The sequence below is a fragment of the Arvicanthis niloticus genome, chromosome 8 (assembly GCF_011762505.2).
Source record: "Arvicanthis niloticus isolate mArvNil1 chromosome 8, mArvNil1.pat.X, whole genome shotgun sequence".
NCBI lineage: Eukaryota > Metazoa > Chordata > Mammalia > Rodentia > Muridae > Arvicanthis > Arvicanthis niloticus.
The window spans coordinates 72,461,157-72,533,245 of record NC_047665.1 but is presented as its reverse complement, the minus strand read 5'-3'; the positions used below and the strand labels follow the sequence as shown (position 1 = coordinate 72,533,245).

At 43.0% G+C, this 72,089-nt stretch overlaps 1 long non-coding RNA gene across 1 annotated transcript; it reads right to left on the bottom strand.

Annotated features, from left to right (window-relative positions):
• Positions 1-45,612: 45,612 nt before the first annotated feature.
• Positions 45,613-50,943, bottom strand: LOC143443216 (uncharacterized). The gene is made up of 3 exons (XR_013111982.1): positions 50,828-50,943; positions 49,436-49,538; positions 45,613-46,483 (listed from the first exon to the last, which is right to left on the bottom strand). It is a non-coding gene; the product is annotated as an uncharacterized LOC143443216 (long non-coding RNA).
• Positions 50,944-72,089: the final 21,146 nt, after the last annotated feature.

Genomic DNA, 72,089 nt, shown 5'->3' with positions numbered 1-72,089 from the left:
TAACTGTATATAACTCAGATGTGTTTTTATTCTGGTCCCAGTGGAGTCAAACTTCTATGCTATAGGTTTCAATAGAATTCAGTATGCACCAAAGAGTATTTGTGACTTCCTAGTAGAGACACCTCTTGCCTGGGCCTTACATCACAATGCCACTCGGGTCTGCCACAGGGACCTGAGATGTTATAACAAGGGCATGCAGGAAACAAGTGGGCACTGCACAGGTCAGAGGCTTTCCCACGGCATGCACAGCCTCGGCTGCCTTCCTCCACTATTGTGATAGCACCCACCCCCACCAGAAGAATTTCAAAGAGAAGATGAGAGGAAAGGACTAGGAAAACGAGCCTCCAACAAGTGGAGAGACCCCACCTGCACAGTGAAAGCAAGCAAACTTCACAAACAAAACTCTAGCCACAGGCTGCAGAGAATCTGTCTGGTTTTCCTTGACTTCTATGGTTGGAAATGAGCTGAGATGGAGACTCTCAGGATAGTCCTCTAATGGGTAAGGCTTAGCAGGACTTCCTCACCAATGGGTCTGAGAAGTCTCTTAAGAAAAGAAGAAAACACCAACACCCTACATGCAGACGTTCTGGTGCCTTCTTTTGACCTCCAAGGTACCTGAGCGTGTGCGTGCGTGTGTGTGTGTGTGTGTGTGTGTGTGTGTGTGTGTGTGTGTGTGACAATGTGACAAGCACTTTACAAGTAAGCTACATCCCAAGCCTTGGCAATAAGAAATAACTTATCACACACACACACCACCTTTTAATCTAAAAACAGCTAATCATCACACCTTCCTTTAACTAATAAATGATACCCATAAGCTTATAGTATAAAGGATGAGTATACAAAATAAATGAGATATATCAGCAATATATGTAGGTAAAAGCTAGAAATAAAAATGGAAAATAATTTATAACTTCTTAAAAACTGAAAACTCATTGGTATAAATCTAACAAAATGTGTTTACAATTTTATGTGGTAAAGACACCAAAATGCTTCTGACAGACCTAAGTAACATCCAAAGGATAGAGACACATACAACACATGACATCCATGGTTTGGAACTCTGTCTGTCTTTAGTTTGTCTGGCCAGCGCTCTCTCTCTCTCTCTCTCTCTCTCTCTCTCTCTCTCTCTCTCTCTCTCTCTCTGTGTGTGTGTGTGTGTGTGTGTGACAATGTGACAAGCACTTTACAAGTAAGCTACATCCCAAGCCTTGGCAATCTTCACATAGAAAAGATGTCAATTCTTCTCAAATTAGTATACAGAGTTAACTGCTTTCTATTGAAACTTCAGTAAAGTTTTGATAAATACAGACAGAATTTCTGTGAAACTTACATTGACAGAGAGGGAGTAAGTGAGCAGAAACAAATCTGAAAAAGCAGAACAAAATTAGTTATCTTAACTTCCAGACAATCTCTAGAGCTACAGTAATCAGGTCAGGATACAGTTGGGAGAACAGACAAGCCAGTCCAGGAACCAGAAGAGAATGCCTAGAAACAGTCCAAAGGAGGACCGGCAACAAAGCTTTCATAGAGCTATGAAAGCCATTTCATATTTGAAAAGTAATCTGTCATCAATGATAGTGAATTAGACTGCCATAGTACAAAACAAATCCAGACCTTCAGCTCAACCACTTAGAGCATGGCAAAGGACATGCAAACATTTTGCTTGAGAGAGCGCTACTTGACAGATGGGTCTATAAAAATATTCACCATCATGGAGAACGAAAATTGAAACTATAGTAAGATATCACTATTTTTCCAGCAGACTTAAAACAAACAATGAACACAACAGTGTTCGGTTTCAAACCCCAGAACAAGAGATTGAAGTGCATATTTAACATGTTAAAGCCCACCTGGCCTCCAGGTTCTCCCAGCATGCCTCAGTTCCTACTTTGCATACTCTGTCCCAACCCTGAACTTCCCAGCCTTGAGGCTGGGCTGCCAATTGGGCTCCCCTAGAGGCTTTCCCCTATAGAATCCAGACATTTTGGTCTCCTCACCCCCTTCTCTGTCTTCTCCTCTTTGCTCTCTCTTCCCCTTCCTCTTTCCCCATGATTGTTTCCCTGGCCTCCTTCCTTGGGTCCAGTGAACTCACCCAAGAGCAGCTTCCCAATAAACCTGCATTTAATATGATCTAATCTTGCTTGAATTGGCTCGTTTCACTGGCCGAGAAATAACTTATCAAAGAGCAACAGCAGCAAATGCTGGCAAAGATTTAGGGAAACTGAGACACTCAGACATTGTCAGTGGGGACATAAAGGCATACAGCCACTCTGAAAATAGTTTGGCTGTTTCTTGACATTGGAACATAGCTACCCTATAGACCAGCATCTGCATTCCTGGGAATTTAACTCAGAGAAGAACCTGAATGCATGAAAAAAGATGGCACACCAGTGTCTGTGGCTGCTTTATAATAGCACAAGACCTACAGCTGTTAACACAGCTCCATGGTAGAGCACTTGATTCACATGCACAAAGCCCTGGGTTCCATCCCTATTACACACTCACATACACATACATAGATACATACATACATATATACATACATACATACATACATACATACATACGTACGTACATACGTACATACATACATACATACACACACATACAGAGATACACACAGAGAGACAGAGACAGAGAAACAGAGAGACAGAAAGATAGACACAGAGTACTTCACTTGACCTTCAGTAAGCATATAGTTAAATACACTATGGACTACTGCTTGGGGATAAAAAGGAGTGATTTAGAGCTGAGTGTACTGGTACATGTCATTAATCCCAAGTCTCAGAAGTTGGAGAGAAGAGGATTGCCCATTTCAGGGTAGCTTAGGCTACATAGTAAATGGCCAGACTAGGATATATGCCAAGACTTCACATGAAAAATCAAGTGTGTAAGCAATTGTTGAACAAACAGCCTAGAAAGATGTCTATAGCATTAATCTTAGTGGTAAAAATTCAATTCAGGGACAGTTACAATTACATGACATTCTTTAATGACAAAATTACAGAAATAGAGAACATATCTGTGTTTCTATTGCTGTGGTAAACTACAATGACCAACAAGCAAACTATGGAGGAGATTATTTCATCTTACATGTCCAGGTAACAGTTCATCAAGGAGGGAAGTTGGGGCAGGGACTCAAGGCAGGAATCCAGAGGCAGGAACTGATACAGACGGAGGAGTGTAGAGGCCCTGGAGGTAGGGTGGAAGTGGGGTGGTGTAGAAGGGTGGGGCGGGAGTGGGGTGGGTGGGGTGGGGTGGGGGTGGGATAGGGACTTGAACTCAGAAAAGCACTAAGAAAACCAGGAAGGTTAATCCCATGGTTCACTTCCCTATCTGACACCTCAGAGGGATGCTTCTTACTGGCTTCTTCTCCATGGCTTGCTCAGCCTGCTGTCTCACAGCACCAGGACCACCCACCCAAGGATGGCACCATGCACAGTGAACAGAGCCCTCCCACATCAATCATGAATCAAAAAGATGCCCCACACACCATCCTAGTGTGGGTATCTTTTCAGTTGAGATTCCCTGTTCCCAAATGACTTTAGCATGGTCAAGGTGATATAAAACTAACCAGCACAGGAGGCTTCTAGTCATGTGGCACAGGAAGCAAGTCAGCTGGCACTGAAGAAAATTGGCGTGCCCAGGGCCTGGCTACAGAGTAGTTTAAAGGGCATGTCAAGCTTCAACCACCTCAAAATATAAGTGCAGTCATAAAAACTCTTTTTCAAGTTTAGAAAAATCTCCCTGTGATGTTTAAGGCACCATCTTATCTTCCAGTTACCGTCAAGACTAGTACTTCATCCTAGAAATGTGGAGAAACATGGTGTTTTGTCCTCAGGGACACAATACTGTCATACTGCCCTCCTATCTGTGTTCTTTTAAAAGGAACTGTATTTGCTGCCTTCAGATCGTGGCCTCACTCATCAATAGTTTTTATTAGGTGAATTTGGAAACAGGAATGATTTGTACCTGATAATTTTGGAAAGGACATTTCTGAACCAAACAGGGGGAAATCAGTTTTCCTCCCAGCAAGTTTCCTTCTAATAGAAAATGCACAAATATTAAGTAGTGTTCTCTTAGCATGGTGGGGCACATTAATTCTTCATTTTATGTACATGGGAACTTACATACCACAGTTTTATACTGGAGCTCTTGCCAAAGTTCCCCTCTTGTCTGAGGGCCAAAGATTTTGGCTGGAGTTTTGTAACAAAATATGCATTGTTTCCACTGGGGCTTATACCAGAAATAATTAGGTAAAATGGAGGCACAGCGGAAGCAGTGCCGCTTTGGTGACTCAATGCTGGTTCACACTGCACTTCACAGCAGCCAGAGTTTCAGACCACTCACTGGTGGGTTTCCATGAGGAACACCCACTAACACCCGGGAATCCCTGTGGGACTCGATTGGCATAACTTCAGACACCTCCAACCAAGGCTGTTGGATTTTAAAATTGTTAATATGAAGTTTCTTTTATTCTTTTTTATCTGTAGGTATATTTCTGTTTGCCACATGAGTACTAATGCTCACAGAGACCGGAAGAGGAAGGACCTCAGATCCTCTGGAGCTGTAGTTATAGGCAGTTGGGAGCTACCTGATATGGGTGCTGGGAACTAAACTGGGCTCCTCTAGAAGAGCAGCAAGCACTCTTAATCTGAGCTATCTCTCCAGCCCCATCAGAATGTTACTATTAAAGGAGGAACTTCATGTCAGTAATGGACATACAAGGCCCATAGCCTATTTGAAGGTTACACAAAGGCGTCATTGTCTTCTTCTTCTTCTTCTTCTTCTTCTTCTTCTTCTTCTTCTTCTCCTTCTCCTTCTCCTTCTCCTTCTCCTTCTCCTTCTCCTCTTCTTCTTCTTCTTCTTCTTCTTCTTCTTCTTCTTCTTCTTCTTCTTCTTCTTCTTCTTCTTCTTCTTCTCCTTCTCCTTCTCCTTCTCCTTCTCCTTCTCCTTCTCCTTCTCCTTCTCCTCCTCCTCCTCCTCCTCCTCCTCCTCCTCCTCCTCCTCCTCCTCCTCCTCCTCCTCCTTCCCCTCCCCCTTACCCCTTCCCCTCCCCCTCCCCCTCCCCCTCCCCCTCCTCCTCCTTTTTCTTCTTCTTCTTCTCCTCCTCCCTCTCTCTCTCTCTCTCTCTCTCTCTCTCTTTCTCTCTCTCATTTCATACTGCAGAGGTTCTGCTGACAAGCCCTGTCTTGCTTCCTGCACCCTGCTCTGCCATGATTAGCATATGGGGCTGAACTATCTGTCCCTCAGGGCTCATTCTTCTTCATATTTATTTACTCTTTAATTCCCTATTCCTCTTGGCCTGGATATGTGGGATTCAATGACATTGCAAAGCACTTTTAGATTACCGAAGGGAAATAGACAAGGAGCCTCCTGTTAGCTGGAGGTTAACAATACATCAGTGAAAATAAACAGGGAGTGATGGGGGAGGTGTGGATGGGGGATCGACCAAAATAAAGTATGCATGTAAATGCTACAGGGGAAGTTTTACTTTGTAAGTTAAATAAATAAATTTGGGGATGGATATATGGGTCAGTGGATGAAAGTATTTGCTGTATAAACATGAGGACCTGAGTTCAAATCTCAGCATCCATGTGCAAAAAGCCAGGCATGGCCACATTCACACCTGTAACCCTAGCATCATAGTGGGTGGGTGGCTTGTTGGTTGCCATCCTTGCTCAAGGTTCAGTGTGAGAACCTGTTTCAAAAAGAACAAGATAGTGATAGAGTAAGACACAACATACTCTGAGCTCCATGGGCAGGTATACTACACACACACACACACACAAACATATACACGTACACACATTCATACATACACACACACACACACACATACAGTAAGATTTTTACACTTATAAATCTATTTCCAGATCTAAGAGTAGATTCCTATAGCATATCTACATCTGCTAAAATGACTGATGGCCAAATATTCTTTTGACTAGTTAATATCCTCAGCCCTTTCTTGTTAATTTTGATCTCTGAACACGATGAGGCTATAATTAGGCTCAGCACCCATGAACCAACAGTATTACCATCTAGAATGGGATTATTTGGTAGGATGATAAAGTCAAAATCACAGCAATTGAATTGCATCTCAGGGAGGTGGAGAAAAGGCCGAGTTGTAACACAGTGGAGATGGGAGATGGCAACTGTGTCTTTTTGAGAAAACATTGGAACTGAGGTTGCAAAGTTGAGGAACAACTACTTTTTCCAAAAGCTCAGGGCAAAGGCAGAACAAAAGGCAAGGGCCATGGTCCTGAAGCAGGAAGAGTTTCACCCATTCCTCTAAGAGGAATTCCTCTAAACATTCTGTCATTCAAGTCACTAATGTCAAATCTGCTCAAAGGCGGTGGCTTGTTGTGGAATGAATCATGCCTTCCTGTCTGTTGCACAGTGAGAAAGTGGCATTCTGCAGGAAAGGAGGAAACCATCACCAGAACTCAGCTATGCTGACTCCCTGACATTGGACTGCACGTCTACAGAACATGAAGCCCATGAGGGAGATAAATTTTCATTATCTGAGCCCCTGCAATGAATGTTTTAGGATATCCTAAGCAGACCACAGCACATGTGACTCTTATCAATTTGCTAGTTCTGTAAGTTTGGAGGAAAGATGGGGCCCCTGGAAACACCAGCTTCCTGGTTTTTGAGACTAGGGTAAGAGTAGCAAGGCCACTTCCCATCCACCTAAAACAAATCCCAAACTCTTCAATTTGCCTTCTGAGGTTCCACAAGACCAGAGGCGCCTCTCCCCTCCATCCTGTAACTCCCACAAATGGCTCTGACCACACTCCATCACCACCCTCCAACTCTCCTCTTAGGTAGGCAATTTCTTTCCTTCTTCCTGCCTCGGGACCATGGCCCTTGCCTTTTGTTTTGCCTTTGCCCTGAGCTTTTGGAAAAAGTAATTGTTCCTCAACTTTGCAACTTCAGTTCCGGTATTTTCTTAGAAAGACACAGTCATCATCTCCCATCCGCACTGTGTTACAACTCAGCCCTTTCTCCCCTTCACTTCAACATGCAACTACCCTATCATGTCCATAAAGATGAACACTCCATGACAGCAGCATCTTGTCTCCACTGCTCAGCCACTAGTATCTAATGACTGAATGACTTCTGAATAGTAACTCCCCATAAGCCCAAACTCTGTGACTTGAGGAATTCTTGTTCACTTGAGGCAGGTAGAAGATCAACAATTCATTTCATGAATGCCTAATTAAAAAGCTTCTGTCCTGCTTGGCCCCTGGCATCAGAGTCCTTAGTATCCTCTCTCATCCAGCTCATCATTGTCTGGTCCATGTGAGGCAGAAGGGGAGGGACATCCATGGTTTGGAGGGCATCCACCACTGCATTAGGATGTCAATGTTGGAAGTGGCCTGTGACCTGAGTCAAGTGCCAGGCATAGCTGTTTCCCTGTGTTCAGGCATCACTTATTACTACTGACATAGTACATAACATTGACTTAGCTTTCTGCCTCAACACCAGGCCCTGCTGACTCTAATGGTCCTGATGCCCCTGGTGGGCCTGGAGCCCGGATACTGTATGCTGGTGGCTTCCCTTTGGATTCTGACTTCTGCCTGGTGTGGTCTGTCATAAATGAGTGAGTGAAAAGAAGAAAAGAGAAGAAAGAAGAATGAATAAATGAATGCGTGAATGAAAGGAAAGCAGAAAGAAAAAAGAAAGAGAGAGAGAGAAAGAAAGAAAGAAAGAAAGAAAGAAAGAAAGAAAGAAAGAGGAAAGAATGAAAGGAAGAAGGAAGAAAAAAGGAAGGGGGAGAGGGGAGAGAGAGAGAGAGAGAGAGAGAGAGAGAGAGAGAGAGAGAGAGAGAAACAGGAGTCATCTGTTCATCCCCGCTCAGGAGAAGGCACCACACAGTCTCTTCCAAGCACCACAGCAGCCACAGGGGACAGGTTACATCACAGCAGTCACAAATGACTCCAAGCCTGGACCCTGTGGACCCTGCCCATGCTTTTAACATTCACTGGCCCCCATAGGGCTGAAGTCTACCAAAACTAAAAGTCTGGTTTGTTAGCTTTCTGTTCCTAGTTCTTGGGTCCTCATGTGGCAGGAGAGTAAAGAAGCAGGACCTGCTGCAGTAAGCCCCCTTCTACCACATCTTGGACATTTCCAGCTAATTTTATTTTAACATCATTTTACTGTTTTTGCATACAACATTTAATGTTAAGGAGAAACATATGGTTGGGATTGCGTGCATGCTAATTTATGATGCTGATGCCAGGCACTGGTGCACACACCTCAGCCACCAGCCCTGGGGAGGATAGGGAGTTCGAAATCTGCCTAGGCTATCCAGCAAGTCCTTAAGCTCTTTTATCAATGTGCTATTTCCAATCATGAGAGATGAATTTTCCTGGCCTGATTACCCCCATAGAAGACCTACCATCCCCCCCCCCAGTGTGGGATTTCACTTTAGTATGGGTTTTGTAATAACACAAGCTTTGAAATGACAGCAACTCCCTGACACAGCAAAGGTCTTTTCGCCTGAGAAACACAGCAAATCAAATATATATATATATATATATATATATATATATATATATATATTATATAAACAAATATATACAAATATATATATATTTGTATCTATAAATGTGTATATATATGCATGTATATATATGCATGCCTGGGTGCACTGCCTAATGCTGAGGGAAATACACAGACAGCAAAATCCACACTCCTCAGCCCAGCACTGAGAATTGCAGGCTCAGTGTCAGAAGAACGTCACTGGAGACGAGGCTCTGCTCATTCTACTTGACCCTTTGCCATACTCTTCTGGGTTTTCATAAAGTGAAGAAAACTCAGTTTCAATCACTGGCAGCCTCAGAGGTGCTGGCACAAGAATGCAGTTGGTTGCCCCAAGAGGAGAAATAACTCTGGCTGTGAGGGGAGGGGGACGACCCAAGTGCAGAATTACCAAGCATGATTTATTCCAGGCTGCTGGGACACACACATCATTCCATCTAGCCTGATATCTAGATCCACGGCCATCAGTCAGAGAAGGCCACGACCACTACTGCTCTCTCTCTTTGTGTGTGTGTGTGTGTGTGTGTGTGTGTGTGTGTGTGTGTGTGTGTGTGTGTGTGTGTGTGTGAAGAGCTACAGCTGCAGCTACAAGATTGTCTGCTCTCCTCACAGTGAAATGGTGGCGTTTTAAAGAGGAAGAACATGGCTCACATTTTTAAAATGTTCTTTCAGGATGCTTGAATAGTTTTGGAATTAAAATGTTTAAAAAAAAAGTCTGGGGAGATAGCTCAATGGATAAAGTGCTTGCTAGGAAAACTCAAGGACCTGAGTCGGGATGAATCCCACCTATGTGAGAAGCTAGGCATACACCGCAGCACATACCTGCAACCTCATTGGAAGCGGTAGAGACAGGAAGATGAGGGTAGAAATTATTGGCTAGCCAGCCTAGCCAATCAGAAATCTCTGGGTTCCTTAAGAGACATTGTCTGAAAGAAATTAAGATTGAGAGTAGTAGAGAAAGATATATCTTGAGTCAACCTCTGCCTTCTACACATGCACGCACACGCACGCGAGCGCACACACACATATGTACATGCACACACATGAGCAGGCACAAGATGAGCATGTATGCACACACTCGTACATACACACATGCACGCACACATGCACATATACACATGCATACATGCACTCATAATACACATACATTCATACACATGTGCATACATACACATACACACATACACACACATACAGAGAAACATGCATACACATACATACACACATGCATACACGTACTCATATAGACTCAGACATGTTCATACACATACACACACACAAATACCTATACCACATGCACAAATATATAGAAAGCTCTCAGTCTTTATCTACCTAAGATTTCTCAGAAAGATATGTTCTCAGGCAGCCATGACAACCCTAATTATAGATGTGCATGGTATCAAGTCCAGAGCTCCACATTAGTGTTTTGGTGACAAAGGGAAAAATGTGTGGGGGTCACTTGGCTTTGGCTTTCTCAATGAACCTCCAGGACAGTTGGACAGGCTGAGAGTGTTTTCATAGTCTAGAGTCCACATGCCCAGAGCCTGGAAGCTCCTACTTTCCTTCCACCTTGTGCTAGTAAGAACCCCCAGTCAAGGCAACCTCTGCCAGATTCAACTCCTCTCTCAACTATGAACTCCACCGGGATGGTATTGCTCCAGAGTCTCACCATATCCTTATAAAAACCTTCGCTGACATTTTACCTTCATATCTACCTGAAGGACAGAGAATCCACATGATGGAGCTAGTATGTGAATGGAAAGGGAAGCTTACAATCCTGAGAGCCTAGTGATACAGTGTGGATCAGAAATGGCTCCCAAAGATCCACATGTTCAAGGCCTGGTACCCAGCTTGAGTCTATTGGAGGCTGCAGAGCCTGGATGAGGTTTCAGTTCATAGACTCAAAGGGGACTGGGAGAGCCTGGTCTTTCCTGGCCCTGAAGTGAATGGGTTTGCTCCAGCCATGTGCTCCCAACAGAGCAGTAGAGCCCCCAAGATGGTCTGAAACCTCTAAAGCCATGAGGCCAAGTGTGTCTCCTCTTTCTGGAAGTTTGTTGCCACTAGTATTCATGAGGGTACATGATGACTAATGTATACTAACTAACTCACTAACTAACTAACTAACTAACTAACTAACTGAAACTACAATGAGTCCTCATCACATTCAAGGACCTACCCCTAAACTGCAAAGGAACAGCTAACATCTTGGCAAGCTCCACTCTCTCAGAGTGTGCTGACCTTCTGGTGAGAAAGGAAGAGGGGCAGACACACTGAAGGGAAAGTTCTGCCAAGATGTGTGGCTCTGCAAAGGGCCAGGAGATCTGAGGGCTGTGTTCTAACCACTGTCCTTCCAAGGTTGGCATCTCCTCTTCCTCCTCCTCTCTTCCTCTTCCTCCTCCTCTCTTCCTCTTCCTCTTCCTCCTCCTCTCTTCCTTCTCCTTTTCCTCTTCTTCCCCTTTCTCCTGCTGCTGCTGCTCTTCCTCCTCCTTCCTCTCTTCTTTCTAACCTCTCCTTCCCATCCTCTTCTCCTTCCCTTCCCCTTCCTCTCTTCTCCTTCTCCCTCCTTATCTCCCTCTTCCCAGGATTGGCATCCCCTCTTCTCCCTCCTTTCCCCAAATCTTCTCCCCGACTCCTCCCTCAGTCCTTTCTCTTTTTATCTGCTCTTCTTCTTCCCCTCCTCCTCATCTTCCTTTCCCCTTTCTTCCTTCTGGAAGTGACTGGACTAAACCCAGACCCCTCAAACTTTCTAAGCCTGCTTCTGAGCCACACACAAGCCTGGGACAGATAATTTTACATCCCTCAGGGCATGCAGCCCCTCACCTGCCCAGCTCCACAGACGTACCACATCCCACGGTGGCCAGCTCATGAACACTTTTGATGGAGGCCATCCCCCTCTTAACTTAAAAATACATCTTTCTGGCTAGATGAGGTGCATCACAACTAAGGATGCTGAGGTAGGCAGTTTACAAGCTGGACACCAGCCTGGGCTGCATACCCATACCCTGTCTCTAAAGCCCAACACACACACACACACACACACACACACACACACACAAAGCCTATCTTTCTTCTTTTAATTCTGCCTTACTCTTCTAATTCTGCCCTCATGGAAGCCCCGAAGGTAGAAAACCTGATTTCCACTCATGCTATTAATTCTAGTGTTGATGTGGTTTCAGGGGGAAAAAATAGGGAACAGATCAGCAGTATAATCATGGACGAATTAACTGAAAGCCTTGACTGCACTGTTTGCTGCAGGGGACAAACACACATGAATGAGTCCAGCCAGGAAGAGGCCACCAGAGCCAGGCTGCAACTGTACAGATGGAAATCTGACAGCACTGAACATTCAACTAGCCTCAGCAGCTACTCAAGAGGGGAAGGTGTTGCAGTAAATCTCCGACCCAAAGAAGTCCAGTGAAGGAAGACACAACTCAATTAATTACAGATGTATGCTGCAATCCTAGATTGGGCAGATTTACCATTGAACTACTCTATTCCCCAGCTATGAGATCTCTTACAACTTCCAGTTTTCTATGTCATGATCTTCTTCATCTTCCGTCCTTTCCCCAACTCCCAACTGCCCCAATGGCTCTTCTTGCTCCTCCCCTACCTCTGGCTCCTCCCACTCCTCTTCTACTGCCCAATCACTGGCTCTAGCCTTTATTTAACAAATTCGATTGGACAGAAGGTTCGCAAGATTCACTCCTCTTTCGCAGCCCCTCCCAGGAGTGGAATTACCATGACAAGAGGCTAGGGCTATCCACAACATTTCCCCCTTTTTGTCCAATTAAAAAACTCTTTTCTCTCACAGGAAGGCACAGGAAGACCTAATTTTTTACAGAAATCGTTTTCAAATTTTTCTGCTCTCAGACAGTAGAAACACATGGCTCACAATGTTAGTATAATTAATTTAACTATCTCAGTGTGGTTTTTATGTCACTGCTTGAAGAAGATAGGTTACTGATCAATACTATTGTTCTTTATGGGCACAGAGGAAAAAACAACTGAGAACCCATAGATGCCAGAGACAGTAGTGTTCTTATCCAGAGGGAACATCCCAACAGATGTAAGACTTAATTCCTTCTCACTTAAGACTGTGTGCATGCAGTACTGGAGATCAACCCCATGGACTTGCTCCTGCTACGAAAGCATTCAACCACCGAGCAACACTCCCAGCCCAGTTCCTCCTTTCTGACTGAGTTCTTGAGGATGTTTGGTATAAACATCAAGGTGATTCTTTTTATATTGAACTAGTTACTCAAACAAAACCACGTAAGCGGCAAGAAAGTCCAACCTATTAGCCAGAGCTCTGGATTACCAGGGCTTACTACTCCATTCCCTTAAACCTTCCAATGGATGTGGTTCACTAGCAAGATTGTTTGCCTGGCTCGCATGAATCCCTGAGTCCATCATCTCTGGTCTCACAGGCACACTGCAGAGATGGAGGAAGACAAGGAAGAGAGTAGAAAGAAAAGAGAAAAAGAAAAGAGAAGGAGGAAACAAAAGCAGAGGAGGGGAGTGAGCAGGGGAAGAAGGAAGAGAGGGAGGAGGAAGGGGGAGAGGAGGAGCTGGTGGTTGATAGTGGTGATTCAGTACAGAAATACAGACAAAGGTAGATTCTGGCTTCTCTTCAGACCCCCTCCCTCCCCCCAAAAAAAGCAACTAAGAAAAACTTAGTTTCCTTAAAAGAAACTGGCTGAGAGTCTCTGAGATTATACAAGAGAATACATTCTAGCAGCACTTACATTCTTCCTATAACCCATGGAACCCATAAATGAATTTCTTCTAATCCAATATTTTGTGGTAGAATCGTTCATTTCCCCAGCCTCCGCAAGGGCACAGAGCCTCCAGGGCTGGAAAGTTGTTTACTATTAACACGGGAGGGGGAGTCCTTATTAAATTTGCAAATGCTGAAATTCTGGCACTTAGTGTTTATGTGTAAATGCCCCCTCCTTCATGGTTTCATTCCCTTTCCCCCTTGAGCAACTTTGCAAGTTGTTTAAGGACAAGTCTGATGGGACTGTCTGTATGCCCAGGGTACACAGAGAATACGCCACTGAGTGGACAGCCCATAAATATTTGTTAAGTGAACAAATTCTTGAGTAGGACACATTTACACAATGCACGTTGAGGGGTTATGCAAATAGTTCCAAATGAAATATGGACTTGCAAATTCTTACTGGGTGAGCAAACAAGAGGCTTTGGCTTGGAAATAAACAACTCCTAAGGTTATATATTCTCAAACTTTTCAAATTTTGGCCTTCCTTGTTTTAAAAACTAGAAGGCAAGGTGTTTATTATTTAAGAGAAAAAAACTATTGTTTTATTTAAATACATGCAGCAGCAAATAAGAAAATACAGGTTTTCTTCTCCCCCCTTCTGCTATAGGAAAGTTCTTTACACACTGCATCCCTAACTTCATCTGACTAAATCCATGTCCCCACGAAGATAAATACCAAAGTGAATCTATGTTTTAAGACACTCAATGGCTCAATAATAGACCAGATGGCCTTTGAAGATTCAAATACTATTGATTCAGTGAGAGCAATCATGAAGACAAGTCACTGCCAATACCTGAAAATCAGCACAGACAGGAGTGCATAAGTGGCTGAGACCTCCATGCCACATGCCATTTATCCTGGAGACATTATTTGAGCAAGTCCTTTTTAGAGTGAATGCAAAGAGGTAATGGAAACGTTGCATGACAGGATCAATAAGAAGAGGGTCTCAGAGTCGACCCGAGCAGAGAACACTCTCGGGAAGAAAGAATCAGTCTGCTCCACAGAACCTCAACCAGACTGCACTATGGGGTCTGAAATACAGGAATCCTAGAGTGGAAAAGTAAGTGACCTTCTGTGGATGCTCTTGCAAAGGTCACAGCATGAAGGCAGCCCAGCATCTTTTCCTATTACTCAAAGAGAACAACAGTTCTGACTTCAGGCTTCTCAAGATCATCATAAAGAAGAAGCAGTAGTAACAGATTAATGGCACACAAGTAAAACGTGCATCTTTGGCTTCAAGCATACATCATAAGAATTTCATGAATACAGATGGATACAACTCCATCCAAATAACAAGGAAAGAAATCCTAGAATCCTAAACAACAGATAAGTCTGAGATGAGAGTGTGGATCATTTCATCCTGGTATGCAGTGTATCCTTTACCAAGAAGATAACAATGATCTTTTAATGATTGTATGAAACTTAAAGACATTTTGTTTTCTTTTTAGGGATTTAGAAAGAATCTGGTGAGAACCACATGGAGTCTGGGCTGAGGCAACTGTTCACTGCTAAAGCCCCTCTTGTGGGGCATCTTTAACCAGGAGCTTCATATGAAAGGAAGACTCAGCAGCTCCCTCGGAGGGAAGTAAACCTGCTTCATAACAATGGAAAGTGCTCATCAACTGGGCTGGTCAGTTTTCTGTCAACTTGGCACAGGCTAGACTCATTTTAGAAGAGGGGATCTCAGTTGAGAAAACGGCCACACCAGATTAGCCTGTGATACATTTTCTTGATTGGTGATTGACGTGGGAAGGCAATGCCATCCAGGGCTGGTCATCCTGGGCACTACAGAAAATCAGACTGAGTGAACCACCAGAAGCAAGCACTTCTCCACTGCCTCTGCATCAGCTCCTGCCTCCAGGTTTCTACCCTGCTTGAGTCCCTGCCCTGATAGCTTTCAATAATTGACGATGATGTGAAGTATAAACCAAATAAACCTTTTCCTTCCTAAACTGCTTACAGTCATGCTGTTTTATGGCAATAGAAATTCTAACCAAGACACAACCAATTTATGTTTCAACAGATTCGTAAATGCTGCTAGGTGTGGCACTTGATCATAGGACAAAGTCAACAGTGTGTTTACAGTCCTTGGCTTTCAAAGTGGAAGGAAACCTCAGATGGCAATGTAAATTTTCTGAAGCAGATGTTTCCAAATCCTGCTGTGATTTGATTACATCTTGTTTCACTCTGGCTTTGCATTTCTCCATCTACAAAGCAGCCTGCACAAGTGATCAGTCTGTCCTCCTCGCAAGGCCATTGGATCAAGAAATAAATCAACCATAGAAGGGTACACAATCAGGCCTCAGTCTGTATGAAGCTTTTGTCTTTACAAATCTGTACCTGGTACCATAGTGGTCACTTGTATTTCCACCACTTCAAGAGAATGAGAAAGGTTGATCTTGTATTTAAGGCTAGCATATATTTAAAAAAAAAAAAAAAAAAAATGAGTCTTGACAAGCCTGGAATATATAATGAGATTCTATCTCAAAATTTAAGAAAGAGATGTTTTATAGGAATTATGTTTGAGATTGTTTTCCTTCTGTTTTCAAAATATTTGTGTGTTTGTTTGTATGTGTGCATGTGTACATACATGTGTGTTTGTGTAGCTTGTGCTTTACTATTGAGGCACACTTCCATTATACTTTGCAAATGTTTTTTCACAACATCTTGACAATGAAGGTTCTCTGTATTCCAAATTCTTAGGGACTTTCTTTGAAGGCTCTTGAGCATTTATTTGAGATTAGGTTTTTCAGTACTTTTGAACACAGGGAGGGAGAAGGTGTCAGAAATGAAAATATGGAGAACTATTGATAATGTTTCAGAAGCTGTAACAGAAAGAGAACGCAAAGCATCAGGCCACAGGTGGGAATGGTGCCTCTGCAAGTTCCCACCTGGAAGTAAGGACTGACACTCAGACAGATGCAGGTAAGTGAATCTTCACAGCAACGCTCTTCAAAATAGCCAAAATGCCCACTGACTGACTGACAGTCAAAGGGTCGTAAGCAGAATGTCGTAGCTGCCTTTGTGTCCTGTGCTGCTGCCTTGTTGTCTGCTGACACGAATGCCCGGCTCGAACAGTCATCCTCTCTATTTAAATGACTGTCTTAGGGGCTGGAAAGACTGCTCAGCCTTGTAATGAATGCTCTCACAGAGGTCCTGGCTTCAGTTCCCAGCACCCACACTGAGAGGCTAACAACTGCCTGTAACGTCCCCAATACCATCTTCTGGCCTCTGAGAGTACCTATACTCACGTGCACATTCCCAGAACGTGCGCTTATTTTGGGAATCCCAGAACTTGAACAGTGGAGGCAGAAGGATGACAAGTTCAAGGTCATTTTTAGCCACACTAGAGACCAGACTAGAATACAAGAGAACCTGTCTCAAAAATTTAATTATTGCACATTGTATAAAAGCACGGTGTTACCATTTTTAATATACTAAAAATAAATAGCCGTCTTAGTTACTTTTCCTGTTGTTATGCTCAAATAGCACCGTAAAAAAAACACATAAGGGAGAAATGGTTTATTTTGGCTCACAGTCCATCGTGGTGAAGCCATTTGGAATTACAGTCTGAGAATACAGTCTGCTATGATGACGTCACTTTGAATCTGGAGTCAGGAGACTGGGACTGGTGAGTGCTCAGGCTCAGCTCTTTCTCCCTTTCATGCAGTCTAGCGCCCCACCACGGAATGGTCCCACTCAATTTCAGGGCAAGTCATCACACCTCAACTAACTCAATCTGAACACTCCCTCCTAGGTGTGCCTGGAGGATGTCTCCCAGAGCATGTCGAGGCAAGTTGGTGGTCAACACTGACCCTCAGAATTGGTAACATGGTGCTTGGCACCTACCCCACCATGAGTGCTCACTGGCACGAATGCTTACAGTCATTCCTGTTTCATGAGTCAGAGTCAGGGGAGATAAGACATATTTATTCTCTGTCTCCATGTCTCTGTCACAGAATGCCACATGAATGTCACACCTGGCCCTTAGCCACCTCTTTGTTGTGGAGAAGGTAGGTAGAGGTAGGTAGAGGGACAGACAAGAGGAGCATGTTCTGAGCTCAACACAGTAGACAGGATGAAAGGCAGAGGAGAGGTTGAGACAACTCCAGACCTGAATCTGCCTCTGATATTTGTCTTCTCTCTACTTCTTTGATCATGTTTTCTTATGACAATCTTGTATCTTTTGTTTTTCTACACAAGGAAGGAGAAAGTGTTCTTTCTTTTCTCTTGTGTAATTCAGGATGATTTTTTTGGGGGGTGGGGGTTGGATTGTTTTGATGTCTCAGAACTCTCAGCCTCACAACAGTCTTGGTAATAGAATATAGTTTTGAGACCAGTGTCAGACCTAGAAAACCTTTGTCTGATTTCCCCATAAACAATTCTCTTAATACAAAAAATGCCATGCTCAATCATGTGAAGAGAGTCCCACAGACTCACTTCTGCCTCCACACATTTAAGGCTCTCCTCCATTACTCAAGAATGGATGATGCCAGGAGCTTAAAGATATGTCTACACCACGCTGTAACCTAATCCTGACACTTGTGAGTGTGCTGTGTGATAAGAGTGTCTTCAGCAGGAAGGGTTCACAGTGACTTCACTGCACAGCAGCACACAAAAACATCTTATCAACCCCCAGGGACGCCCCAAACTCTGCTTGCCTTAGTTTATGCTAGAATTAGCTCTCTCTGCAGCCATATCACTATGAAAGTAGAAACTTGACAGAAATACTTAGTATGAACGAAAGGAGAAACTTAGGTTATTCCTTTTTAAATGGTGTATTTGTATAAAAGTTAATAATTAAACTATTCATATATGTGTGTGTGTGTGTGTGTGTGTGTGTATAAAGAGAAAAGTAGTAGAATCATATAGGTATATGATTATATATATATAATACATATATATCACATATATATTACAAACACACATGCATATATATATATGTATGTGTGTGTGTACATAGGTACAGGTAATTAGGGCCTTAGAAGACACCCATGCAAATGAGCAGATTTGGAAGCTTTGAATTTATTAGCTTCAAGAGAAATAGTCCTATGTGTCTCTGCCTGCTGTTCTCCCTGGCAACCTGGCAATGTCACGGGACAATCACTGCTTGATCGAAATAACTTAGTCTGTTTTCTCAAGGACCCCACAACTTTGTTTCCTTTGGTACCTCCAGTGTGGAGAGCAGAGGAAGTCCTGAGTGAACGTGTATTCATGACATGAACATGGCCATGCCAAGGACATCAGTGTCTCCTACCCATGAGAATGCCGTAGTCTTCCCCTGGTCAGAGTGCTCACTAAGGTTGAGTGTTGATGCGCAGTTTGCCTTTAGCTAACACCACGGTGTGCAGAGTATCGAGTACAGCCCCCTCACCCTCTCAGAGGTCCACAGCCTATGCAGACACTATCAGCCACATGGTCCTCCTCTGGGACTGGCTTTCCACACAGACCTCCTAACGAGATTAGCTAACCCTCCTGAGTTTCTGGATCTCTGCTGGTGCATCTCCACCAGAACACGTGTTCTGATATTTGAAAGCAGAGACTCATAGTTCTGGACACTAGTGGGGTTGCCTCGTACAGTCAAGCACAAGAATCCGAGAAGGGAGATCTGGAAAGAGGAAGCCATCTGTGCTTTGGGGGTCACTGAACTGGGGAATCACCTCCGTTTCCATTTTCTCTCTGACCTGAGCCTTTGATGACAGCTGACACCGGCAGTATCCTGAAGATGCCACGCCCTGGTCTACTCTCCCGTACTTATACAGCTTTTTTAGCACAAAGGCATTTTCATCAAAGCACTTTAAGAGCTGGGCACACCCTGTCACACACACAAGAGCTCCATGAAAGCAACTGCAAGTTCCCAGCAGCCCGAGGCCTGAGCTGGCAAGCAGGAATGCTTTGGAATACACTCCCTGGCCACGGGCAAGGAGCCCAGCTTGAAACTGGTGGGAAGAATGACATCAGGCAGGGCCAGCCAAATCCCTGCTGAGGGGCCCTGACCTGTGTTTCTGGAAGACACCGTAGACTCGCCAGTGTTGACCATGTGCCAGACCCTCTTAGGCTTCTTGCATGTATTATCTCATCTAATCCTAAAATCGTTCCTATTGTACTAGAGAAGCAGCTGAGGTTAGGAGGCAAATCACTGGCCTCAGGACATTCACCAGTAAGAGCTAAAGTCAACCAAGAGTCAGACCCACCTGTCTCAGGTGTCTCATACCTTTTGGATGTTGCCCTAATACATGATCTCAGTATACCAGAGAAGATACAGGCTTTAAGATCACAGGTGCATAAGATGGCTATATATATATATATATATATATATATATATATATATATATATATGTTTATAGTATAGAATGGGTATCTCAGTATAGTTCAAAACTGGCCTAGAAGTTAGCCATCAAAGCTGAAATCTTAGTAGGAATATCAGTCTTTTCAATGGTCCCCATGAGCCCCTGCTGAAGTTGTGCTGGGAGTGGCCTATATCAAAATTTATCTGTATTACAGTTTTTATAGGAGATACTTACACAAGTTCAGGGACAGGGGACTTACCACCTGATGAGCTTTGGGGAAGTTATTAGGTTCCCAGGAATCTGACCTAATCTGTGACATGAGAATATGATAGCAAAGAAGCGAGTAGAGCCTTGTTGTAGGAAATGGGCCACTGAGGGCACATCTTAAATAGACGTAGGACATCCTCTTACCCCTTGTATCTCTCTCTGTCTCTCTACTTCCTGGTCCCCATGAGGTTCTGACACAAACTCTTGCTACCATGATGGTCTGTGTTGCTGCTTCAGGCCCAAATAATGGAATCAGCTTTCTAATACCAACTCAATTGTGTTAGGAAGAAAATCTACACTGTTGAACTCTGTGTGTGTGTGTGTGTGTGTGTGTGTGTGTGTGTGTGTGTGTGTGTGCCTATATGTGGAGGACAAAAGTCAACGTCGGGAATCTTCCTTCATGGATTCTCCATTTCAGCTGGTTGAGACAGGCTCTGTCACTGAACTCACAGACTCAGCCAACCTGAGCAGCCAGTGAGCACCAGAGATCTTACCATGCCCATTCCTCAGTGCTGGGACTACCTACTGGTGCCTTCTACCATGACTGGAATTTATGGGCACTGGGAATCTGAATTCAGGTCCTCACATTTGTCTAGCAAGCAGTTTAGCAGCTTAGCCATCTCCCCAGGCACTTTTTTTTTTTTTAATAATAGCTCTTTAACAGCTAATTTGCAAATTTTCCATAAATTTAATAATTAGGCCTTAGGATTTCACAAGCTGGTTCTGGCATAACACTGAGGCCACTGCACTAATCCAAGAGCATAAGACTTGCACCATGAGCCAAGTTGTTAGTTGGCTCATGATCAAAAGGGATCAGATTTGGGATATATAATGGTGGAACACAGATTTTTCTGGTAGGTTCCATGTGGAACAGGAGAGAAAGGAAAAAAGATGAGGTGACATGCATGCCCTTATGTCTACTCCAAGGCTCTGCTCTCCACCTTGATGTCTGGTCCAAGGCCCTGCTCTCCATGTCTCCCCACAAAGTGCAGGCGGTGAAAATACCAAACTCATCAACTCTCCTTTGCCATGTGCGTCTTCCAAACCTTCTCAATGCCACGTCCATCCTCCACACTTCAGCTGACACGGTGAAAGAGCTCTGAGGTTGAAGGCTTTGGTCATTTGCCTTTATGGAGCAAATGAATTGCCCACACTCTTGCTTTCCCCAAAGCCAGGTTTGGAACATTATCACCTTTAGTTTTCAAAAAATAGTATACTTGTTTCATTTTCATGGGGGAGAGGGCAGGGCAGAAAGGGGTGTAGAGGAGATAAGGGGAATAGGAGAGAAGAACGAAGGAGAAGTGTAGTGCATTGGCCTGGTGCTACTTGCTTGCTAATACTAATAGTGTTTCCAAAAGACCTGGTTGCTCAGAGACAAGAGAATCTACATGTGACCTCCTCCCCAAATTATTTCTGATTGGTAAATAAAGATGCTAACAGCCAATAGCTGGGCAGAAGAGACATAGGTGGTAGGATTCCTGGGCTTGAGGGTTGGGTCTGAGGAGAACCAAGAGGGAGAGAGAGGAAGGGGTGGAGGAAGGGAAGAGGAGTTGGAAAAGAAGCAGCCATGGGTTAGGTGAGTCATGAAACCCATGGCCCTGAGGGCTGTTAAGAGCTGCCTAGATACAACATAGTAATCAATAACTCAGGGTTATTGATAAGAAATAGATTGTAATAGCATAGAGGGTAGGTATCTGCACAACTGTTGTGTTGTTTAAGGCTTATTATAAATTTAAACTTTATGTGTGGCTTTTATCCAGGAATTAACTGGTCAAAGGCCAGATAGAAACACTGGATTGGGATTAAAAGTTTTTACAACAGAGAGGAGTGAGGAAGAAGAGGAAAGAGAATGAAAAGAGAAAGAAGAGGAGGAAGGTAGGCATCCCCAGGCTTGAGGGAGCAGAGCAGTGTGCCCATCCTGAGCACAAAGAGCCCTTCCACCTCGTTTGCACCCATAATTCAAGTAAATTATAATGAGTGTACAGTAGACTTTGTATGATACAAATCTAAAAGACAAATAGCTCTGAAAGAGACCCCTTGGAGTAGGAAGCCTGGCAGGGCAACTGCCTGAGCAGGAGGTACCAAGAGAACAGCAGAGCACAGGACATGGAGCAAGCAGTCGGCACTCCTGAAAGCCTCCTGCCATGGAACATGGCCTGGCCCTTTATTTCTCTCTGCCTCCATGTGGACAAGCTTGCCTGGGAAGTGGGACTCCACATACTATGCCACGACTCTCCTCTTTGAATTGTGATGAAGATCAAAGAGACAGGCAGAAATCAAACATCTGTCAGTCCTGCTAAAGGATTACATGTGACATGTCGTGATCACAAGCTTTACTAGAGAATTTTGGTAGAGGCTGCTGTAACTGCATACAAAGAAACATGAATGTCCTTTTTAAAAAAAAAAAATTAAAAATCCCAATAGGAGTTCTCCCAAGGGCTGGAGAAATAGTTCAGTGGTTAAGAGCACTGACTGCTCTTCCAGAGGTCCCAAGTTCAATTCTCAGCAACCACCTGGTGGCTCACAACCAACTGTAATGGGATCCAGTGCCCTCTTCTGGTGTGTCTGAGGACAACAACAGTGTAGTCACAGACATAAAATAAATAAATCTTTAACAAACAAACAAAAAGGAGTTCTCCCAATAGTGCTCAGAAGTCTGGACACCTTCAGCACGCCAGCTGCCTCCACGGAAGTCTTTAATCGGCATGTTCTGAACTCATTGTGACTCAGCACAGTTAATTCTGTACTTGACAAGCCTTACTGAAAATAATTAACAAAGGCTTGCTGTGGTCCTATGGGGAGAGGCAAGCTAAAACGGCACCTTGAGTCAGGCAACATTACAGGCTTCCTCTCACTCTAAGCCTCCCTCCTGGCAGTTCACTCTGTGGAAAGATGAGGAATCACAGAGACTGAGCAGGCCCTGGCCTGCTGGGCAGGGTACATCTGTGGTTAGAGAGCATGGAGGCCTTCCCTGGTGTCCTTCAGGCTCTGTTATGCTTTGAGCAGCCCCATGACCCTCATGTCAATATGAGACATCTCATATTGATAGCCTCAAAGGGTTCCTGTGTTAATCAATAGCTGCACTCCTCCCCTGCTTGGCTAAAAGCTAAAGAGACAGGCTGGAGCATATGTGATTACTAGAATTTAATTATATATCACATTGATTTTTAATTAGAACTCTTATGAGGGCCTCGTCTATTAAAGTACTTCAGCTGGCAAATTGTGTTGCCTGGTCCATCAAGTGATTTAAAATGTACTGCTTCTTTTGACCTCTGACCTCCTTGATGAGGAGGAAAACCTGTCAGGCAACTCGCTCTAGAAGGGTGAAGACCTGGAAAATGCCCACTTCTCCCTGCCCTATCTACACTCCAAATTGCAGCATCTAAGACACCATCTTGGAGAACCAACAATGAGGGGCTTCTGGCTTGTTAGAATTCAGTCCAGTTAAAGTCCTACCAGGACAGGTCCTTAGTCTCAGAGTTCTGATGTGAAGATCCCAAATCAGATCTGCTTCATTTGACCACATTTCCAAGTGGAACAGGAATGCTCCAGGGAGCCCAGGGTGATCCCCTCCCCTTGGTGTCCCAATGCTGAGAGACAAGAGCTTGGCAGGCTGGAGACAAGGTCCAAGCCAGATCCAAAGGTGCCGATGGACAACAGGCTTACACAGAAGGCCTTAGACACAGCCTTGACTCCTAGAATTTCTGCCTTTTTTACCAAGTGGCTCTGGGATGTAAAAGCTACCCAAACTGGCTCAACCAACAGTACTACTCAGCACTGCTGGCCAAGACACAGGAAACTACATAGCAGCTGATGTCCTCAGACGTGTAGTAGCACGCCTCCATTGATGATGGGGTTACAGGTTATGAGCTGATGGTATCCTAAGCTGAAAATGAATTGAATATCCTAGTCCTAGCCTAGTGACAGTGCACCATGGAATACTAGCTGAGTTCCTCATGATCTCAAGGCTACCCAGGGGCTCCCTGCCTTTCCTCCTGATAGCTAAGGGAAAGATGGAAACTCAAAACTTCGAAATACTCTTCCTACTGAGTTCATATGGCCTTCCCAAGGCTGTGAGGTTGAAAAACCATTAAGTAGAATCATCGTAAGCCAGGGATCATCTGCAATTACTTTAATCACAGCATCAGCTACATTCCAGGCAAGGTGCTTGCTGTATTCACATGACTTGTCTTGGATGGATCTTTGTTTTACAAGCAAGAAAACCTCAACACAGAACATCTAAGCCGTCAATGGAGCTCATACAGTGGGATACCTGGGGCTGGGGTTGCACCCTGCTCTCCTTCTCAGTCAGACCTGCGTGCCACCTCCTTTACATCTGCCAGGAACAAGCAGGGGACACTGCCAGCTCTGTGACAGCACAACCATCTCATTTCCTTTCTCCTACACTGTCCTGCAGTCAAGTTCATCACACTGCCCCAGTTTCTTCATGACTATCACTGCCTCTCAGCATCCCAGAATTCTCTTTCTCCCATCTGCTTATCCATTCAACCCTCAGTGTACCTAGAGAGTTTCTTAGCCACTGTGTTACACGCTGGCCATCACTGAGTGTGCCTTTGCCCTTGTTAAGGGAGATAACCAGATAAGCAGTTGGGAAATCTGATAGCTGCAAACAGCATAAGATCATGAGCTCACCCAAGAAAAGATCTAAATGCAAATTTGAAATATGGCACCTACTGAATGTATGTCACCTTTGTACCATGTAAAGTTGGGGAGTCACTGAATACCATGCTGAATACCATGGGAAGGGCCCTCAAGCTGCTCTCGAGTGGAGGGTCCTAGGCCCTAAGTGTGTTATAGATGATTTATTAAAAATATACAGTCTCTAGAGCCCAACCTCAAGCTCCATTACTTGCTACATTTATATGTGCATATAAGTATATGCTGATATATACATATATGTATATATACATTCACATATATATGTATACACACATATATGTATATATATACATACACACACACACACACACACACACACACACACACACACACATATATATATATATATATATATATATATATATATATATATATATATGCCACACACTCATACATGCTATTTCTCTGATGAGAGTGAGAGTGTTGGTGGCTTTTTCTAGATCTGTGAGTGCGTGCGTGCATGCGTGCATACGTGTGTGTGTGTGTGTGTGTGTGTGTGTGTGTGTGTGTGTTCACTCAGGTAACCACAAAGGCTGTAAGAGAAATAAGAGGGCATCAGAGCCCCTGAAGCTAGATACAGATGGTTGCGAGCCACCTGACATGAGTTCTGGGATGTGAGCTCCATAGTCATGTGTAGCAGCAAGTGTTCTTAAGCCCTGCACCATCTCTCCAGCCCTACCTCTTGCCATTATCATCCCCCTTTGTGTACTTCTCATTTATCTCTGCCAGACTGTTAGGGGTTGTATCTGGTGTCCTCCAAAGGCAAATCTAAAAAGGGTTGGTCTCAGCATCCAGCATCGTGAGAAAGTAGTGGAAGCGTTAGCAGGCAGGACTGAGTGGGACACAAGGCCATTTGCAGGGGACACTGGGATCCTGGCCTCCCACTGTCTCTTGCTTCCCAGCCATTATGAAGTGAGCAGTTTGCTCTGCCATGAAGTGCTGCCTCACCAGACTCTGTGAGAGCAGGACCTGTGACCATAGGCTGAAACTGTTGCCAAAGACATCTTTCCTCTTTAAATTGTTTGTCGTGGACATATTGTGTCAGTGACAGTAGGCTGACTTACTTCCTTCCCCATGTCAGCCACGGGTCTTTTGCATATGTCTTAGCACCATAGGCAGTTCATGTCCTGGACAAGCAGAAGCATCCTATAATGTAAATCCCTCAAACAGAACTAAGTCCTGCCTCCTAGCTAGGAATTCTTCACCCCAAACCTGAGCCTTCATAGTCAACATTAGTCAACATTGCTGCAGGCCCCCAGCAGACCTAAAGGCCACCACTACCATTCAGCAGTTTGAAATCACTACTCAGCAGAGAGATCACAAACGGACCATTTCTCTGAAACCAAGTACCAAGCCATCAGCCAATGCCACAGAGAGGATCAAGATACACCAGCAAGTTTATTGTAATCTCTGAAACTTTGGGATGTCTTGTGTGGAAACACTTTGCAGGTGGGAGGAAGATAATAAAAAGGAGAGACTCTTCTGGGGTATTATTTGATGTATTCGTGAATGTCCTAAGGAGGGGGCAGAAAGAGATTTCAGACGGAAAGGGTCAGAAACAGGGATGATAGTGATGTGACCCCAAACTAAGAAATGACAGTGCTGGAAATGACAATGTACAGATTCTCCCCTGGAACCTCTGCAGGACGCAAGCTTCCTCCCGTGCCTTAGATTTTGGCCAACTAAAAATGAACTTGTACTTCAGGCAAGGGAACAAAATTTGAACTTATACAAGGAAGTTACTTTGCACGCGTTAATGTACCTGTGTGGTACTCTGCTACAGTGGCCATTCTAAATCAATGCACATGGCCTGGAATACAACAGCATCCGTGGGAGCAGTGTGAGCCAGAAGCTAAAGCACCGTATGTCAATCCTATCTGGGACTCACAACTGCTGAAACCTAGTTCAGAAATGCACGATCCATAATGAGACAAAACCTGTACACAGGTTATAATGGGAGGTGATACCATCGGTTTTTCTAATTCTTCTTTTCTCCCAAAGCGTATTCTAAGGAGATGAATGGAGAGGAGCCTGTCTTCAACTGTTCATCAGACACTTTTCCAGTCTCCATCCAGCCCCTTCGCCTACCATCAGAACACATGAGCGTGAGCTTATGGGCTCTTGCAGTCCTTTGCTGGTCCACAGTTAACAAACGAAGGTATTGCAGTGTAGGTAGTAGGGCACAGAGGAACTGGAAGAGAAGGTATGGGCTGGAACTCGAGGTACTGGTCATTGTGCTGGGGAGGACGGTTCACTCGAGCTTCACCATTGAATAGGAGCCATGTGTACTAGCCCATTGATTTTTAAATTAAAAACGAGTAACTAAAGAGTTCGAAGCTGATATGGCAGTGGAGTGAAAGCTAATCCATTTAGATAAAAAAAGATGGAAACCATGTCCAGAGCTTACAGCAGGGAGTCGGCAAGGACACGTGATGTAACACTGTATCCTTTGTAACTGTCTCCTACAGGAAGCTCTCATCTTCCATGTGCCTTCTCTTGTGGAATGCCTTCAATTTGACTTAATTGCAGATGCTGGGGCTGCATGACCACTGTCATCTCCCTCAGAAAAGCTATTCTGATATCTTTTCTTCTGGTTGTAGATTTCAGGGAATCTCTCTGACCTCTGGTATCCATCTTAGAATTTATTTCTCTTTTGGATATTTCAAGCTTTCTTCGCTGAGTAAAACATTATTAAAAACCTATTGCTAGTATGGTTAAAACATATACATACATTGTTTTGTATATGTTTATACATACTGTATATATTATTTATATACTATAATTACATTATACATGTATAAAGTATACATATACAATGTACTTCCATACTCTCGAAGGCTTGTGACTGAGCCAGCTGTGACATCACACATCCATCATCCATGCACTTAGAAGATAGAGGTAGGAAGATCTCGTGAGTTTGAGACCAGTCTGCACTCTTCAGCAGAGAGGAAAAACGGGGAGGCTTCTGAATAAATATCAAGGCACCAATTCTACTAACTTACATGTACAATGAAGATTGAAAAAGAATTTACCAGAATCCTGTTGTGGTTTGAATGTGAAATGCCCCCACTGGCTCATGTGTTTGAACACTTGGTCCCTAGTCAGTGACACTGTCTCAGGAGATTCCAGAACCTTTGGAGTGTGTGTCCTAGGTGGCAGAGGGGGTTTCTGGGTGTGACCCCGACTGCTTCTTCTAGCCATTCAAGTACTCTGCTTCTCTATCCATCAAGACAAGACACAGAAGCTGTTCTCAGTGTCACAAGCCTCCTCTGGCAGGGTGAACTCCACCCTTTGAAAAGTGACAAGTTTCTGCTCCTCAATGTGTTACACTGATGAGAATAACCACCAATACAATCTCACAAAACCAGCCTGTTCTTGGGTATTTATCCTAGATATTTCTGGACAGGATACTGGAAAGAAAGCAGCCACCATGTAGCTCTCCACAGAGGGGACTAGGTTGGTACAGTGAGGTCACAAACTATAGTGGGAAGTCAACCTTGGAGATTTCTCCAGTGACTATTGACTATAATGAAAGTTTATTTTTCTTTAGGTTAGACCTAAACTTTTTCTTGTTGACAGATATAATTGCAAAATCTGATGGCTTCTGGAGCCTGGAGGAGGGAGGGGATACTTGTTACAAGAATAATAATTTTTTTAAGATAAGAGAGCCCTAATTTTTAAATTAACTTGTTTACTGTCTATGAGTGTGTGTGGGTGAGCAAGTGCTAGGGTGCCAACTTATAAATGCCAGTTCTCTTTTTGACTATGTTGATCTTAAAGATGGAACTCAGTTCCTGAACTCGGTAGGAAGCACCTTCCCCATTCTGCCAGGCCATTAGTTTAGTCTTAGTGTTAATTCCTTTAACATAATATACTATCCATCAACACATTGCCAGGATATATAGTAAATACAATTTTAGTATTACCCTCATTAATGTTAGACTTCTGATTGCATTTTTTTCTTTTTTTCCAAATATCCCGGCAGATTTCTCTCCTTCTCACACACAAATGTCCCGATGCAACATCAACAAAGTTTTACAGCAGCCAGGGGTTTCTCCTGGAGGCTCTGGAGGAGACATTCAGAGTCCTTTCATGCCCTCTCTGTGGAGAGCAGAGGCCAATTATAACTCCATTGCATCGTTAGATGGGGCTTTAATACACATTACATGTGTAACTACACTAAACCATAACTAATTTTAATTTTGAGAGAGCTTGCTCTCCCAGACTCATAGAGAGTAATACTGCTTGTTTGTTTGCAATTTCAGAAATTTGTCTTTTTATAGGTACACATAGGTCTTATTGTGATTTTCCTCAGTACACAGACACAAGCCACAAATGAGTAATTTCGTAAGTTTTCGAAAAAGAAGGATGAAGACAAACCCTCCATTCTATGGTAAGCACTAACATCTTGACATCTATGAAGGGAAGCTGACCAGGATGTCCTCCCCCAACCTCTCTGGAGAGCAGCTACACAAGTTAAGCTAAGAAACTTCCTGGCATCATTAGCCCCTTAATTAATAGCCAAGAAGACATAGGAAGATTTATAAAGGATGTTTGCTCTTAAGTATAATAGAGTTTCTTGAGTTCACCACCCAAACTTCTAAAATACATACATACCAGAAGTAACGAAGGGAAGACTAGACTATCTCCTTCCAGTTTGTAAGATGACTTTTGTTAACTGTGGTACTGTCTTCTAGCCCACGGACCAAGTAAAAATGATCTGGAGATAAGAAGGAGTGAGCAGTTCACCAACTTTATTTTGTCACAGGAATTTCCCAGTGCTTGTAGCTTGGAGTTCGGGATGTGGTGAGCTCTTCTCTGTGTATGGTGAGAGTTTTTTCACACATAAGACCACTATCAATGTGTAGCATTCCAAACGTTTGGCACCTTTTACTAGATTCGACTGTGCTCTGCAGAATAGCAGTTTGCTTCTGAGGTTTTTATGGAAAACGTAGGAATGTATTAACTTCTGCATATGAATTCCTGTGCCCAGGTCTGGAGATCAAAAAGTCAGGATGGGCTCTGCAGGGCTTTGTCTACTTCTTGAGTAGTTGAAATCGATTCATAAAGCACTTACTCTACTTTCCCGAGACTTTCCATTTTGCACTGTGGTGAGGTCACTATGGTTCATGGATTGTCTGGTTTTCAGCAAATTATTGGATGTGATTTGTTTGTCTTACTTCTATAAGACATTTTACTTTAAAATTGACAATTTATTAAAAAAATAAAAAAGAATACTCATTTTGTCAGACCATGAAACTTAGAATTTAGTTTGGAAAAAGTCATCATTGTGACAATAATATATGTAATAATTCAGAAAAGAATAAAATTTACCATAAGCCCAAAACATTAGAAACTCTAAGGTGATGACACCTGAAGTTTCTCTAAACCACTCTTAATGTACAGAAATTATCCCTGGGCTAAATGTATAGATCGCTTAGAAAAATAACAACATCACAAAAAAGAAAGAAAAATAATTTACACTCAAAACCAAGAAAACAAGAAATAGAAATATTTTAGAACTTAATAAATAATTGAAAACATGAAAATTAATTTGACTAGTGTCTTAAAACACATAGAAATCAAAATGAGAGTTTAATGAACTATTTCCAAAAATTATGTAAATTGAAATAAGTAAATCCAAATTAAAACAAAACAAGTAATTCTATTTAAGAAGAGTACTGCATCTCATGATAACATACAAAAGGGCCCACTAGGGACTAGTAAACTTAAAACACACACGAAACTGGAGACACTGAGAATGGACAGAAATAACCAATAGCTTACAGGGAAAAACATTCCATTTCTCATTTTAAAACACATCAGTAGCAGACTTCTCATGAGCAACGTTTTGTTTTTTTACTGACAGGATTTCTCTATGTAGCTTGGCTGAAACTCTCTATGTAGACCAGGTTGACCCCAAACCTCACTTGCCTCTGCCTCTCTGCCTCTCCGCCTCTCCGCCTCTCCGCCTCTCCGCCTCTCCGCCTCTCCGCCTCTCCCCCTCTGCCTCCCCAGTGCTAGGATTAAAAGCATATGCCACTATGCCTTGCTATGAACGCCAAAAGAAAACTAAGTTCTGTGGATGGTGAGATGGCTCTCTGAAAACTACTTACCTCAAGTGTTTGACACCCAAAGTTTGATCCCCTGGATCCATGGTGAAAGGTGAGAACTGATTCCCAGAAGTCCTCTGACATCCATATGTTCATGCAGTACACACACACACACACACACACACACACACACACACATACACACGCACACACACTATTAATAATAAAAATTAAACTTTTTATTTAAAAAATTCTATATCCTGGTTGGGTGTTGTTGTTGTTGTTCTTGTTTTGAGATAAGGTATCTCTAAGTAGCCCTGGCTGTCCTGGAACTCACTCTGGAGACTAGACTGGCCTTGAACTCACAGAGATCCTGTTGTGTTATATAAAAAAGAAAAGGGAGCCAGGATATGTTTGTTAGAGGCAAGGTATGATGTGAGGAAGGGGCTGCCTCTGAGGGCCCATGCTGAGGCATCCCTTCCCCCTGAGGTACCAGCCACATCACATGACAGACAGGATATGAAACAGTTTATTTAGGGCATGGGGAGGGGAGTTGAGAAGAGAGGAGAGAGAGACAGAGACAGACAGAGAGAGAGAGAGAGAGAAGGGGAAGAGGGAAAGGAGGAGGAGAAGAGGAGGAGATGCCAGCCATGAACAAGTAAAAAGAGAATGAGGAGGGGAATGGGGAGAGAAGAGACAGAGGGAAAAGAAGGTAAGAGAGAAAGAGAGCAAGAGAGAGAGGAGGGAACAAATAGCCCCCTTTTATACTGAGTCAGGCAAAGCTGGCTGTTGCCAAATAACCGTGAGGTGAAGTCTAGAAGCAATGCTAACAGATACACCTGCCTCTACCTCCTAAGTGCGGAGACTAAAGGTGTATACCACTATACCTGGCCTAATTCTACTTTTCTACGTATTATTAACTGACATATCCTTTTTCTTTGTGTGTGTGTGTGTGTGTGTGTGTGTGTGTGTGTGTGTGTGTATCAAGGTGCATACACAAAGGTCAAAGGTCAGAGAAAATCTCTACTGCAGATCTTCCCTGTTTGCCTTGTTTGAGGCCGGGTCTCTCCTGTCTTCAGCACTGCATAGGTCAAACTGTCTGGCCTGCCAGCTTCCATGGATTTTCCTCTCCCAACCTTTGCCTTGCCACAATAGCACTAAATTTAGACATGTGCCTGGCCTTACCTATGTCTGGGGATTTGAACTCAGGTCTTCATACTTGTGGATCAAGTGTTTTACCTACTGAGCCATCTCCCCAGAGCCCCCATCTAACTCCTGGGCTCATGCAATTCACTTGTTACAATCACCTGACTAGCTGAGACTAAAATTGTACAACACTGCTCCCAGCTTGACTATCTTTTGGGTGTACGTATTATACATGCATATGTGTATGCATGTTAGAATGTGTGTAGGCTCATGTGTGGGAACATGTGTTTGTGTGTTCACATGGCAACATTATCTTAAGAGAGCTGAAGTAAGATAAGTATGAAGTTTGAGTTATAAATCCAAACTAGCAAGAATGAAGACAAAATAGAAACATTTTTAGAGACGCATGGACATATGAAACAGACTTGCTTCAATGTTTTCTGGAAGAAGCAGCAGGAGGCACCTCCAGGAGAAGAAAGTACACTTCTGGTGAAAGAGTGAGCTCTATGTAGACATTGTGAGAAAAGAGACGCTGAAAACATGGTGGTAGCCCAGTTAAGTTCATTGTAACAAATAAATGCTAGGGAAACAATGGTCAGAAAACGTTGAGTGAAAGAAGGCAGACTATAAGGAGGAGAAACTGGTGAAGTTAAATGAAGACAAGGTATCGATGATCAACCCACGTTCAGTAGAGAGTCTGAAGGCAACTGTGTGTCCTCCTTATATTGGCTTCCTGAGGATACTGCAGATAAGTGTTTTGATTTCTGGAAGACAAATGTAATTACAGGTACTTGCATCAAACTTTTTTTGAAATTATCTAAGTGCAATGAATATCGATGCTAGTGCTCACACCATGAACATAGTGCATGGACATTCATCATCCTGTAAGGATGTGGTCTTAGTGAGTATTCAGGATGAACTCATCCCTAGGACTGGGAGCTAGAGAGGATTTTAGGGGCTGGCGAGATGGCTCAGTAGTTATGGGTATGGACTGCACACACACACACACACCTTAAAATACAGATAAAAATAAATAAAACTTTTAAAAAATAGTCTTAAGAAAATTTTAGTTTTATCTCCAGTGTTTTGTTGACTTAAAAATACTGCAGGAGAATACAAATTTGAAAACTTAAAATTTGAAACCTAGCATTTTCAGATGGCTATGTTACATCATCCCTTCTATAGTTTTCTGTTTTATACTTTTTTCTCAAGAAAGGAAGACAGACATTAAGCCTCTGTGATTCTTTTGAGCTGCTGTTTACATGTGCTAGCACATCTGTAAGTTCCAGAACCATTCAAAGTGATGCCCCGAAGCCACATGGCAGTCTAGCACATGTCCAGTGCAGACAGAAGGCCACAACACACATTCCACCTGTTATGTGCAGATAAAAAGATTATCAATGAAAGAGAACTCCCATGCACAAGGGTCAGTGCCTGTTAAACACTGGTAGGTAGTTATAAGAGCTCCATTATCTTGTACTCTTCCTTGGTTTAAATGTCTTCTCTCTGGGTTCAATATGCAAGTAGTTGAAAGAGATATCAATATAGAAACATAGAAATGGCTTAGCCAGGGGTAATCGGGGCTACCCAATTAGAGAGTCCTTCAGAGCCACAGAAAAGAAAATAACTTCTATGTCATAACAAGGACACTACCCATGGGAGACAGAACAATCAGTCCTCTGTGTTAGTTTCTCTTACAGTGTAAGGAAATTGTGGCACACAATGAGGAACATTCAGATTGCCTTCTGAGAGTGCTGAGTGGTGGTGGCTTGCCCATGGGAGTCATTGCTCACTAGAACAGCCAGCTGACATCACTCTCTCCATGTGGAAGAATGATCCTACCAGCAGAGAAACACACATGGCTTATCTGTGGGTAAAATGACTTTGTATGTCCTTCAGCGGACTTTCAGAAGGATGTTTTCAACCAAACCCTGTGTTCTTGGAACACAGCAAGGTCAGAGTTACTGGACAATGGAAGACTGCCCTAATTCTTTTTCCTATTATCTATGATCAAATATCCCTAGGAAGCATCTTAATAAAGGACAGGTTTATTTTGCTTCACAGTCCATCTTGGTGCGGGAGGGGTAGAGGCAGAAGGATGAAGTTGATGATCACATTAAATCAGTCAGAAAACAGGGGACGACGAATGCTTCTGCTCAACTCTTTTAGACTTGGTTTAAGCTCATGAAATGGTCCTTGTGTCTTCTAGGATGGGTCTTCCCATCTCAGTCAACCTAATCAAGCTAATCTCCCCTCTCACAAGAAGGCCAGAAGGCTCATATCCTAGGTGATTCTGACCCTTGTAAAGTTGATAGTCAACACTGACCGTCACTAAGTCCTAAGAACAACCTGCTCAGCTTCCAGCAGAGATCCCAGCTTCACACTAGCTCAGGGTCTTCACTGCAGCTCAAAGAGAGCACCAGACTGGAATTTTCATGTCAAGACTCCTACTACAAATGACAGGAGCCAAGCCTGGGCAGTGGCCGGGAGGATACAGAGTAGCTTATGTCTTTGGGAGACTTTAAGAGTAGCACAAGGGAAAGCGTGATTAGATGCCTACACGGGAGTGTTAAGCAGGGACATGCCTAGTCTGGGATAATTTCACCTTTCCTTGCTACCCTAGAAGAAACAAGAGATATAAATGAAGGCCTGGTGATGAAAAAGGAAGACAACTGACAAGATCTTAGAGATGCTGAGGGCTCAGGTGATAGTGTGCTGATACTGCAAGGAACTGAAACTGTAGGGCAGCAGGTGGAGATAAAGACAAGGAGGTGGCAATTGAGACACACCTGTGTGAAGGAGGACCATGACTCAGACACAGAAGGACTGAGTGGAGGCTGTGTGTGAGGTTTAGAGCCGGGCCTAGCCTCTCATGATCACAGGGATTTCCAAGAGCAACTTTGTGGGAGGAACGAGAGGGGCGCAGGGAGGACACCCCACAACTACCCCACCATCCCCACAGTAAAACGAGGAGATCAGCAATATCTAGTTCACAAATTAAGAATTCTGTACTGGAATCCATTAACAGGGGATAGTATACTCAGACTTGACCAAAGTCTTACAACACTCCATCAACCAACTAAGGCTCATTACACTGCTCTGGTGACCAGGCTAGGGCTGTCTGACCATTAATTAACTCTGGCTTCCAGCTCAGTTTCTGCAACACTGTCTAGACCATGGGGTCCAGATAGAAGCATGCATCTAGGGCAAGGTAGTCAGGGAGGAAAGGAGGTCATATGCTAGCGTGATGGAGGAAGAAGCTCAGAGAAATTCAAGCCCTCCCAGAGAAAAATCTAAAAGTGAGGTAGGAAAGATGGGATGTGTACAGAATGCAACACAAACAGTTATGTGGTTACACTATATTTCGGCTCCTGGTCTCAGGTATTTCCACCCATGGTTGCATGCCCTGCTGACTCTGGCCTCTGACAACACAGTATGTCTTGGGAGAAAAAGAATCAGAATATTGTTGACTGGGGAGCGGGGAGAGAGGAAGATGGCGGGTCAGGCTTTCCATATCTTCCTCCAGACTATACCCCTAATGAGCCACCTTTTCACCCCAGATACTCACCTCCTAAAGATTCCATCTCTCAGTAGCACAGCAGCTAACGACCAAACCTTCAGCACCTAAGCTTGGGAGGAACATTCAGGATCAAACCATAGCAATACCTGCCAAGACTTTGTCCCCAAAGAGCACGTGATCTCTACTTGAGGGGACAGGCACAGCAGCTTAAGCAGGGTAGAGGGACATTACCTCAGGGGAGATTATTTAAGGGCTCCTGGAAACACGATGTGGGCAGGAACTAAACTTTTCCCCACTGTCTCCAGCCATTGAACAGAAATACAAACGTTGCGTGTAGTTTTAAAACCAACACTGGCTTTGCCTGGGATCAGACTGTGCTATCAACTCCTCTCATCTTTTCTTTTGCTTTACCCGCCTTTGTCCTGGATTGGCTGTCCTACCAGCTCCCACCTGAGACCCTTGAATCCATGGATAAAGGATACATACACACAGTTAATTCTTTTATAATTGTGTTCTTAGCACAATTGCTGGGTGTTACTATCTCCCACCTGGAAAAGGTGTCCTTACTAATTTATTATCTCCGTATCTCCACCTGCCCTAAACTTAGTGACTAGTCCCACCTATCCCCTGTCAAACATCCTTGGCCACCCTCCTGTAGCAGAGGCCACAGCCACATTTCTCCCTGAGACCCCACATGGTTATTGTGTTCTTCTTGTTCCAAAGCATGGCAGAAAAGGCCTCTCTCCTCCCGTCCCCTTTTTCCTCCTGGGACCTGGAAGTCCCACCAGTACCTTCCATACAGCAATTGGCCTCCGACCTTCTTTACTGATGACTCAAGAACCAATTGGGGAACAAGACCTTTACATCAGAATCTCCCCTTACATACAAACATCTCTCACTGAGAAAACATACTCTGTTGTACCTGCCTTACATTTAACACTATGGATAGGGATGATTTCTCTCCTGGGAAGAGAGAAAAAAAAAGCTAAAGAGAGTTAGAAAACAAAAACAAACAAGCAAACAAAACAAACAAAGATAGTTATTCACAAAACTACAGTACACAGGGGAGAGACAGGGATGGCTTCAAGAAGGGAGAGGCCAGAAAGATGGGGCTGTATATGGAAAGAAGAACCCCCACGTCACTTCTAATTAAGATTCTTCTAACTGTCAGGAGTAAAATCTCTTTTTAACCCTTGCTTCTTAGAAAGCATTGTGGTCAACCCATCATCTCTGCAGAACTCTTCCCCTGCCTCCCTTTGCTCACAACTTCAGTCAGTCCTCATCCATAGCACACCACTACCAGTGCCCAAGGTGACAAGAACCCCAAGTCTCTCTGCATTGGACTTTGAACACTTCTGTTTTACAACCTTACTTTTTACTTTTTACTGGCTCATTTGAAGCTATCTGTAAGTTAAGATTAAAGTCTTTTCTGGAAAATTACATGGGGAAAAACTGATGTTATAAGCCACAGGTACTGCACATCTTATGTTATAGAGCCCCCATGTAAAGGTTGAATGGCCATTCAACATTTCAACACTTCTAGAAAGAACTACCTAGGTGAGCTGACTCAGTATCCCTTCAAGTGGTTAATGACCTTGGTCCTCACCTGTCTCCTTTCCTACATCTGCATTTCAACTTACCTGATACTGTTTGCATCTAGTTCCTGTGCCTCCCAAATTCATCTTCTCTTTGATTTGATCTTTAAAGCTTTTGTATTAAAAGATGCAATATAAAATTAATGACCTTGTGTCATGAGGGCCAGGTACTTAAAGTGCTGTCAACCAGCGTTATTACCATGAGCACGGTAGTAAAGTTTAAGATGAGTCACATACAGCAAAATTGCATGTGCACTCAGATAAAAGCGTCAGCAAGCACTACGAGGAAGCACGTAATGAAAGACTAGAGCTCATGACGACACCCTAAAATCCCACTTCTCTTCAGCCAGATGCAATTTAAAATAATGACAGGGTTATCTAAATTCAACTGAGTTCTCTTTTTACTTCAGCTCTGGAGATGAAGACTCTGTAGATGCACAGATTTTTTTTTCTCTATAAATATTCCAAAAGTGAGACAGAACACTGGGAATGGACTCTGTCCCTCAATAGCAGTCAACAAGAATGACACTTGCCGGTGTCTCTTCTCCATATCTGAAAGTATGTCACAAGTGAGAGTGTATGAGACACAACTCCAAGGGACACAGTCTCAGATTGGGAGGAATACTGGATCCCAAGCCAGGAAACTGTGGTCTTTGTCTTGACTCTGTTGCAGGGAAACTTGGGTCAAATCACATCAGCCTGCTTGTACCTTACTTTCTGTTCAAGACAAAAAAGAGAAAGCCAGTTGCCCAGTTTTGTGGCTGTGTTCTGAGTCTGCCTAAAGGAGCGTATTGTAAAGTTACCTCTCACACTCATTATCCACAGCTTGCTGGCCTTCCTCACCTGAACGCATTATCTGACATTCCTTCCCTTCCTCCCTGCAGAGGGGGCAATACCATAAATTTAATAAATATAAAAACACTGTGGTGTGGCGTGACTGAACAGGAATGGGAGGCTGAGCTGATGGAGGAGCCTTGGCTTTCTCTGCGGAGGCCTGTAATTACAGTGAGCTGTAAAGCACTGCACACTTGCCATGAGCACTCTAGCAAATAGCACAGAATTACAGGGTTGCAAGAGTCTTCGGAGAAGAGCTCTGCTTTCACTTTACAGATGAGGAAACCGAGGTTCAGGCTGGGTGAGGAGTTTGCCTGGGGCTGTACAGGCTTCCATGATGATACTGAGTGAGGGACTGAAATCCTGGTCTTCTTGTCCTTCCCATCAACCCTGAATGTGTCAGTTGACCTGAGGACTTGAGGCAAATACTGGCTTAGAGACTTCTTTTACAGCGATGGTCACTACCATTGGCTAATACGCTCTGTTACTCCAGAGTGGAGACCTTCTTTTTCTTATTGGCTTCCATTATCAGAATAGGAGACTGTTTTCTAGGAAGGTCTCCCTTGTGGGTTAGGTTGTTGATGTCTCCACAACATTACTGTTGACTTCTTGAAGAAACACGGGACTGCATTTAAACTCTGCATCTAAACTGGGACTCCAGGGTCTTTAAGGTGAGATTCATATGGGGTTTTGTCTTCCTAAGCAATTCCTCATCTAGAAAAATGGCAAAAACAACTCTAAAACCTTTGTACATTGTAAAATACATGATAAGAATCTGTAATTATTACCCTACAACTCCCCAAACACCAGCACATGACAACCCATGTAGACAAAACTTGTTAAAGGTTTCTGGTGTGCAGTACTGCAATCCACAGCTAGAGAACCAGTATTGGTGCCCACTCAGGTTGGATGGTTGTCGACTGAGTTGGTTTTCTCCTTTCTCACGTCTCACATTTCTCCTCTGCTTCCAGCCACTTATCCCATGTCCACTTGTTTGCACTGGGGTGACCCAGCTGTACGCTTCAGGTGTCAGCTCTCTCTGGTTGCCCAGACAACCAATTGGCATTCTCTTTACAAATGTGCTGAAACATACTACAATAATGGTCCTGTATTAATTAATTGTCTTTGACCTTCAAGTGGCAAAAAGCCTCTGTGATAGTCAGCTTTCTTTCACTGTAACAGCATGTCTGATGCAACTAAGTTATAAAGAAAAAAAAAAAAGACTTCTTTGGGCTTATAGTCTAGTCTGTGATGAGTTGGTCATATTGCTTTGGGCCTATATGGTAAAACAAAATTTCTTATCTTTCTCCTGGAAGCAAAAGAAAGCAGAGGGCCAGAACCCTACCATTATGACATAAAGACCTCATTCAAGGCCCAATTTCTTATAACCCCACCCCTGCCAACTATTACCAACCCCCAATCCTAACCTCACCCCTACCGAAGACAAACACATTGGGAAACAAGTTTTTAACACATGAACCTAGAGGACAGTTAAGATTCAAAACACCAGGTTGGGGATGGGGTGGCTCCACAGCTCAGAGTGCTTCCTGTACATGACAAGGATCTGCATTTGATCTCCAGCAGCCTGGAGCCACTAGGGTTTGCCTGTAACCTCAGCACCAAGGGAAGGAAGCCTAGGAGAACCTAAAGGCTCGCTGGCCAGCCAGTCTAGACAAACCATGAGCTCCAAGTTCAATGGCTTGTGTTAAAGAAGAAGACAGTCAATCAATCAATCAATCAATAAACAAACTAACTAACTTCTGGCCTTTACATGTGCATACACAGTGAGTGCACACACACACACACACAGAGAGAGAGAGAGAGAGAGAGAGAGAGAGAGAGAGAGAGAGAGAGAGAGAGAGACAGACACAGACACAGACACAGAGACAGAGACAGAGACAGACAGATACACAGCGATCCAAAACACACTTTCTTGAGTGAAAAGGAGTCTTATTGCAAAGGTGCCAGGACAGCCACGAGGTCAGATCACAGAAGTAAAGGTAACAGTGACTTATGAGGAATGGGAATTTTGGTTTCCTTCCCATGGCTCTCACGCTGCTTCTCTGACTGAGTAGCTTAATCCTCTCCTATTGTAGGAAAGTCCCTTCTGTAGCCCAGGAGCTAGCTACAGCATGCCACTTTGTGGTTTGAGAACGACTGTATATGCCCTACTGAAATTTGGAGTTGAGGAAACCAGCCCAGGCTTTATGACACAGGCTGATCCCACACAGCCTCAAGTACTTTTTAATTTTTTAAAATTACACATACACTCAGACAACCTCAGAGAGGTTCAGATCCCCTGGAGCTGGAGTCACAGAAGTAGTGAACCATTCAACTTGCTGCTGAAAACTGAACTTGGCTTCTCCAGAAGAACAAGCATGTGCTCCTAACCACTGAGCCATCTCTCCAGACCTCCCAGTAAAAATATTAATTCATATTTGAAAGTCTTAGTCCAGAAGCATAACACAGGTCCACTAAGCAGTCAGAAACAGATATACACTATAGTTCATATTGTCTCATATTTTGTCTTTATTTTATGTAGTCTAGGCTAGCCTAGAACTCACTATCTATCCCAAGATAGCCTCAAGCACAGTCCTCCTGTCTTAGTCCAAACACTACGATTAGAGCCATGCATCACCACTCTAAAACTATGGCTTTATTTTCTCCTGTAAGCAAAGAACTCTCCTACAAGTAACCTCTATTGACTGTTACCTCCATCAGCCATCAGAAGGAATCAGGTCATATCCCATGTTGATTGCTATCACAATCAGACACTCCCTGTTTTAATCTAGCATATTGGTAATGTCTACCAACCTGCTGCCATGTTTTACAAGCCAGGCAGGCTAAATCTCTGTGGAAACATGAGAGCAAACTTCCTTTGGCTTTGTCTTTCTGTTAGCTGTGTCCTCCTCTAGCCAGCATGTGAGACACATGTTGGAAGATTTAGTCATACTTCTAAGCTCAAGCAGGGTTACAAGTGAGATACTTGTGGCAAGTTCTCCCTTCCCACTATGGGAAAGGTGGATTTTGACTTTCCTTGCAGGGCACAGGTCCCAAGCCTTTTAACATGTTCAAATGTGGTCACCCTCACCAGAATTTCCAAAGCTTGGCAACTGGAAACCTATGACCATTCCAGAAACCAGGCCACACCTAGACAGTGAGATCCCACACAGGCACCAAGAGTCTTTGGCATTTGCCAAGTGCTTTCAGTGTTCAAACAAGTTTGGGAAACACTGCTTGGACCCATGATTCTCAACTCTGAGAACTGCAAAGTGGAGCCTCCTTCTGGGAAGACTAATGATAATAAGGTGCCCAGGTCATGGCCTACACCCAAAGCCTGAGCTGGAATCTTGGAGGAGAGAAGATGAGGCTAGTGGGTACTTATTAAAGCTCCCTGGCTGACTGAGATTCTGACCAAATGGGTCCAAAGTGAAGCTCAGGAGTTTGCATTTCAGGAAGCACTTCCCCTGCCTCTACCTCCCCTCAGTAAACATAACATACTCTGTACCGCATTTGGAGAAGCATTTCACACAGGCCCTTGGTATTCAGTATGGCCCATAGACCAACAGTATAAGGATTTCCTTGAAATTTAGAATAAATGCAGCTTGTCAGGCCTCAGATCTGGAGGCCCCATCTGCTTAGTAAAAATCTACAGATTTGTAATATTCTCTCTCTCTCTCTCTCTCTCTCTCTCTCTCTCTCTCTCTCTCTCTTTCTCTCTCTCTCTCTCTCTGTGTGTGTGTGTGTGTGTGTGTGTGTGTGTGTGTGTGACTTTCACCTTTGTTTGAGACAAGGCCTCTTTGATGTTCACTGCTGCATATACCAGGTTAGCTGGCTTTTGAGCTTCAGGGTACTCTTGCCTCCTAATCCTGTCTCAAAGTGGGAGTGCCAGGACTACAGACATGTGTGCTACTTTCCTGTAAGTACTGGGATCTGAACCCAGGTCCTCAGGCTTGCATGGTGAAGCATTTTACCCACTGAGACAATCTCTATCCTCAGCCCTGAATTCTGCACTGGTACCACATCCTGAGGCTTTCTTTGCAAATTCAAGCTGTTTGAAAGTCATCCTGTCTTGTTTACACAAAGGAACCACCTGGAGCCTGAAGAAACAGAAAGCAGAATCTGCATGGGGATGGGGGCTATTTGTCTACTTGTCTAGAGGTGTGACTGGAAAGGGTACCTACATTTTAGAAGCAGCTGAAGTTGTTTCAAGAGTCTCTGTTCATGGAGGCTCCTTGCTTCTACTCTTAGCTGGGCTTCTGGACTCTAGAAATCAGGTCACACTATGGACCACTGTGGACTTGTTAAGGTTTGAATAGGAAATGTTTCCCAGGGCCTAATGTGCTGTGTACTGGGATACTGAGAGCTTGTTAGGGGATGCTGGCAGGGGGAGTACAGTCACCCCTATATTCTTGACTGAAGACTGCTCTTCCTCTAATGGAGGTTATTCTCTTTGACCAAGCATACAGCTTTGGGAGAGACGCAGAGAGTAGAGAAAGAAAAATAGGACACCTGTCTAGACAACCTTATCAATCAAATCAGCTTTGATGATTACAGGGTGACAGATGTCACAGCCAGATAACATCCGAGTGTCTGGACTCCAGCTGGTTCCATTACTTTGAAAGTGGGCCTGGCAGGAGGAAGTAGTTCATTGTAGGGTAGGTCATGCTTCTTCCTGTTTCACTGACTGGGTCTCCTGTCTGCCATTAAGGAAAGAATCTTAATCCTCCACACATTCTCACCACCAGATGTCCAAGTTCGTGGGCCACGTGACCACGGACTGAGTGCTCTGACGCCAGGAGCAAAAGAAATATTTCCTTCTTTTAAATTGTTTCTCTCAGGTATTTTGGTCATAGTGATAGCAAAAGTAACAAAGTAATTAAGATAAAAGTGTGCTAGAAATTTTCCTATCAGTCGCAGTGTAGATGGTGACATGGTTTGGCCAAGCCTAAATCCGAAGCCTGTTGCCAATGGCTGTGAATAAAAAGGAGCTTTGGTTTAGCTCCTGATGAGCCCCTAATCCTTTCCTCTCATGAGGACGATCTTCCTCTTTTGTCAAGTAAACTATTAAAAAATCATCTGCAACAACCCAGATGTGCAAACAGTTTTCAAGCAATGTCTCAAAGTTCAAACTCAAGTCTCCTGAAAAGTGATATAAGGATCTAGTCATGGGACAGACTTGGTGACATACAGGAGCTTATCTGGGCTTCTGTTTGCTTCATGGGGAGATAAGGTTTCCAAGCCACATCACCAGAGCTGAACAGGTAGATCTTTGAAACTACATGTTCGGGACAACATTACCCTATACTCAGTAGTGGTTGCTCAGCAAATATCTGTGTCTCCTACAACTCTTCTCAGCCCCTTTTCTGTCTTCTGTAGAATACAGCCACTTCAGCACGAATCCCTCTAGGTGCTAAGTGGTTTTTTTCTGCCATTCTGGCTTGAAATGTAAATTTTTTTATGAGGAGAGACCACAGAAATTAGTCAATTACAGTCCTCTGTTCTGTAGTCCCAGATTTAACAGACTTCAACTGAAAATATGTGTATGTATATACATGCATGCACACGTTAATGTATGTGATGTGTTATATGCACACATATGTGTGTATATGTATGTGCACCTGTGTATGTCTGTGCGGAGGCCAGAGGAGGATGTCCAGTGTCCTGTTTTGTCATTCCCTGCCTTATTGCTTTGAGACAAGGGGACTCACTAAAATCCTGCATCCAGCAAGCATCCTGTCCCCTCCCTCTGTCCCAGAATTGAGATTACAGGCATGTACTAGCTATACCCAGGTCTATATCTGGATGCTTAGATGTTAACTCAGGTTCTCATGCTTGTGCAATAAGTGCGCTTACACACTGAAGTGTCTCTCCAGATCTCCACTCACTCCAACTAGTTGTTTTTTTAACTGTGTCTGTACTGAATGTGTATAATTCTTTTCTTATTTTCTTTATCCCTAAACGATGTAGCATAGCAACTATTTACATAGCATGTGCATGGTAGTAGGCACTATAAGAACTGTAGACATAATCTAAACTCTACAGAGTGGCTATGTTGGTTATATGCAAACATTCCTCCTTTAAATATACGGGCTGGAGACTGGAAAGATGAATCAATAGTTAAGAACTTGCTGCTCTTCCAAAGGACCCAAGTACCAACATGGCCACTAACAACTGCTTATAACTTCAGTTCCAGGAGATCCAGTGCCTTCCTCTGACCTCCTCAGACATCAGTAAAGAGGATTCCACAAGCCACCTAAACACACCTGTTTGATCAACTCTGGAGACACATCTGTGCTTGCTTTTGGCCCTGTGAGACAAACAGCGATGGCCTTGGTTCCCAGAATGCTAAGCATGCTACTTGGCTACTTTTCTGTTCAACTATTGTTCTCCCTTGCTTACAGCTAGTTAATCTTTTCTAATATGCTGTATTGGTATAATTATGCGGTTTTAATTTTAAGTTACTTATTTGCACTAAAACAAATATCAGAAGAATGTTGGTTCTACCAAACCACGTTAACCCATTGGAAGCTACAAAAAGAGGGAAAGACTAGAACAAATATTGTTATCAAATTGTTACTAGGTGACTAGACATCTGGTAATGGCTAACTGGAAAATTACAGAATCTATGAGGAATTCCAACCATGGTGGCTTCGCAGGACTCTCCAGTTCTGTTTCGCTGGAGATAAAGCACACTTCTCTCGAGGGATGAGCTTTACAAGAACGATGTGGAATCCCAAGTAGGAGACCTTTATTCCAAGTCTGGATACCAAATCTTGGTGGACAAATACTTAGCTCCAGATTCAAGCTGGACTTGTTTTAAAGTGTATGTACGGTATACGTATATTGTATATACCTGTGAGTCTGTCTGTATATTTTATATCATTTTAATGTCTCCCTGCTACATAAAATAATACCTTTACTTTTAACAACTGATTTAACTAACAGTTTCAATTATATTGCCTAAGAGGATTTCTACTGAGACACCAAAACTCTTCCCCAGAACTTAATCACCTTAAATACCTGGGAAGATTAAGCAAAGCAATCACCCTCAAGAAAACCGCAGGAGGAATGTGGTTGTTGTCTTTTTATCCTGTTTATTTGTTTACACTTAAGACTGAGAAGACAAGACAGCTGATGCCCTACTGAGTTCTGGCTTACCAAAGGAAATCTCTGTTCACCTTAGTTAAGTTACAAGTACTAATGGTAGACACTTACAATAAAGATCTTTGGGGTTGGAGAGATAGCTCAGTACTTGATGCCCTTGCAGAGGAACTGAGTTCAGTTCCCATCACCCACTTGAAACAGTTTTCACTGCTGTAACTCCAGCTTCAGGGAAGCCCATACTCCTGGCTGCCACAGCTACCTGTACTCACAAACATAGACCTATGTACACACAATCTTTTGACAGTCCTTCACTAACTACTGAGAGGTTATTTCTCCAACTGTAAAATGAGCTAGTTCAAACCAGATTAGATTATATTAAAGGCAGGTTTATTGGGACTTTGTCTCAGTGGAGTTCACTGGCCCAAAGGATTGTGGCCAGGGGAGAGAGGACGAGGGCAACTATAGACAGGGTAGGGGAGAGAGGTAGGGGGGAGAAAGGAAGAAAGGGTGCTCATACAAGAGAGAGATGAGATGAAGAGAGAGGAGGAGACCAAGATGTCTGGATTCTATAGGGAAGAACCTCTGGGGAAGGGCAGCTCAGCCCCTGGCTGGAAAGTTCAGGGTTGGGAACAGGGTGTGCCAGGTAGGGACTGAGGGATACTAGGAGAACCTACAGGCCAGGTCTGCTTTAATATGTAAAATATGCACCCCAGTCCCTTGTCCCAGTCCAAAACCAAATAACTACAAAATGTGGTGTTTGATTAAATGTTTAATTTTTTTTTCCAAAAGAAAAACCAAGAACACTGAGAACATTGCTGTGGTTGCCCAACCCTCTCTAGCTTATCTCCCCAGCTAGGAAAGCTCCTGACTTTTGTCTAATCACTTATATGCTTGTCTAGATGTCTTAGTCTCTTCAAACTGAAAAATTCCATTGGTCAGAGTTCTGGAGGCTGGGAAACCTAACATGAAAGTCAGGAACTCTGGTGTCTGCAGAGGGCCTGGTCCTCCTGGTTGAGGCCTGTTTGCTGGTTCCTCATACAGCAGAAGAAATGAGCAAACTTCCTTATAGAAGCCTCATGCTTGGATTCCTTCCTAAAATTCTAACACTGTCATTTTGGTGACTAGGTATCAAGGTGAATTCAAGGTGGACACAAATGTCAGACCACAGCAATGCCTGTGAAGAAATGTGTAGGCTTGCATCATGTGTCTTACTTTAAGATATGATTTCTAACTAGTGTTCTTAAATTTGTGCACCATGGTCTTCAGTACAGTCTTTATGTAGCATTGTGTCACTCCAGTAGTCCCTAGTTAATGACCATTTTTGTTACCAAGGATAGTATGGACGCTTCCTTTTTCATAATTCCTTGTGCAGGTGCATGATTTCTGTAGGATGGAGTCTGAAGAGTTGACTTGGGATGCATGGGCTGCATTTTAATTGATGGTGTCAAGTGTTCTAAGAAGCAACTTCTTCATCCTCTCATTCTTCCCTTCAGTTTTAAAGTAGAAGCCACCTTACTGGCTCCTACTGTTGCTATTAGCTAACTCTACTGGACATACCAATGGCACATCCTTAAGGCAGTCGGTCATCTTCTCATCTTTCCACTATCTTCCTCTAGCAATCTCACCCATTCTCACCTGTCTTTGGTTCTTCTCTTGCTGATCTGTAGGAAATGTCTCCAGAGAGAGACAGAGACAGAGACAGAGAGAGGCAGAGAGAGAGAGAGAGAGAGAGAGAGAGAGAGAGAGAGAGAGAGAGAGATTAACATTGCATCCAAAACCTGTAGACTAAAAATGATTGATGGCAAGTATTCTAGTGTTTTCCTTGACTTGAACAGAAACTCCATTTTTCCTTTTGCAATACTAAGGTTCACACCCAAGGACTTGCTTACACTACAGTGTACCACAGACCCATACCCCCAACTCAGTTAAAAAAAAATTGTAATGTTTTTTCATTAAATATAGTACCTGCTGTAATTTATAACTGTTATTTTAAAATCAGGGTAAAACAGTGGCCTTTTACAACTGATTTTATAAACTTACTATTCTACTTTTTTGGATATTTTATTTATTTACATTTCAGATGTCATCCCCTTCCCCCTTCCCCGCCCAGAAAACCACCTATCCCACCCCCTCCTCTTTTTGCTTTTATACCATTTTAATTATATGCAAGTATTAAGGTCAGTTCTAGGTTGAGGAACTAGCAATACAATCGATGCAAATAGTCAAAGAACAAGCAAGACAATAAAACTGAGTCCCATGATCACTCCCATGATCACTATTTCTAAGGGCTTATCAGGATGACCAAAACATCTGAGCCTACTTCCCTTTCCTAGCCCAAAGTCATTTTTATGTCTGAAGCCTACTTCTTTGTTGTAGCCTAAGATTTAGATTCCTGCCTGAAACTACTTTGTTCTAGCCTAAGACTTAGATTCCTGCCTGAAATTACTTCTTTGTTCTAGCCTAAAATTTAGATTCCTGCCTGAAATTACTTCTTTGTTCTAGCCTAATGTCATATTCCTGCCTGAAGCCCACTTCCTTGTCCTTGGCCAATGTCATATTTCTGCCAAGCAGCCCCAAAAGCTCTCTGCCTCTCCCCCTTTTTTATTTCATAAACAAGACTGAGCCTGTCTTAGGTCATTCTGACAAGAATGCCTTCCTTACCCATTGTGGAACATGCATCATCAAAAATCAATGCTCTTCTGTCTTAGGTTGGTAAGGCTCTGTACAGAATCTTACACGTCCTTGGCTTGCCAGCCTGTTAAACTAATAACTCTGTCTGGGGGTCTACTTTCAGTGTCAAGCTATGTATTTTGGCTGCTAACATGTAGATGTTGTTAAAGACAAGCTTTAACATGATGGGCAGGAGTAAAAGTATTCCCAGGACAAGAAGGGCTAGCATGATCAAGCTACATATGCCATTCTTGAAGCTTGACCAAAATAGAAATACTGACCTCAGGCCATATGTAATTTTATTAGCAGTATCTGCTGCATCAACAATCAGCAGAGCAGCATTCTTTAAGTTTATAAGCTCACTATGCAAAGTTAAAACATTCAGAGAGATGTTAGAATTATGCCAAATACATTGCAAGTGTCTTTAGATTTTTTCCCTAATTATAATGACTATCATTGTAAATTTTAGAAGTAACACAAATCCAATGGTATTTGGCGTGACCCTTGAGATGGCTCTTTACTCTTAAACTCTGAACCTCCTTCCAATCATTTGAATAAGATAAAGAACATCAATCCATTGTTCCAAATGCCTAACTAAATCCTCTTGAATACTCAACACATTAGTAACATTTTTTGATAAATGATTAACTAAAGTAGCTGTCTTAACTTCTTGTGTCAAAGCAATTGCAGGAGCAGTGGTGCTAGTAATTAATGTAATTAAAGCTGTTACACCTGCAATAATCAAACCCACTACTCTCTTGCTTCTGCTTAAAGCCTGACTCGCTTCTTTCAGTACTTGCAAGCTTTTTTCAGAATACCAAGGTTCTGTAATACACAGGGCAATAAAACAAAAGTTGGTTGATAGACCTTGGTAACAGACATGCCAGGTTTCAATACACTAACACAATCAGAAAGTGTACAATCAATGCAACTTATATTAAATACTGTAGAAGAAGCAAAAGTAATTTTAACTTGACAATTAAAAAGAACCTTAACACATATACTAACACTTGTGCGAAATCCAGATCCTGTCCCAACTTTTATCTCTTGCTAACATAACATCTTAGAAAACAGCAGCTAACTTCCAAATATGTCTCTGAAAATGTCCAGAACCAGACTTCCAAATGAAGACTGTTATTTCCAATATTGGATTGATTTCTAGACCAGCCCATGAATGAGTCTGAATAACTGGTCACATTTAAGAAAAATATGAGTCATTATAACTTCTCTTTTTGATTCTCTGTTCCACAGGGTCTAAAAACTTGAGGCAAGGCAGCTTGTTATATCTGGGATATAGACAAGCAAAGGCAGATTGGGAACATATTTCCAATACAGCTTCCCATTACCATTGTCAGGGCACTCAGCAAGCTCACAGGTCAGCATCATTCTTTGTTCCCGCATCAGTATGTCTCAACCATCACTCTGGCAGCCACCATGTTCCTTCACCATCCTACGATCCTGGGCTTGTTAGAGTTCCTGGGAGTCCAGTCTCCTCTGGGTGTTCTGGGATTGGGTACAGAGCTAGTGCCCTAGGTCTGCTCGGGCACCAGCACAGACCAGAAGAAGCTTACTATTCTTTAAAATTGTGATTTTATGTTATAAAAATTGGTTTCCGTATATGATGGTTAGATCATGTGCTTTTATCACTAATCTTAGGACTTATAATATTAGATTTTCCTGATACTGAAACTTGTGTACATTGCAGAAATGAACTATATTTTTAGTTGTCATGTATTATTTTAATATATCATTGCTTTTATTGCCTAGTATTCATGTAAATTTTTGAATATCTAATCATAGTTGATATGTATTTTTATAGCTATTACTAGTATTTATAATTTGGATCTAATTGTATATGGTCTCATGATATAAGTTTAAATGTTCCATTTTCTAATATTCTAAAATGTTGGCTAGTGAGATGTCTCATCCGTGAAGACTCTTACCATCACTATGATGATCTGAGTTCAGTCTTTGGGACCGATGTGGTGAAAGAAGAGAATCCTCTCACAAGTTGTCTTCGGGCCTCCACAAGTGCATGAATGGGGCCTGCATTGCCCCCACCACAAAGAGAAGAATTAATAAATTAATGTAGAAAAAGACTTAAATAAAAAGCTTTGAAACAACTCTAGATCAATTTGTTTAACATAGATAAGCAATTATCTAGTCTTTGAAAAGTTCTAGAATTTTCCCATGGAACCCTGATGGAAATATGGAGATACTTACTGTTTGATTTTAACCTACTTTTATTTTTCATTTCTTACAAATTCTGAAACTCCTAGTATTTATCATGGTATTGCCTTTCCTTATTTGAGATTACTCGGTTTTCTCTATTTTCTTTTTGCTAACAATTGCCATATGTTAGAGTGAGAACAGACCAAAAATGTTCCAGTCCTCTAACAAGTGGCAGGAAACAGTCCAGTGCAACAGTGTGGTGAGATTTTATCATGCCAGGTACTACGGACTTGGCAGAGTCAGACATCAGATGGCTGGCTAAAGGGGAACGGTTAAGCCTTCAGTCAAAAGCTGCTCTCTTGTTAGTTTGAGCGGAGGAACAAAGCTTAAGAACGGGAAGAGGAGAAAGAAGCAAGAGATTGTGTCTCCAGAGGGAATAAATCTCAGAGTGCCAAAGTTAGAAATGAGGAGCTGGTGAGAGAGAGCAGGCACTTTAATGTTTGGAAAGTTTAGGGGCACTGGTAGAAAGAACTAGCCAAACACAGCCATGTTAATTCCTGAATCCTATATGTATGGTTACAATAAACCTTAGCTCTTGTGGCTTTTTGTCGGGGGGCTGGCTCAAATTTGGCCAGTTGGGGACCTTGGAAATGTTGGCGAGCAGCCTGATTTAATGGTCTAAATGTACAGCAGACACCATTGAACACAAAACTCAATATAAAAAGAATGTGTGTATCTAAGTCAGTGTTGCTCCAAATGGTGGCTATCAAAGGAAATCAAACCCCCTTGACTGGGGATTGGTAGAAGTGAGACAGGGGCTTCAGACGGACAGCCAGAATGAGGACATTTAATCCTTCAATAAAAAGCTGAGAATCTGTATGTGAGTTGAGAAACAGAGAATGAGGATGTGAAAGGAGAAGGCAGACAACTCAGGTTATCCGAACTGATCAAAGCCTACAGAAATCCCAGCCGCCTAGCACAAAAAGGCTTTTGTGAGGTCACCTTGAAGGTTTTCTCTCCTCTACCTGGGGAATGCAAGGATCCAGCTGTCTCCATCCTTTGATGAGGTGAGCTCAGCATTGAGTTTCGTGGCTGCTGAATCAGGGAGAGAGTGGGATGTGTGCTCTGATGCAGTAAGTCTAAACACCAGATTTGGAACTCACCTATCCCGTTGGTGAGAAGCTCTCACGTGTTCTGGTCTGAAGGAAGGGGGATCAGGAAATTTAGGCATTCTACATGCTCAGTGTATGTCTCTATTATGTCTCTGTTGCTGAGACGGAATAACCTGACAAAAAATGAAAAAGGGTGTGTTTGAGTTTATAGTCTATCACTTCAGGAGAGATGTGGAGGCAGGAGTGTGAGGCTGGCCTGGGGGAAATAGAACGGTCCCATTCCATTCACATTTGCAGAACAGAAAGGAATACTGGAGGAATGTTGGGCTATAAATCCTCAAAACCTACACCCACAAATGTACTTCCTCCAGCAAGGCTCCACCTCCTAACGATCCCAACGCCTTCTATACAGCACCACCACTCGAGGACCAAGTGTTAACACACACAAGCTTACTGGGGACATTTGACAACACTATAAGGAATATTAAATGACATTTGGTGAGCATGTAGCATCATCTTTGTCACAGAAACCTGAAAGTTACAGTCACTAGGACAAACCTATAAGAATAGGTTTTGAAGCTGGGCAGTGGTGTCACACGCCTTTAATCCCAGCACTTGGGAGGCAGAAGCAGGTGGATTTCTGAGTTTGAGGCCAGCCTGGTCTACAGAGTGAGTTCCTGGACAGCCAGGGCTATACAGAGAAACCCTGTCTCAAAACCCCACCCCCACCCCCCCACCCCCCAAAAAAGAGAAAAAGAAAAAAAGTTTAAAAAAAAAATAGGTTTTGAATATATCTTGAGTTGGGAAATTAGTAATGGGGCTGGAGAGATGGATCTGAGTTAGATTCTCAGTACTCAAACTGGACAGCTCACTACTGCTCAGAACTCCACCTCAAAGGATTCACCACCCTCTTCTGGCCTCCACAGGTACTACACTCACATGCACAAACCCACACAGGGAAACGTGCCCATAAACATACAATTTAATAATAAAAACGAATATTCATAATGATAAAATGTTTTAAACTAAGTTCGTAGCAAGGGCTGGTGAGACGGCTCACTAGGTAAAGTGCTTTTACAGCACGAGCCTGGTGACCTGTGTTCAGTCTCTGGAACACACATACACCATGTGTGCACACACCATGTACACATACAAGAGTAAATAAATTAACCAATTAATGCTTTTAAAATAGTAACAGGCTATTTGTGTACCAAGTGAAAGTTCTGTTAGACCACATCCTCAAAACTAAATGGAGGCTTGGCCACTGGCAATGTTACCCCAGTAGCACCTGGATTCCAGGTTTCTTGGGAGCCATTAAGGCAGAAAAGTGTCTCTCTCTAATGGACTTTTGTCTGATTATTTGGAAAAGACTTTGGTCCCTTAGGAGACAGCAAAGATACAAATCTGTGTATGACATTCCCCTCCTAGGCACACTCTGTGGCCTTTCCAGGGTCAGGGAAAGAAAAGGGGGGAAAAAAAGAGTAGCCTGTGTGGCGTGATTAACAGGGTCAGAAACAGGATGAGAATCATCGTGTGTCTGACTGTCTAATGGTGCATGCCCTCCTCCCTGCACCCATGAGGTCAAGAGATCTCCCCATTAGAAAATGGGTCCCTCACAGGTTGCTGTAGATTGGGGTTAGGGATACCTAAACCTGGTCAAGTAATTTGACTAAATCTCCTAACCCAGAATTCTCTAAGCCAAATCAACAAGACAGATGTGATTCTCCCATTAGCCTTTATTTGTTGTAATTACCCATGAATGTGCCTTTCGGGGATGGAGGGACAAGTTACCTTCAATCTCCCTGCAAAACTCGCCAGCTGCCAAGTGGCTGTGCTCTCAGGACACTGGGGCTCAAATTTCCACCCTGCATGTGTTTTGTTGTTTTGTTTTGGGGAAAAAAAAGTTAGAATTCAATTGAGGAGGCCTCTTAGAGTGGGGTCATAGACATAGAAGTATTTGCTGCTTAGCTCTTAGGCTTTGCAGAAACTGTCTTCTCAGCTGTGACGCACAGACCTCTTTCACTCCTGTCCTTACAAGGTACAAGCCAAAGAATAGGCACTGGTATCAGGGTCTCTTGGAGTCCCTAACTGTATAGCAGGCTGTTGAGAAAAATGGCAGATCCATAGAATGTTATGAGTATTAAGTTTATAGTATAAACTGCCTGGCACATAGTAGGTACTCAGAAAAATCTTACTCTTGTTCCCCTTCCTCCTCCCATCTCTGTCTCACAGTATTCTTTAAAGCCATTGCCCTACTCTCTCTTGAAGACTGGTACTCAGAAGAAACAGACAGCTGAAAGACGTCCTGCTCCACAGTCTAAGCTCAGCACTCAGTCCTTGCTGGAGCTACTAACCAGCTGTCATCTTTGCAAATACAAAGTATCTAGAATAAATAAAAAGTTACATATTGATTCAAAAATATGGTCAAGATATATCTGTGTACCAAAAAATGACAAAACTTTCCAAATTCAAGGAAAGACTTAAAACAACAAATAAAAGAATTTGGAAAAAAAATCCAAGTAGCCCCAGCCCCCAAAATAATCCACCAAAACACATCATGATGCGGATGTGAAAAGAAAATATAAAGAAAACACTCTTCACATTAAGAAGTGATGACGCCTTATCTGTAGGAGAGGAAACACCGCAATTTAAGTGAAAACAGGTTTCTTTTATGAAACTATGGAGTCCAGAAGACAGTGTTAAAACAAACAAACTACTAAATGCCCATGGGCACCCAGGCAAAGTCCCTGACAAAATTAGGAGAAATGAAGATACTCTAAAATTAGGGGGAAATGATAGCACTTCCACAAAGAGGCTGAGTGTCGAAGAATGACTAAGATAATTCCAAATAAAGACAGAATGACAACAGAAGACAGGAAGAATGGGAAAAATTAGGATGGGGTTAGACTGTTCTCACATGGAGACATTCTTCAATCACATTTTTTTTTTCTTCAGAGGAGACATGCACTAGCAGCTTACATGGGACACAATGCATGGCAAGAAAATTCAGGTAACTAATTTTAATTCTGGAGAGTGGAGTTGTCTAAATGGAAGCAAGTTCTCCATGCAGGAGACACCCGAATACTCAAAAGGTAGGGTGAATACCAAAGGAGAATTCAAAAACTGTTCAAGTGGTCCATAGAAAATAAAAAGGGGGTGCTAAATTAAAAAAATTTAAAATGGGGTATAAAGAAACAAAATGGCAGATCTAAGTTCTATGTACCAATAATTTTTCTCCTGTAATTTTTCAAAATATACCAACTAAAAGGTAGTGTAGGCATGGTGGTACACACTCATAATCTCAGCAACTCAGGAGACTAAGGGATGAAGATAGTGAGCTCAAAACTAGCTTGAGCTCTAAATAAGACTCTGGAGAGGGGAGGTAGAGGGAGGAAGGTGGAGATGGAAACAGGAAGCATCTTTGGAAAGGTATGCTAAAACCATCAAAACTATAAATCCCTAGAGAGCATTTGTCTATCATGTACAAGGCCTTGGGTCTGAGTACTGGTTCTGAAAAGATAAAATAAGAACAGCCTCATACTCTAAAAAAAACAAAACAAAAAACCACATTTCAAATGGAACCACACAGGTGAGTAGACAGCAAAGGGATAAATATATATGTGAAATGCCTATGCTGATTTAAATCAGAGTAGCTACATTACTGTCAAATAAAGCAGATTCCAGAGCAAAGACTATTTCTGAAGACAACATATAATGATTAAAGAATTCAGTGAAAACAGCAATCCTAAGTGTATATGCACTGCACAAAAAAGCTTCAAAAGAAATTAAATTTCTTTTGAGCCAGGAACACAGGTGGAAGGAAGCACTGTGTCTAAAAGGTGGGCAGAGATCAGTTGTTCAAAGCATCTCAGCTGCACAGAAGCTTCAAGGTCAGCTTGACCTACATGAGACCCTGTGTCTAACAACTAAAAGAAAATGCAAAAAAAAAAAAAAAAAAAAAAAAAAAAAATATAATAAGTCTGAAAGGAGAAATGAATTATAGTGGAGAACTTCACTGCCTCATTTCTCTAATTAATAGAACTAGTAGACAAAAACCAGTCAAGGCTGTTAAAGAACTCTGCAACACCATTAGTCATACAGACATATGGCGAATGCTTACCCTGAAATAATAGACTACAAACACTTTGCAAGAGTCAATGGAACATTAACCAAGAGAGACCATATCCTTGGTCATAAAGCAAAATTAGTAAATGGGAGAGAATTAAGGTCATTCAGAATATATTTCTATCCTAGCAAGATTAGCCTAGAAGCCAGTAACCAGAAGATGGTGGGAAATTATTCAAGTACATGTACATTAAACTATCAACAGATTTCTAAATAATTGATAGTTCAAAGAAAAGTTCTCAACAGAAATCTTTAAAATGTTTAAAACTGAGTGAAAATGAAAATACAATGTCTCGGCCTTTGGGAGGTGACATCTGGCTGGGAAGGAAGGCCATCGTGCTGGAATTTTTATATTAGAAAAGATGAATGGGCCCAGTGTGTTGGTTCACGTCTTTAACCTCAGCTCTTGGAAGGCAGAAGCATGCCGATCTCGGTGGGCTCAGGGCCAACCTGGTCTACCTATTAAATTCCAGATCGACCAGGGCTACATAGAGAGGCTCTGTCTCAAACAAACAAATGAAAAACGAGGTGTGGCTGAGATCAAGATTCTAAATCCCTATCTCGAAACTCCAGAAAGAGGCAGGGGTGGAGGTAGATCTTCCACCTTGTTCTCTCACAAATTCATAGCCTCAATTTCTTTTCATCGTTGTTACATATATGTACATGTCTTCGTTCCTAAATTCATAAATACAACCTGCTCCGTCTGTGTAATGTTTTTGTATGTACATTTCTTTCAGTGCTGCCTATTCAGTGTGCTCTTCCCTGGGGAAGAATATTTCTCCCGCACCCAGCATCACCTATTAGCCTGTAGTTCTTTGTTTTGGGGTCTGACCGCATTCGATTTCTCTTTTCTGCCTTAAACAGTATGGCTGCCACAATCAAGACAGCATGGTGCTGGTGGAGGAAGACCAACAGATGGGCAAAATGCATAAACAAAATCTGCCTGTACAAGTATGCCCAGTGAGCTTTTGGCAAAGAGCAAACTCGTTAAAGAGAGGGAAGATACTCTTCTTTTAGAAAAAGTGTTAAGAAGTTGGGCCTCTTGAAAGAGCAAAATAAGCCTTCTAGTAAACATTATCCCCTATTAAAAACAATAGCCCCCCCAAACCTCAAAACGCATCTAGGATTTAAGTGCAAATATGAAATGTTACAAAAGGAAGAGAAAATATTTAGACTTTAACTGCCTCAAAAAGAGTTCCTAGATTTGATGCCAAACATAGGACGTGTAAAAGAAAAATCTGTATAAAAGTTATCAAAAATCTCATCACTTTTACCCTGTAAAAGGGCCTAGTGGAGAGGAACTGACGAAGTACAGATTGGGAGAAAATATTTTCAACTCACGCATCCAAAAGAGCATTTATATCTAACTATGTTTTTAAAAATTCTCAATACTCAATACAGTTATGATAGTCATTAGAAAATGGACAAAAGTCACAGAAATTTTCACTACAGAAGACTTAAAAAGTTCCCTCAGGCCCATAAACACCACCATCAGCCAGTAGGAAGATGGAAGTTAAAAGTTTCTGGTATTTCCCTGAGGTGCCTATCAGGGTGGTTCACGTTTGCACTGATGCTGAACAGTAAGCTGAGTCACTCACACACTGCTGGAGGAATTAGGAATGGCATAGAACTCAGAAGTGTTTGCAGTTTCCTTTGGAATTGCAGTGGGCTGGTGTACAACCTCATAGGTGAGTTTGAGGTCATTTATCCAGAGAAATCAGAACTTATTTTCATGCAGGAATTTGTGTAAGTTTTACTTCTATGTGTCCGAAGTGGGTAACTGTCTAGGTGCTCTTTGTGAATGATTTGTTGAATGAACTAGGATGCCTTAATTCCACAGAATACTGCTTAGCAATCGAAAGGAACACACTATTAATAGATACAGTAAACTCGATACAATAGAAGGAGATTATAAAGTATGAGATGTGAGATGAGGGGACCAAAGAGAGCAGGCTGTGCATTCTCAACCGTGTACCGGTGACAGAATACAATTACAGACATGGACAGCCAGTAAGTGCCAAGGTTAGAGAGAGGGGGTTCTTACTATATGAAGACAGTACAGAGAGAGCCTCGTGTGCTGCCACACATGTGTATGCTGTTTGGTGACAGTTACACACACATACACATGCAGTTTGAATAAACTATAAATTTTATCATTATCTGTCTTCTGAGTTGAGTTTTTTTTAAGAAGTTTGTTTATTTTGTGTTGTGTTGTTTTTTAATTGAGAAAGATTCTGGTGTGTCCTAGGTGGGCCTCTAACTTCCTACGTGGCAGAAGTTGGCCTTAAACTGATCCCCCTGCCTCTACTTCTCAGGGGCTAGAATCCTTCTGATAGTGTGCCAGGCAAGATGCTTTCTGGACAAGCAGAGAAGAGGCACCGGAATTCCTTATGTATTTCCTTGCAATTTCCTGCTCCTCTATGTGATCACATAATAAGTTAAATACAGGAGTAATCGCTCTCTGAAATATTTGCTTCTGTAAAACTACATATTTTTTTTTGTACTTGTGTTCATTATTTTTTTTCCTCCAGAAAAGAAAAGACTGTATCTAGGATATAAGTAGGAAGTAGGGGATGCCATCCTGAAGTTATTTGGTCACTAAATCACCCTCGACAGTTATCATGCAATGGAAAATAACATGTCTGGGCCATGAACAATAATAACTGTTTAAATTGTAAGCATAAGAGAACCTTCAAGGTCCTCTTTGACATCAGTTTAAGCAGAAAAAAAAAAAACTGATATATAGGTGGTCCAATTAGCATTTAAAGAAATATGGGCCTGAGCCCTCTGGTTCTGAGGAAAAGGAAGAGGATGGTGCCCTCAGACAGGAAGCATGACTGGGAAGGAAATGTTTCTGCAGCAGGAAGCACCTGTAATCCCTACACGTGGGAGACAAAGCAAGACGTCAAGGCCAAGGCCAGCCTGGTTTACACGCCTAAGCAAACAAAACCAGAACAACAGAGCAAAACTAACTCCACACAAAAGAGATCAACCTGATCTTACATCTGTTTGACACGGAGAAAGAGTCCCCTTTTACTTGCGGAGGGAAGAAAAGAACAGAAAATGTATGGGTGGGGGAGATGCAACTCTCCAGGAGTCAGGCTCAGAAAATCTGTGGAACTCAGCTCAGGAATAATGACCGGCCCTCCACCCAGCTGCTGATCTCATCTGACTCTGGCTCTGTGACCCAGCCAGTAGCTTTCTTCCAGTCATAGTCAGAAATACACACAAACTACTCTAGAAACCCGGATCCCGTTACCAGTTAATTGTTTGCACGGAATTAAGTGGCTCAGGGAACAGGAGATGCAGTCCTGGCTCCTTTGTGCTCACTGTCTTAAATAAATTGTCCTTCTGGCTAATTTATTTTTTCCACAAAGAGAGGCTCCATCCTGTCTCAAGTTGTTCTTCGGTTTTGTTTTGTTTCCAAAGGCTTTATTTCTGCATCTTAAAATTCTTCATTTTAGAGGCTCTATTTAGCCGAGACAAGAATAAAATCATTTAATGACTAAAATTTTTAATCCAAGCAGATGAAATTATTCATGTAGATCATTAGAAATACATGAGTGGCATTTCTGGCTTCCTATCTAGAGAAGATTCATCATTAAACATGCTTTTGGGTTGTTCCTGAAACTGAAGTAACAAACACCTAGTTCAGATCTTCTAGACTTTATATTTCCAAAGTGACCACTTTTTTTTTCTTTTTCATATGAAAAAAAATCTTCATTTGGATGTTTTGAATATGAGGATATTTGGGAAATGTCGGGGGTGGATGACCTCTGCCAAGGGATCTGCAAATAGTTGCATAACCTTCTTTTTATCTGAGCCGTTGACCTAGCCATTCATTCTGTTTGCTGGGGTGAGTTCAGCAAGGCTGGTTGCCAAGGCAACCATAATCCGTGAACAGAGCTGGCTCCATTGGTGGTCAGTTACAACACGCTTTGTCCCATCCCGTGTCCTGAGACAGAAAACAAGCACCTTCAGTAAACATGACCTAATGAGTGTGGTGGCCTCCAGCTGCCTGGGAGGCACCGGAAAAGGACTGCCAGGAGTCAGGCCGGCTTGTGGACAGAGCTGTCACCCCACAAAGGAGCCTAGAAATAAATGTTCTCTCAGTTGATGTATTTAACGACATAAAACCGTCCTGTCCTCCTCAGGGAGCCAACGAATTGTCTTTCAATTTACTGTTCTTTTCCATGTGTTGTGTAATTAAGAAGGCAGTGGATGGAGTGGCCCTGCAGGCCAAGATTCCACCTGGCCCAGGGCGGTGCTGGTATATGCCCTTCCTCAGGGCCGGCAAACCACCCTATTTTTTTTTTTTTTAAAGAAGAGTCTTCATTTCACTTATCTATGGCTTATTAAATGTCTGTGCTTTGCGCATATTATATTCATTTAACCCTTGAAATAACAGTGCCCATCACATCCAGGTTAAGACCTGTGCAGCCACTTCGCAGAACATTAGATGGTCCAGTAAGTGGGTTAAGTCAGACAGCTGGTAAAGGACTAGAACTGGAAAATGGTCCCAGAAACACCTCATAACAATGGTAATACAGGGAGCCTGCTGACATGTCATGGTCCCTGAAAGCCACCCCTGTGGGACTCCAGTAAAATCTCCTTCCTCTCCAGTATGTTTGCCACAGGTGGTCCATAACTTAACACAATACTGCTACGTAAGTGTCCACAAAATTAAAGCAAATTCTTGATCCCACAAACGGGGGGGGGGGGGGAATTGTCTCCTCAATGAACTGAGGTCTCAGACAACAAGCTATAGGTATCTTCTTAACTAAAATACAGGTGAGGGGAGAACGTGGGCACTGTTAGGTTACTTAACAACTAATATCCCATCTGGGTACACAGAGAAAGTCCTGGGCTTCTACACAATGTGCAGCCAGAGTATGAGAATGACCGCGAAGCTCTTTCACGAGTTCTTCCACAGCCCTGACTCTAACCTAACACATTGGCCAACTCTGTCTTCATGTCCACAGTCAGACTTCCTAACCGTAACCAAGAGCTTCACTTATTTTACGATCACCCCATCTAAGTATATTTTGTGTTCTTACTTATTATGAGTGTGTTCTTACTTATTATTACTGTAGGCTAATCTTCTGTTTCAACAGCATGTTTTGGTTTGTGACGGTGGAATAGAACCCAGGACTTTCTGTGTATAAGGCAAGCATTATACCCCTGGGATACTCCCTCATCCCTGTGGGTATTTTGAAAAGATGAGCAGGGTGTAGAAAGTTTTAGCATATCCACACAGCAGAAATGGATACTGACATAGGACCGGGGGCCCTGTCAGCAGCCCTATCCTGACATCACAGACAGCTTTCTCTCCTGTCAAGCCATACTCCCTGTTCTCCTCTAGAGTCCAAAGGAGTGACGTCAGGCTACTGAGTTCATTCCAAGTTTGACCTACCACAAGAGAAAAGAATATGAAAATGACTTGTCACATATGAAATGTTGCGACCTACCACAAGAGAAAAGAATAAGAAAATGGCTTGTCACACATGAAATCTTGCCAACCCATCATCCTGCAGAAATTGCTGCTGCAGTGGTCTATGGCACAAGCTAGATGAATCCCTACAGCCGTGCCTGGGATGGCGCCACTCACTGAGAGGGAGAATAGCTGTCCTTCCCACCTCAAGTCTACCTCATGCAGCCATCTTCTTTGAACACTCTTCCTGGCCTACAAGATCTTTCTAGAACACTCTTCCTGGCCTATGAGATCTTTCTAGAACACTGTTGTGGTTAATGATAGCACAAGCTATAGAAACAGAAAAGACATCAAACCCTTTATTTCTGAGTATGATGCTGGGCCTCAGCCCTACTTAAGCCCATGTAACACCTTAGCAGGACTCTGAGACCCACATTAATTGGCTGTATAAGTTTACATGTGATTTTAATCAGTAATAGATGTATTGAACATCCTTGCCTGAGCTGACTTCACATAGCACCCAGAACGATCCCGTCCCCACATGGGTACTGTGTAAGCACTGCTGATGAGCTTCCACTGAAACTGTCAACAGTGAGGTCTCCGGGCTCTCTGTCTCCCCCACCACCACCTCAGAGCAGCCCTCAGTGTCCCCCTGTTGCCTTGTTCTTTCAAGGGTCCTGGGACTAGTTGCAGGCTCCCATTTGACTCCCTCAGATAGTTGTATAAAACAGAGGCATGTAAGCAGAGCTCAGAATTGGCCCACAACCCCCACCTCCACCTCCAGCCAGTTTTGTCCATGCAGGAGGAGACCCATGATGCATTGGGAGCCACCCACACTTGAGCTGTATTCACGGCGGCCCTGATCCAGTCACATGCTAAGGAAGCACTCCCGGGGAGATGAATGTCATTACAAATCTTGCCCTCAACATGAAACGCCAGCGATTGTTTATTAAATTGCTCTTCAAAGAGAGAACACTGGCAAGCGAGTGTCATTAAAATGGAACCAAAGGGAACGGCTGTAACCTTCCTCAGGGTGCTTTTCTCCATTAACCCAACCAGGGCGACTGAAATGGCCAGTAGAAACTTCTGGCCTGCAGCCCCGTCAATTACCTTAATCTCAGTTTAGGCCGGGGTAGCTCAAACCATCCAATTTAAGTACTTCCAAACATTGCCATAAGAAGAAGAAGAAGAAAAAATTCTTAACCCTAACTCCACTGTCTCAACTCCAGTTCAGGACAAATTGCATTATACATGAGTAGCATTAAAACATAAAAGACATGCCCTGCAGAGAGAGCCTTGCACAACTTTCCCCAGTAAGCAGAATTAATCACAGGGAACAATTACCAGCCCTGGTCTGAATATTTATGACATAACAGAAAACTCATTTAAAAGACTCAGTGGCTCATGATTTTAAAAACAAGCCGTAGGGGGGAAGGACTTGCATTTGCATTCCACATTCACGGTGGAAGGGACTCAGGACCCTAGATTTGTCTTCTTCCCTCCCACCTCCACCTCCTCCCACCCCCACACACACCTCTCTAGAACCAAGTAGTTAACTTCTCACTTTGCTCATGGGTACAGAGTAGCAGCTGAAAAGATGTGGCTTGCTTGTGGAAGGAACAGTGGTCCCTGCTGCAATCATATTCTTATGTAGCCCAGGTGTCTCCGCCTTCCTCTAGCAGCTGAATGGTAGCCACTGGCATAGTGAACTTGAAGGTTCCAAAGCCTCCAGTGCTGGGCCTGACCACGCCTGTGTGTGGCCTTAGCATGCTGAACTGATTGCTGACCTGTTGAAAGAAGCCTTCAAAAAAAAAGGAGTACAAAGCCTTCTTCTTCCTTTCTACACAATTATGAGCTCTGGAATTCAAGCAAATGAGTGATGGATGTTCATTCATTCGTTGCTTGATCTATTGGCCAAGTACACACTGAGTAGTGGGTATTTGTCCAGCACTGTCCAGATTCACAGAAAACAGGACCATAGCCAAGTGATCAAGTAAACAAAAATACCGCACTTGAGAACACAAATCCTAAAGGAAGAGAAATGCAGGACTGTCTGGTCACTTTATGCTGCACAGCCAGGGTCTGGGCGGAGTAATTAGCAAGCAATTTTTAGGCTATGACTCAAATGCAGAAGTTGCTTCAAGTTTCATACTGTTAGCATTCTGTCTAAACTCCACCCCCACAGTTACCTGGCAACAGCCAGGTAGGCCTGGCCTACTATAAAAGGGGCTGTTTGCCCCCTCCTCTCTCTCTCTCTCTCTCTCTCTCTCTCTCTCTCTCTCTCTCTCTCTCTCTCTCTCTCTCGCTCTCTCTCTAGCACTCTTGCTCTCTTGATCCCTCTGCCCCCTCGCCCCTTCCTCCTTTCTTTCTCCCTCTCTCCACATGCTCATGGCCGGCCTCTACTCCTCTACTTCTCTACTCTCTCCCTGCCTCTCTCTGCCTCTACTACCCTCCTGGCTTCCCTCCCCATGACCTGAATAAACTCTATTCTATACTATACCAGTGTGTAGCTGGTCCCTCAGGGGGAAGAGATGCCTTGGCATGGGCCCTCTGAGACATCCCCTTCCCCCATACCTCTGCACACACCCACAGAACACACTCTCTTTATCTTTTTATAAACACATCACATACTGTTTTTAGAAAGTTCAATAGGAATTGCATTCAGCCTGTTTAAGTTAACTAAAGCAATCTTTGTGTTTGGGCTGAACAGAATCCTTCACTGTGCTATTACTGACCACAGCAGCCTCCAATCAGCTAGACTGCTGAAATGGCACAGTTAATTGCATTGAATTGTGGAAAGTGAATTAGTGGTTAAGTCATTGGTTGGGTGACAAATATTAGGACCACTGTCCGTAAGACTAGGTTTCACCCATCTCCAGACTAGACCTCATGAGCAGTCCAGTCACCCAAGGAAAATCACCTGTGTTGAGGTGAGTTGGTGGGTACCTCTAATCTCAGCACTCAGAAGGCACAAGCAGGAAGATGTGTATTCTCCACAGCAAGTTCAAGTCAACCTGAATTACATAGAGAATATTTGTCAGAGAGAGAGAGAGAGAGAGAGAGAGAGAGAGAGAGAGAGACAGAGACAGAGACAGAGACAGAGACAGAGACAGAGACACAGAGGCGAAGACAAGAGACAGTGACAGAAGTTGTAATGCTTTTTTGATATGCCCAGTTTTGTAGCCAAAGAAGGAGCCTTCTCTCACCCCTCCCCTCCTTCTTTCCCTCCCTCTCACAACTTATTTCCCATAGACACTATTTTCCCCAATATCTGCTGCACTTCTACCAGCAACGTCAGAGCCCTTACCCGTACTCGGAACACACATGGTGAGATGCTTGTTTTGAAAACCGTCTTCTACAGGGCAGTGTGAGAGAAATGGAAAATTAATGTTTAAATATAATGAAGGAAAAATACTGAATTTCAGTTTCCCTGTTTATATCACCATCTTTTTAGATATCCAAGCACTCAGACACACTTTCATTAAGAGATACTACATACCAGGCTGGTTCGCTGGCTTTGTGGGTAGGTAGGGGCACTTGCCAAACAACCAACACTAACAACCTGAGTTCAAGTCCCAGAACTCACAGTGAAGGAGAGAACTGGTTTCTGACAGTTATATTCTATCATTTACACATGTGCCGTGACATGTATGTGGCTAAATGTGCCCTCTCTTTGCTCTCTCCCACAACCAAAAAAATAAATGAAACAAAATACTTCAGATATAAGAAAATACCAAGTATCTCTGCTAGATGCTAGGTACACAAAAGGAACATAGACCATCTCTGCTTGCTCGATGCTTCTGTTGTCACATCCCAAAGACGGCACTAAGTAGTACAGATGGAACACGCCCTTGAGATGCTGGCCAAGTCTCCATAATGTTCCACTCCACGTGATGCTTAAACAACAAACACTTCCAAATTCTTGGCTTAAAGTTAGAAAGGTTTATTTCTCATTCATGCCACAGCTTCACTGAGAGTTGAGTAGAGGCATAAGGTATGTGGTGTGTGTGTGTGTGTGTGTGTGTGTGTGTGTGTAGTATGTGTATGTGTGTGTACATGTCTGTGTGTATGTTTATACATATGTGTGTTGTATGTGTACATGTCTGGTATGTGTGTATGTGTGTGGTATATGTGTACATATGTGTGTTTTATGTGTACATATGTGTGTACATGTATGTGGTATGTAAGATTATACATGTGTGTGGTGTGTGGTATGTATGGGTGAATGTGTGTGTGTGGAATGTGTGTGATATATTTGTGTAAACATATGTGAGTTTTATGAGTAGTGTGTATATATGAGTGTACTGTGTGTATGTATATGTAGTCTGTGTGTAGTGTGTATACATGTGTATACTGTGTATGTACATGTATATTGTGTGTGTAGTATGTGTACATGTATGTGGTGGATGTTATGTGTGTGATGTATGTGAGTGTATATATGTTTGGTCGTGTGTGTGTATGGTTTGTACACATGTTGTATATGTGTACTTGTGTGTGTGTGTTTCTGTTCTTACTCACCTAGACAGGAATCCATGACCAGCATTTCTGGTTTAGATGCCAGAGAGAAAAGAATGCCAGAGCTCAAACAAGCAACTGGCTCCTCAAGTCCTATGGAGAAACATAGCTTCTGTGCTAACTCATCTCCAGGGATGCTCCCAGGACCCCACCTACCCACAAAGGGACTGGGAAATGGAATCTGCCATGTTCTCAGACAAATTGATGATGAGAGCTATCTCATACACACAATGAAAACTCTGATAGATATCAAAAGCTGAAAGGTCTGGTCTCTGGCCTCCAGAGGCTTGCCTGCGGAGACAAAATTTGTTACATCCAGAAAAAGATGAAGCATAGTGCTTTCTCTTAGATGACAACTTTAACGATGCCTCGAGGAAGTATAATTACTTAGTCATGTACATCATCATGTTGAAAGCTCCTGTTTAATTGGAAAGTATGTCTTCTTCTTTCTTCCACTTCTTTGTGGAGTGTCTCCAGACTATGAAGGAGAAGGAAGGGATGTAGATGTTCCTATCCATTGGATACAACTAACAAGTGTGACAGTCTGCTCCTGACCCTGTCAGTCCTGTGCACAGCCTCTGTCCTCACTCAGTACCTCATCAGTCCTGTCCTCACAGAAAAAAATGGTAGTTATCCTTCATCACTGCCAGTTGTGAAGGCTCTTGGGATTTAAGGGCAAGGACTGAAAGTTTCAAGGAGCCATGAAGCCTCTCAGAAGCTCCAGAGGAGAGCTGGCATTACTAGCCAGCAATGTTGGCACCATGAAGACTCAAGAGCCAGCAATCCAGCCAGAACGCTTTTCTAATAAACAAGAATCTGGTTCAGCTTGAAGATGCTCCCGAAAACATTTCCTCCATAACAGCAATCTTATACATGAATGTGGTACCTAGGCTAGTGTCTGGTGGACTCTCACATGGATTAGCTGTTACCAATTTAGCTAGATGAGTGTCATCAGACCATAGAGGTGGTGGAAGAAAGTGATCATGCCAGGTTCTCCTCTCCAGCAGCTGGCCTCTTTTCCCATTTCAAGCAGAACTACTTGGTCTCTTGTTTAGGAACCAATGTTAATAAAGAGAAAAGAAATGGGTTTCTATCACCATGACAAGTACCTGAGGCAATGAAGTGTTGTTCTTTGAATAAGAAATGTCCCCCACAGGTACCTGCATTTGGTAGCACTATTTTGGAAGATGATGGAACCATCCATTGTGGCGTATTGCTGAAGGGGGTGAGTCACTGGGGCCACGTCTTGTTATAGCTAGGCTCTATTACCTGTTCTTTTTTTAATTTCCTGACTGCAGATGTGGTGTGATCAACTGGTCTCCTGATCCCACCGCCATGCTTTCCCCACCATGATGGACTGTCCTCCTTTTGAACTATGAGCCAAGGTAAATGCTACCTTCCTTAAATTGCTCTTTGTTGGGTATATTATCACAAATATACGTGGTAGTACATGAAGGAAATGGCTTATTTGGGCTCATAATTTTGGCACCAGTTGATAGCCAGGTGGACATATTGGTCTTAGGCCACTAGTAAGGATGCCCACTGGCAATGGTGGAAGTAAATGGTTAAGTCAACTACCCACATCATAGCTGGGAGCTAACAAGAGCAAGTAAAGCCTAACAACCATAATCTCCTTCACAAGGCAAGCATCCAATGTCCTAAGTCCGTCCCTCAAGACTCTGCCTTTCAGAAGTTTCACCATTTCCAAATACTACCACATGGACCTTTGAGTTGACATTTATGCAAATGTCATCAGATTAGAAAACATTATAGTGTTTTACATGGACTTCTCAAACACTCATAGTTGTAAGTGAAAGAGATGAACACTTTTCAGGAGGCTTAATGAACAGGTATAGAGTGGCCTTCACCCTACTCTACACTAAGCCAACCTGACAGCCTGGGTTTCCTAGTGGTCCATACTGCCTGCCATTCCTTCTTGCTTTCACACCGTAGCATGTAGCATGTCACTGTCCAGAAACATCTCTCCCATTGACTTCCTAATTGCCAAATATGCCACTTACCTTAACTGGTGGACATTCTGTATTACCATTTGTCTGGCTACCCTGCCACGAATGAATAGACTTCAGGAGCAGTGGGTCTCGAACTCCTAGGTCTCCTCTTAGGAGCAGAATTATTTAAACTCTGAGTATGTGGGTTCCCTCATCAGAAGATGATGTGATATGAAAGCCTACACTGCTGGCACTCTTTCAAGGACTCAGTAGAAGACTGCAAGCATGAGCCAGCTGTGCCAAGATGCAGGGCAGTCCTCAGAGCTGGAAGAGTGATAGCACTGGTGGAGAGGAACCGAGCGTTTCTTTTCCTCCCTGCTTCTCCTTCCTTCCGCTGGGTTAGCATTGTCTTACCCCTTCTGGCAGTTCTTTTAGTGCTGATTATCTTCTTGCTAATTCAGCAAGTCGTCTGTTCCTTCCAAGCACTGCGCGATCAGCTCAGAAGTCATTTTGGCCTCATTGCTTTCCTGAACCCTTGTGGTGGTCTTTTCAGAAAAACACCTTCTCACAGGAATATGCGTTTACCCTATTGATTCTCAACATACATTCACAACTAAGGAAAAAAACAAAGTCTTGAAAAAAGTCAACCATGCCACTCTCTTGATTGGAAGAATCTCATGTATTCTTTGTGTGTTATACATTGCCATCTGTATATGGTGCTGAAAAGCAAAGCCGGGGGCCCTTGCGAGTATAGGTGCATATAGTTACTTTTCTTGTTTCTGTGACCAATATCTGACAGAAACTTCCTAAAGGAGGAAGGACTCACTTTTTGTGACCCACAGATTGAAAGGCTAGAGGCTATCATGATAAGGAAAGACTGGTGACCAGAATGTGAGGCAGCTTGTCACATTGCACCCACGGTGACCAAGTGGAGAAAGGTCAACACTGGTGCTCAGCTGACTTTCTCTCTTTTGTTCAGTCTGCAGCTGCACTCCACAGGGTAACATTGCTCATAACCAAGGTGAGATCAACTCACCTGGAAACTGCCTCACAGAGCCACCAATGGGCTTGACTCCATGGTGATTCTAAGTCCAGTCAAGTTGACAAAGAAGACTAGCCATCACACCACCAAGCCTGGCAACACAGAGCTTTTAAGGGCTTTAGTATGACACACATGAAGATACCTCCTTTGGGAAATCTCTCTGTGGGGCGGTGGGCTGTGAAGAAGCCGACTGGGTACTTGGTCGAGCAAGAGTTTGGAACCCCAGAACCTTACTGGACACTGGACAGCAGGAGTTCAGCTCTGCTCCCAGGCCCTGGTCCTTTCATTAGCTTCAGCCCTCCCTCCACAAGCACCTCATACAGAGAGGTCTATGGCCAACAGTCCCAATCTCAAGGAAACAGGGCCTCAGGCCCTAGAGAGATTTAACATACTAATAAGGTACCTGAAGGCCAGAGGGTGGAGGTCAATTAAGCATACTCCTCAGCCCCTCCCCCCTTTCTCCTTCCTGATTTAACTCAGGTCTGCCCTGTTTTTTTGTTTGTTTTTGTTTTGTTTGTTTCTTTTTTTGTTTGTTTTTTTTTTTGGGGGGGGTTGCATCCAGATCTATCCACCATCCGCCATGACATTATAAAAACCCATGGACTTTCTTGTGTGTCATTGGGACCGTGCCTGTGAGGAACCATGGAGCCCAAGCAGCCATGCCTAACTTCCCCCCTGGAGGAACCCAGAGCATTTCCCAGCCAACTACCACAGCCTGGTGTGAGGAACCCGGTTTCTCCAGCCACAATTACCTACATCTCTCCTTGGAAGAATTCTCTGAGAATCCCTTCAACTGTCATTTTTTAAATGTTTTCTACACATCCTTGCTAGACTTGGTCTAAATATCACTGTCTTTAGCAAATTATTTCCCTAGTTTGTGTTTTCAGTTGTAGAACTGAACATAAAATTGATCTCTTACCAGGATGGTTCTAGCCACAAGTAACAGAATCACTGATTCTGCCTATTAATCCAGTAGTGGTTACATGTGTCCTAGCCAAAGTCTGCAGAGTGACTAGTATTGTTTGGGACTGGCTGAGAGACATATGGCTCTGCCCCAATCTCTCCCTCTTTCTGTTTCCCAGCCTCCTTGAGGTGAGTGGCATTGTTCCACCACACTTCCCTGATATTCTGCCTTGCCACAGGATTAAAAGCAATTGGTAGGTTAAAACCTCAGAAATTACAAGCCAGAAGAAACATTTCCTTCCTTTAAGTGATCTCCTTGGGAGTTTTGTCACAGTAGTAGAGCTCTAACTAATACAAGTGACAATTTTATCCAAGGACCTAAGCTTTTTCCATATCTGATTCTGCCAACTTCAGTGTGTTGGTTTGATCCTTACATCCACAGCAATGATAGTCACATGTGGCATCATTTATGATGTCACAGTATCTGTCAGCTAAGCATAGTTATCCTACTTTATAAAAAAGGGGACTTAGGCTCAGATAAGCAAATGTGACATTAGGTCACATAGATACTCGAGGCAGAAAGAAAAGTTGAACCTTTGTGTACTTGGCTACAGAGTCCATGCTCATAAATATTCAGTCCTATTCTACCCACACCTGAGAGCAAGGTTAGATGTAGTATGTTCAAGGCTAATAATTTACTCATACTTTGTACAATCTGGACTTCATTTGGCAAGTTTAGTCAGTCTTAGTCAACAGTGCATACACTGACAATGTGCTTCTGTGACACAAGTATGCAATAAATGTGCTTCTTGACATAGGTCTGCAGTACATGTGTTTCTATGATAGAGGCCTGCAGTACATGTGCTTCTATGATACAGGTATACATAGTTTCCTCATCTTTAATTTTGTCCCAGAATACAAATTCAGACAGTGTTTTCACATAACAATAATTAGAACTCATTTTTATATATGTGTGAATGTTTTTATGTACACACATATGTTCATGTAGACATATCGGTGTACAATTCTATTCACTGATATACAAATTGAAGACCAGAGGAAAGTCAGAAAACTGTCAAAAATATACAGCATCTGACTCCTGAGTCTTCACTAGTAAAATTGTGCAATTGAGATTTTGCTTGGAACACACACACACACACACACACACACACACACACACACACGAATCCACTCGTCTGCTCCCTACAGCCATTTGCTTCCCTCCAGCATCTCTACCAGATACACCACACCCCAGCTGCTAGATCAGGAGACGTGCAATATTCATCCACTAGTCCACATCCTAGCTGCCTGCAGTCATTTTCCCAGGTCGAATTCCACCAGTTCCTGCTGAGAAGTGTACTCTCCTGAGGGGTCAGAATCTCACTCAAGGGTTCCTTCTTAAACACCGGTGTTTCCATTGCTTTAGATCCTTGTCTTCGTATCCTTTGTGGTTAGAATCAGTGGCTGCTGGGGCATTAACTACTCCCAGGATACTTACACAGTACCATTTCAGTTCATTTTCTTAGTCAGCAAGCCCCTGTAGTAAATTCTCCCTGTTAAAATCACTACTGTGGCCGGGCGGTGGTGGCCCATGCCTTTAATCCCAGCACTTGGGAGGCAGAGGCAGTCGGATTTCTGAGTTCCAGGCCAGCCTGGTCTACAGAGTGAGTTCCAGGACAACCAGGGCTACAGAGAGAAAAGAAACCCTGTCTCGAAAAACCAAAAAAAAAAAAATCACTACCGTGGGTTCTGTCTCATGCCTGGACTCTGACCTGTAAGTCAAACCCAAGAGTGCTAGTGTCATGAAAAAAAGTGACCTTTCCCATGCACATAGGGAGACATGAGACGGAGCTATGGAGGTTGGGGAGGATCCAGCAGCCTAGAGAGGACCTGGCCAGAGGACCAGAAACAGGGAGCACTTCCAGATCTTTCTGGCTTACCATCCTTCCTCTTCTTTCCTTCCCAACCTTTGATTCTACTCCATGAATAGGTGGGGTGAGAGGAGTCCTAGGAGTTAATGCCAGTTGGAAGGACCATTTAGAGTCTGCCAGGAAGCCAAGCCACTTGTTAATTTTTTTGCTTCTAGGAACTGATAATAATAGCTGTGAGGTTTTGATGAGGAAATGAGTTTGCAGTCGGGCAAGTCTTCGGAGCATCCACTGACCAAGAATTCCTAAAAGGCTCAGAACTTCACTACTAATTAATTTCTTTCTCATTTCTTTGTTCAGGGCAAAAGATAACACAAATACAAAGATAATTTATTACCACAGAATCATGTCATGTGAGAACTTTATTTCTGCTATTGGAGATAAAAGATTGTTTTTAAAAAGAAAAAAAAAAGGGACGGGGGTGGAGATAAAAGAAAGTTTCTTTGTCCTTTTTCAGGTAGTCACTGCTCACAAAACCCACATCACATCTCCAGGTGTGCATTTTAGAATTTATTCCAGCAGACTGTGTATTGTAGCTGTGTCTTCTTGTGCTGCATCTTGCTTTAAGAAGTGATGTCTTTGAGCTAGTTTATACTCCCCACACCTTACTGCCCTCTGGTTGCATATTGAAAAGTGTGGGAAAGTAGCTCTTGGTGAGCTGGGGTTAAAGGAAGCCAAAGAGAAGGGGGAAATGGAATGACATGGGACTTTGATGGAGGTGCAGCTTGCCCAGGGTGGGTGGCATTGCTTACTCCTCCTCATCTAGCTCTGGTGTTGATGAAATCATGGCAGACACTCTGGCTTGCTCCTCCTAAGTAAAGCAGGAAAAGATCTCCAGGAATCAAAGCTCATTCTAATAGCAAAAGCAACATCAAGAGGCAATGCCGATCCTGTAACCGAATTAGCAATCAAGGTGCATTTTTCTTCCTCCCCTTTCAGAAATATGTTTTCATTTCCTTTGAGTTAATATAGAACTTTGATGCAAGCGGACATTTCTTAACTTCTCTGAAGCCCATTGGGGACAATAACAGCCAGCATCCAACCAGACATAACCATTGTTCTTTTGTGCCAGACATTGTTCCAAGGATTTCATATACAGTATCTCTGATTTAAGCCTCATAAGACCACAGTGGCCTGGACATTATCCACATTACACAAATGAGGAAATAGTTGAGGGTAGAAGTTAAGGAGCCCTCCAAGGGTTCCTAGCTACCAACAAGCACATCCGGTATCTAGGCCAACTATAATAGATTCTGTCGCCCACTATCAGAAAAAAATATATATCTTTCTGGTTGCATAATTATAGAGCCAGTCTCATTTCGAACAATTCAATCTTTCATTTCACTTTGGAAACAGGAAGCTGTGATGACGAACTGTCTTATTTATGTACATGTTGCAAATCACTACAGAAAGTCAACAT